The sequence below is a fragment of the Diplotaxodon limnothrissa genome, linkage group LG22 (assembly GCF_057381915.1).
Source record: "Diplotaxodon limnothrissa isolate DT_005_m linkage group LG22, D_limnothrissa_male_GT1.1, whole genome shotgun sequence".
Taxonomy (NCBI): Eukaryota; Metazoa; Chordata; class Actinopteri; order Cichliformes; family Cichlidae; genus Diplotaxodon; species Diplotaxodon limnothrissa.
Window position 1 is genome coordinate 18760819 of NC_140616.1, and position 64743 is coordinate 18825561.

The 64743-nt window shown below is 41.2% G+C and overlaps 2 protein-coding genes across 3 annotated transcripts; one reads left to right on the plus strand and one right to left on the minus strand.

The window, feature by feature from the left end:
• Nucleotides 1–1784: 1784 nt before the first annotated feature.
• On the plus strand, nucleotides 1785–3946 carry cfap300 (cilia and flagella associated protein 300). Its single transcript, XM_085345958.1, has 7 exons — nucleotides 1785–1894; nucleotides 2004–2085; nucleotides 2214–2283; nucleotides 2401–2558; nucleotides 2651–2823; nucleotides 2909–2975; nucleotides 3815–3946. Exons 1-7 carry the CDS (start codon nucleotides 1785–1787, stop codon nucleotides 3944–3946), a joined length of 792 nt encoding a protein of 263 aa, XP_085202084.1.
• Nucleotides 3947–6969: 3023 nt separating this feature from the next.
• kcnq4 (potassium voltage-gated channel, KQT-like subfamily, member 4) lies at nucleotides 6970–60716 on the minus strand. Of its 2 annotated transcripts, XM_085345961.1 has the most exons (15): nucleotides 59654–60716; nucleotides 31316–31406; nucleotides 29960–30086; nucleotides 29475–29650; nucleotides 28298–28423; nucleotides 23471–23581; nucleotides 23278–23373; nucleotides 23077–23165; nucleotides 20516–20641; nucleotides 17443–17672; nucleotides 17267–17363; nucleotides 10261–10392; nucleotides 9231–9369; nucleotides 7804–7960; nucleotides 6970–7542 (listed from the first exon to the last, which is right to left on the minus strand). In XM_085345961.1, exons 1-15 carry the CDS (start codon nucleotides 59953–59955, stop codon nucleotides 7475–7477), a joined length of 2067 nt encoding a protein of 688 aa, XP_085202087.1. In that variant the 5' UTR covers nucleotides 59956–60716; the 3' UTR covers nucleotides 6970–7474. The 2 variants fall into 2 exon arrangements, with proteins under 2 accessions (XP_085202087.1, XP_085202086.1); XM_085345960.1 differs by lacking the exon at nucleotides 6970–7542 and having other exon boundaries at nucleotides 7688–7960.
• Nucleotides 60717–64743: the final 4027 nt, after the last annotated feature.

The window sequence follows — 64743 nt, forward strand, 5'->3', positions numbered from 1 at the left end:
ATAGCACATCCTGGAATGTTGGGAATGTTAGTAACGAAATAAGTATTGGTGCCAGGAAGAAGTTTGTAGGGTTCTTAGTAAGACCTTCCTAGGATTGTTTTTCTTTTTTTTCCCTAGAAGATTCTTTGAATGTGACGTCCAAAAATGGCATGTAGGGTAAATGTTAAATGGCACCTCGCCTTTGTGGTGCCCCAGGTGTTCCTGCCAGATTGTGAAATTTACAGGGAACATTTTGAAAGGTTGTTTTTTGGAATTAACCGAGTATGCAGAAAGGAAAAAAGAGAAGTTGAGAAAGGAAAATGACAGAATGAGGAATAAGTTAACAAAACCAGGAAAGAGGAATTTACATTTTGTGTTGACAAATGTCATGGAAATAAAGTCTGCTTTCTCTTTGGACGGCATCACAGCGTCCTCATCAGCAAATCCCATTAAACAGCCGACAGCAGGAGTTCATCCTCATACTGATAGATTCATGTCAGTGTCACTGGTGTTTCTTATCATTTGAAACCCGTTACAAAAGTACCAGACTTTAAATTTAAATTCGTTTGTCAACAGCTGTTTCCACATTCAGTAATAAACTGTGATCTCACTGCACTGTAACACGAGTTTATTACCCTGAAAAACTAACAGTTCCATGTTTGCCATTTCTATAGGAGATAGAGAAGGAGGAAACAAATCCAGAAGCATAAATAAGACAGTCGTGGAGACGGTAACACAGGAACACTGACGTGGGAACACGATTGACGCAGCACAGCAGGCGTGCGGAGCGTTTTCGCAGCCGGATAATGTCGCCCTCTTGTGGCTGATAGGAGAGGATGGCCTGCCAAAATATGACAAAAAATATGCTTTACGACATTTTTTTACACAATTATGTGGTTTTTTTAAAATAAATTATTTTAAAATTTTTATTCTTGAAAAGTCTAATTTTAAATGTACAAATTTAAAAGTACAAATAACTATTTTCATTATTAACGTGAACTAATGTTACGTATTTGATGCGGAGCATGATCATCTTTTCCATTACCCCAAGTTCATTACCACATTTTTACTGTTCTATCTAATATGTATGTGTACATAAAAAGAAGATGTTTACAGTGTGAACTACAACAGCTAGTAATTGTCATAACTATTATGTAGTATCTGCAACAGGAAAAAATAAAAACAGGGGTTCCCCTCACAGCTGCTTGTCTTTTTTATTAACTGCGTGAATTTTACACTCCACGCTAAAAAATTAAAAAATAAAATAAATAAGAAATAAAATAAATATGAATCAATAATTTTGAGTAAATGCAATTGGATATATACAAAAACAGATTTATTAGATTAAATTGAATGTATACTTATCAGTTACATTTCTTTTAACCAGATTCTATAAAATTTTATATCGTAATTTTACATTGTTTTGTGTTCAAAATTAGACAGAAAATGGGCAGATTTTTATTTATTTTTTTAGATAATTTTATTGCATTTAATTGGGCCTTTTTTGAGTGTGTTTCATAAACGAGCATAAAATATACATTTTCTTTTTTGTTGATGTAATTTGCACAGTATTTGGCTTTATTCCGTAAAAAAGAAGCTTCCAGTCCAATTTGGGATGTCACGGGAGTCCGTTGCCAAAGCAACAAGTAAACGAAACAAACCTTAGATTGGGGGGGGGGGCAAGTCACTACACAGGAAGTTTATTGGCTGGTCGTGAGGACACCTGTCGCTGATTGGCCTGCACTCGTTTATGGAAAAGGAGCAAGCCTTCGTGTTTCCCTTTAACGATCAATTAAAGAGTAAACATGGACGAAGAAAAATACGCGTTTGAGCAGACTTTTTCTTTTAACGCTCTTCGCACTAAGACGTTTTCTTTCCTACAAGACAAAGACACCTTGGCACGGTTGATGAAATGGTGACGTAAGAAGTTAAGCCTAAAAAACAAAAGAAAAATCCTCTTCCTTTGTTTATCTGCGGTGTTGCTACCTGTTGGATGCTCTCTGATGGTTGTTTGTTACATTCAGGTCCATGCTGGGGAGGATTTCCGCTCAGTCGTTCAGTTTTGACCACAGTTTCTCCCCTTACTGCAGTGAAAAGTTTGCTCTGGTACGTCTCTAGGATTAAAATATAAAAATGTAATGCTGCTTTGTCAAACCCAATGTGACTGATTAAAACGATGAAAAGGCGTCTTGGTGTGTTTGGTCACTTTTGAACCCCCCTCCGTGTGTGCTCAGTGTTTCTTCAGAGACCCTGAGGTGCTGTCCAGCCTGAGAAAGATGGAGGCTGGAGTCTGGGTGCCTCTTGGTATGTCATGTACCTTTCATCACTGATATCAGGAAATTGCTCTCATCTGCTCCAGTTTTTGCAGTCAGGTCTCTTCAGATTTTTTTTTTTTTTCGTGTGTGTGTGTGTGTGTTGCAGACAAGCCAATGGTGTCTGTCAGTGTGGAGCCCACGCCTTGCACTAAGGTCTCCATGGAGCTGTTTGATCCAATTTATTCTTGCGGCATCTTGAGGCCCACTGGGCATGTAGTTAAATGCTTTCATGATGTCTACCCTGACTATGATGAACTCCGACAGGTGACTCTCATCTTTTTTTTCTTTTTTACTTTATTTTATTTTGTTGTTTTTATTAACTTTGAGCCAGTTCATGACCTCTTTGGTTGTTCCAGATGTTGCGGGACGAGGAGTCTGAGCACTACTATGTGGTTGGGAGGGAGGAGCGGGGAGAGTTTCTGTTTAGCCTCTTCAAGCACCTGTGTCTTGGGGGTGAGCTCTGTCAGTATGAAGACACCATTGATCCTTACATCAGCACCACGAAGCAAATATACAAAGATCTGATCAGGTGAGAAGCATCTGGCTCCATGTTTATTTATATGCATAAATGAGTCATGACCTAATGGTGAGATTTTGATGCATTTGTTTCGCAGTGTGCAGAAGGACCCAGAGACGAAAAAGATCGCCGTTGTCTCCAAAGTGCTCAAAGTTTGTGCCTTTGTAAGTCCCTGGTTCAGTGTCTGCCTGTTCCCCCGTGAAATGTAGAGAAAATGTTGTGCTGCTCATAAAGTTAGTCTAAATAAGAAGCTAGTCATTTTAGAAAAGCGAGTATTAGGGGGAGGATTAACATACGATGTAAACATGCATGTACTGACAGTACATAGACTTATATTCACTTACAGCTATATTTTATATTAAAGTTCACAGATAATTTTATTTGATGTCAAGTACACCTTTTTAGGCATATCTGAAACATTCCTCTGAGATTTTTGTCTGTATTGACCTGATAGCACATCCGAAAGGTGTTCAACTGGATTGAGATCTGATGATATTTAAGTACGGTGAACATTAACAGATAGACATGCTCGGTAACAATACTCAGGTAGGCTGTGGCATTTATAAACAATGGTCAGTTGGTACTGGGGGGGGCCACAAAGTAACCAAAGAAAATATTCCCCTCACCATTACCCCACCAACAGCATGTTGATACAAGGCTGGACGGATCCATGCTCTCATGTTGTTAATACCAGATTCTGACCTCACCATTTGAATGTAGCAGCAGAAATCAAGAGCAGTCTGGCCACGCTATGTTACGTTCAAAGTCTCTTAAATCACCTTTCTTCTCCATTCTGATGCTCAGTTTGAACTTCAGTACATTCAGTTCATTTCTATATGCCTAATTGCATTTTCTGCCGTGTGATTGGCTGATTACACTTATCCGCTAACGAGCGGATGAACAGGCATGCCTAATAAAGTGAGTGCATTCTTGAGACAGATTGAGACAAATCAGAGACGTGTTGTTCCCACATGTGTTAACCACATAATTTTATCGTCTGTAGGACGAGTCTGGCCGATGTTTCCCTGGGGTGCGAGAGGAGGAGCAGACATTTGCCTATTTGATTGTCGACCCTTATAAACGTCACGTGACTTTGTTCTGTCACTTCTACGGTGTGGGCAACTTCACAGTGTGACAGCAAAGAACTGGAAATAGAAAACCTGCTGATTTCCTGCTGCTCACTATGTATGCATAATAGACTGTATATAAAAGATGGGCATCTCCTATGGGTCTGAAAAGTAAGGCAAATGTTAAAGTGCCTTGACCCTGCATTCTTGGTGGGAGGGGGCAATTGTATAGAAGCCAGTGAGCAAACAAATATTACTGTTGCAGTCATTTATGACCTCAGGAAACTCTTCCATGGTGACTTTATAGTCTCAATTTCTACTAGCTTCATTGAATACAGCATGATTTCCATTTTGTAAATTAAGGTCCTTTAAAAAAAAAAAAAAGACTATATATTTTTAGGTAAAGTCTCCAACAGCAAGATGGTGACAGTCAAAATGCTCAAAACAGGAGTCCACAAATCAGTGGATGACATCGTTGGAGGCTACATCCATCTTTTATATACAGGCTATCAGACATTTTCAGTTTTCTTCCCATGAGGAAAGCAGCTGAAGACCAGTTCCCTGTTTTGAGTGTAAACTGTGCAATAAAATGTTTTAATCCTGTCACATACAATTTACTAAAAGTGTGTCTTTGCAGCTGAATGTTTGGAGATAAACATCTAAATAAGGATGTCAATATTTTAAATACATTCTGTTTTTTTGGTCAGATATTCACCTTTAAACAATCTTGTCTCAGAAAGTCTTGAATAAATTGACTTATTTCTTGTATTTATTATTATTTTTTAGCTCCATTTCATTTCTACCTAAGGTATATGTTGCGGTTGTCATGCGCCACCTACTGGAAGGCTGAAATAATTTGAAGTTTGAGTGTGGATGATGTACATCGGAGCCTTCAGGGAGTTGAGTAGCAGCTCTTTTTCCACGTTTGTTGGCAGACGTTGAGTATCATTTTTATCTTGAAACAGAATTTTAAGCATTTTTATAGTTCCTTTTGAAAATTTGTATTATTTCCAGATAAAAGACACCCAACAGCAAACAGTCCAAAGAGCTTTAATAAATTAATAATTAGTCAAGTGATCCAATTTCATCTCCAGCAGATGTTGTTGTTGTTGTTGCATCTCCTAAAAGGATCAAATGGAGGTGCTCATTAGATTAGAAAATAAATCAGCGCCATGTTTCATTCAACCAGTAGCCACATCAATTAGAGTTGGAAGACTTTGTTCAGTTTTCTTATTGCTTGATCAGTTTGAGTTTCACTTTAACGACAGTTCAGACAAATAGAGACGCTACAGAGCGATGCTGGAATGTCGGATGGCAGCAAGACAGTGAAAGATGGGCGTCATGAAGAAGACATGAAAAAAGAACGTGCAGATTGAGTCATGCATAGCATTCAGTCAGACAGTTAAAGTTTCTCATACTCGGGTTTCTAGACTAGCGCCCCCTAGTGGCCTCAGAGGTAGTTGTGTGGAAGCCATTCTGAGCTACGTGACATGCTTATGAGAGAAGACATGACAGCAGAGACTCCTGCAACGACACAAATGTCCATGCCTCCAGCCTCCACATCTAATACAGAAAGGGTGTCGATGCAATAAGGACCTGTTAGGTACAACGATGTCCCGAACATTCAGCAAAATTCTCAAATATACCAAAGTTTACAGCAGTCAGAACAAATCTTTAGAACAATCTTGACGTTTTGCGGTAACGTAGCATGTGACCATCCTCGCGTGATTTCAGTTAAACACGTCTCTTCGAAGCGGGCTTACGATAGAACGAGGGAGTAGAAGGCACAGGTAATTTCCTTTCCTGTCTTAACTCTAGGTTTTACATCCTTTAAGTTGGTCTTCTAATACTGGGGCTACCACGAAACAAACAACATGCAGTACAGAGATCTCGCAGACATTTTCATAATGCTGACAATAAAGTGACGGTGGCACTGTTCAGTTTAATAATGCCTCTAATAAATAGGCACCTCTTCTATAATCTAGGCCACGTAATAAAGCTACCGAGCGCCTCTCCGTGAATTAAATGAGAGCAAAACTGCAAGCTCATAGTGCCATTTTATTCCTCATGGCAGCAAGAGCAACAGACCATAAACAGATCTAAAAGGACCGTGCGAGGAAGTACATTCACTGTGTAAGTCTAAAGTGGAGCACCTGAGTCAACTGGCGTGACCGGAACAAATGAATGAATGATTTACAGGGACAGAAGACGTGTTTTTACTGGCCAAATACAGCAAGATGGATGTTTTCTCAGTCAATTAAACGAAAACATTTTTAAAAAAAAAGTATATATATATAATACATATGAGCTCTGCAATTCGTGCGTGTGAACCATGATTTAACTTGAAAATAAAATGCTACATTAATTGAACAATCATATCTAGCTTAATTAAATATATTAACTTAAATCCTGCATTCACAACCGAAATCGTTAAAAAACATCCTCTCTTCTAGGTTACATGAAATCGAGTGCATGAACACAATTACAGTAAAGAAATCAAAACAAAAGATTCATCAAGTGCCAGAGTATTTAAGTAAAAAGGACTTTCATATATGTGTGTATGTGTGTGCATTTGTGCACTCTCCAGTTTTTTCCATCAGCAGAGAGCATTTAGAGCGCAAAAGGGCAACGAGAAAGAAACCAGAAAAGACAAAGAGAGTGCGCCGGCTGCAAGCTGAGGCTGTAAGGCTGTAACCGTTTCCCAGCACACAAGCGTTCATCCGGGTAAGGAAATTCATGCATTTGACCTGGATGCGTTTCAGGATTCGATGTTTAACAAAACTGCGCCAAACTGGGTCAAAATGTCCCAGTGAGAGTTAAGAGCGGGCGCTGCAGACTGCCTGAAGCAGCTGACCTGAAGGTAAGGGTGAGTGACAGGAAGCTCTGGAGAAAGTGACGCTTTCCTGTCCATGAAATTCTCATTTTTTTTCCCCATCTGGTCTGAGGAGCATGCGTGCCGGGAACGTGGGCTGCAAGACAGCAAGTTTTAAAGGGCGGGTTTAAATTTAAATACAGGTTACTGAGATAAGTGGCATTTGAAAGCCTGTTAAAGAACATTTTGGCTCTATTAAATTCTAAACAAGTACGAGCATTCCTTATTTCAGTCAAACAGGGATGTGTGTGGGTTGTTTTCTTTCTTTCTCTGTTGTTTTTTTTGCATGTGGGCTTGTTGGAGACCAAACTTCTAAGGAGTAATGTACTGTATACACACCAGTCCAACACATTCTCCTAACTCTGTTTCATGTGTGTAGTTTGGGCAATTAAAGCAGGATTTACACGTTTAACCCCTTCCTTTTGTTCAGATGATACCACTGGAGTCTGGTGGCTGTCAGTCGAGCCTGAGAGATTCTCCCCTTTTCCACAGGAGCACCTTGTCTCAGCTCCTTTGGTGCTACTCAAGAGCTGTGATGCCATCCTAAATTATCAAAGTAATCACAGACAAATCAGTGTCTGATGAAAACTGATGGTGTGGACAAAAGATTTCTCTAAAACTTTAAAAAACTTCAGTGAACCACACCGATTATCTACAGCTTTAAATTAGGCATCGATGTATATAGCATGAAGTGAGCGGCTGGGAGTGGTTCAGTAGTCAAGTATTAGTCGTTCACGTGTCCTTTCTTCATCTCCATCCTCATGTACAGTAGTGGGTTCAGAGGTGTGTGCGGTGAGCAGCTTTGGCTGTGGCTCCCTGTCAGGTGGAGCCATCTGTTGGCCACGGGCTGGAAACGTTCACTCGAGGGGGAAAGTAAAGGGGGGATGCAGAGTGAAGACTGAAATGAAAGGAAGTGATGAGAAGTCATTTAGGCTGAGTGAGGACACAGCCTTAGGAAGACATACTGTAAAGGGTTTGTGCCTTTGTTCGAACAGTCAGCTCATTGTCATTCCAAGTTGCCGCTCTCAGACTGAGAGATGTTGAGTGTGTTAGCAGAGGGGAAGAGGTCTCTTTGGTCCGTGGGGCTGTGGTAGTCAGAAGTCAGGTCGGGGTCGAGGAGGGAGGACAAGGTAAAGTTGGACGAGCCTTTCTTCAGGCACTGGGAGTAAAAGTTGAGCAGGAGGTCCAGCTTGTTTTCTATGGACTGAACCTGAACAAACACACACAGACATGAATGGCACTCATGTAAGCTACATCTCATCACTTCCTAACAGCACATGAGAGCTACAGAACAGAAAGAAAACACACTTTAACAGGTCCACTGTTCATATATCAAACTCTACTCCATTACTCGGCCCTGAAAATCTTAGAAATATGGTATCTAACCAGATTCTTACTCTGGATGGCATTACCTTGGCCTCCAGTAACACTGTGAGGAACCTTGGAGTCATTTTTGACCAGGATATGTCCTTCAAAGCACATATTAAACAAATATGTAAGACTGCTTTCTTCCATTTGCGCAACATCTCTAAAATTAGAAATATCCTGTCTCAGAGTGACGCTGAAAAACTAGTTCATGCATTTATTACTTCCAGGCTGGACTACTGTAATTCATTATTATCAGGATGTCCAAAAAACTCACTGAAAAGCCTTCAGCTAATCCAAAATGCTGCAGCAAGAGTGCTGACAGGGACTAGAAAGAGAGAGCATATTTCTCCTGTTTTGGCTTCCCTTCATTGGCTTCCTGTTAAATCCAGAATTGAATTCAAAATCCTGCTCCTCACATACAAGGTCTTAAATAATCAGGCCCCATCTTATCTTAATGACCTTGTAGTACCATATCACCCTATTAGAGCACTTCGCTCTCGCTCTGCAGGCCTACTTGTTGTTCCTAGAGTATTTAAAAGTAGAATGGGAGGGAGAGCCTTCAGTTTTCAGGCTCCTCGGCTGTGGAACCAGCTTCCAGTTTGGATTCGGGAGACAGACACTATCTCTGCTTTTAAGATTAGGCTTAAAACTTTCCTTTTTGCTAAAGCATATAGTTAGGGCTGGACCAGGTGACCCTGAATCCTCCCTTAGTTATGCTGCAATAGACGTAGGCTGCCGGGGGATTCCCATGATGCATTGAGTTTTTCCTTTCCAGTCACCTTTCTCACTCACTATGTATTAATAGACCTCTCTGCATTGAATCATATCTGTTATTAACCTCTGTCTCTCTTCCACAGCATGTCTTTTATCCTGTCTTCCTTCTCTCACCCCAACCGGTCACAGCAGATGGCCGCCCCTCCCTGAGCCTGGTTCTGCTGGAGGTTTCTTCCTGTTAAAAGGGAGTTTTTCCTTCCCACTGTCGCCAAAGTGCTTGCTCATAGGGGGTCATATGATTGTTGGGTTTTTCTCTGTATCTATGAAGCGCCTTGAGGCGACTTTTGTTGTGATTTGGCACTATATAAATAAAATTGAATTGAATTGAATTGAATTACCTGTTTCTCCACCTTGACTACACGGCCCATCATGCTTAGCTCATCCAGTGAGTCCAGTTCTGGCTGTGTCTTCTCTCCCTTTTCAGGACGTGTCTTCTTATCTGGCTGAACAGCTCCTCGTCCAATTATCTGGTCCACCCTTTTTCACAAAAATAAACCATAATAAAGAGTAAATACCCAAAAACTACAAGACTTTTTTTGGCTCAGCATGATTGATGGGAGGGCAATGGAGAAAGTGAATAGTTTCACAACTGAGTTCAGGTGCTTTAATTTAACAAGCTCAGTTCAGCTGCACAAACGAGCAGTCGTTGCTGCTCATCAATCGGGGAATGGTTACAAGGCCATCCAAACAATCTGAGGTCCATGTTTCAACAGTGAGGAAGATTATTCAGAGGTAGAAAACATTCAAGACAAGAAATCTCCCCAGGAAAGGACATCCCAGCATATGCAAAAAAAACACCAGAGCTATGACTCAGACTCTAGGCGTCAGTTAGCATGTTAAATGTTAAAGTTCATGGCAGTACATGTTTGGCGAAAACCAAATAGCCTATCAGGCAACAGATTCTGTGAAATGCTGCCTCTGACGTTCACAAACAGGACATCTTTGTGATCTGATACCAAACCATTTTGGTCCGGATCAGAGTCATATTTTGGGTTTTTGTGTTCAGAGTATCTTTGGCTTCATGCAGTTAAACCATCTTTGCAGAGAGTAAAGGAGTAATGCAACTTTTTCTTTTTATTAGCTTTTTTGGCCTAAGTTCATCTGCACTCAAAATAAAATGTTTTCCATAATCCGAACCTGACTGACTAAACACTGATTATTACCCTAAAAGGATAAAACATGACACAAAAAGCCAGTGAGTTTCTAGACTGTCCTCATAGAGCCACAAGTCACTTCTTCTACTGATTTTTCTTCTTTTTTTTTGTTAAATAAACAAGAGATAACATGTTGTTTGTTGAGCTTTAAAGAGTGCTTCAGAGCAGATTCACAAAAATATCTTCCTATGAAACACACAATTAAAAGAGCTACCTGGTCTGCAGGCTCTTGATGCGGCCCAGCATGTCCAAGTGTCCAGCAGAATACTGCTCTATGACATCCTTCACATCGTACGGGCGTAGTGTCTCCTTAAACTTCCTCTTGGCCACAAGGAACTTCAAGATCCTACACACAGACAACACACACAGAACTCACTGTTAATGCTCCTCCGTTCACCTTTAGATGGCTTCAAAGCGCACGCTCACACAAGCGGGGGTTGAGTGAACTTTTGGAAGAATGCAGGGGTGGGAGGCTATCACATGAGGCAGCCCACCTTGACAATAACAAGATTAATTAAAGTCAGCGTGACCTTATCGTTCACAAACAGCTGCATAATGGTAACAGTCACAAACCTGCTAAACCATGTGGATATATTGTGACGATGAGAGCATCTCCCAGAGACATTTCCTTATCAGTATTTGCCGTTTCAGCTTTTCTTCGGACAGAAACGGGTAACACACGCACACGTGCCTCTAGCCCCCACTCCCCCTTCCTCTTTTGTCAGTGTGACAGCCACACTGGAGCCACTGGTGGACCACAGCTGCTCCGGCTCCCAGTGGATGCATCATCACCATCCACATCCCGGCGTGGGGGGAGTCACACACCGAGGATTGTCGAGCCAGCACTACTGTACGCAGCAAACACATCGATGACAACATGCGCCGCCAGAGCTGTTCTGGTCGGACGTTTCGCTGGAAGGAGCAGAGCGAGTGCAAGAGATAACGGGAAGAGAGCAGAGGAAAGTTTGAGGATGGGTGCGAGTGCGCGCCAGGCTTTCTGTGTTGGATGGGTCATTCAATTTCCTTCTTATCACTTAGTCAGCTTAGACATGCTGGACACAGCTACACATCCAAGCTTTCTCCACACCCTGTGATAGATTGTCCTTCACGTCATGTCAAGAGAGTTTTGGGAGAATGAGGGAAGGAAAGGCAAGGAAGCAGAAGGACGGAAGATGGGATTTTTTTTTTATGAGACAATCCTATCTCTCCAACCCCATACGACTGAGTCGCTGTAATAAGCCGGAAATCAGAAATGCTCAGCTGTTTTGGGAAATAAAAAACACACATGCATAGGTAACTGTGTGCACAAACACAATAATGTAATAGCACAAATGCATACATGAATGTAGCTGCTGCTCGCTGATGTACACACCAACACAAGTGCGCATGTGGGCGATGCACGAGCAGTGAAATCTCAACTTGCGCGAGGGGTCATTTTCTGTAATAACCACTGTAACCTTTGTTGAGGTCTGCAGCTCTTGCATTTCCAGTGACCGCGTGTTGTATAGTGACCGTCCTGCAAAGAAAGGGAGAAGGTGCAAGCGAAGGAGAAGAGGAGCGCGAGGAGGAGGAGTGGAGGTCTGCAGCTGGTGCCGAAGCAGCCGTCAGCACACTCCTCCTCCTCCTCCTCCTCTCGCAGTACTCTATTTCTTGATGACTTCTGCGTTTGGGGGTATTTTTGCAGGCGATCTTTTCTTATTTTGCAGGTAGGTGCAGATTTTTTGCCAGGGTGGGCCTCAGGTGCGGGTAAAAGAAAAGGTTGAGACAGGATGGGAGGGGGTGGTGGGCTTAGATTTGGATCCTCCAAGGATTTCTTCAAAATGCTGACTCTCCTTCCTGGCCACTGATATGGTTTTCATAATACACAGTCGGATAAGAGTAGGGCTCCCCTCTCTCTCCAGTTAACTTCCTGTCAGTCGCAGTTCTACACTACAGCTGGCACTGCTCACTGAAAGATACCATCACCACCCCCCGACTTCTCGGAAGCTGAGACGTAAAAACACAGTAATGACTGAACAAATAGAAGTGTCAATTGTGCCCTAAAATGCTTGCTTAGCCAATGCAAATATTTTTGCAAGTCAGCAAAGGTGGATCTCTGATAGTGTCAAATGGCAAGGATTTATCTGGGAATTAAAAACGACTGTTGTGCTGACACAAATTCTACGTGGGCCAAGTAGGGTGAGCCCCTGCAGGTCTGATCCTTCACTAGATTACTGAATAAACCCTATAAGCTACAGTACGTGGCTAAGTATGCTTATGGAAAATTTGATGTGTAAATCTGATAACTTTAAAAAATATTCAGCTGAAAGAACACAAAATCTGATGATTCAAGATTAAACACTATAAATAGTGGCCGTGTCCAAGCTATTTTTGTCACTTCGTCTGAGCCATCATTTCTTTATATTTTGCTTCCCAGGAGTCAGATTTCAAAGTGGGCTTGAGCAATAGTTCTCCAGGCTTCCTGAAGTTCTTTGTGACGAGTTATTTGTTTGACACTGGCTGCTATTTGACTCATTTTCAGTTCAATCCTTGTACCTGATCATTTTCAGAGGAATATTTGTTTTGTTTGTTTGTTAAGCCACTTAATGCAGACCTATGAATCATTCCAACTACAAAGAAAGTTACAAATTACAGGAAAGCTTTCCTAAGAGAGTTCAGGCTGCGTTAAAGAATAAAGGCCATAACAAAAATTCACTTTAATGCTCATTAGATTTGTACAAACTCAGTTTTTGCCTCATATACTGTATTTTCATGTGTTTTTGCACATTTCAATAACTGTCTGCACCTGTATCCCATTTTTCTAGCATAAATATAAACACATCAGCAGCGGCTCAAGACATTTGCATAGTACTTTAGATTATTGGATTTGTTTGGAGGAGACTTACAATAAAGGAAATACAGAAAAACACCAGACCTAATTTCCCCACACCCTCCTCCTTTCTCCCACTACCAATCCCTTCGCACATACGCAAACAGAACGGGCATTTACGCATTTATTCAGTCAGCCGGGCACTGATTAATAACATTCACCGAAAGTGAAAGATCAGCACTAAGACCTGCTGCAAAATGTGGTGTTTTCACTTACACCAATCAAATACCTTTCTGAGAAGCTGCATGCATGTGTGTGTGTTAACACAGTGATGCACCTGCTGTTTACGCACCTGCACTATATATAGGAAGCTCCTCACTTCTATTGTCTGCAGCACTGAGCAGCTGAGGTCAGAGCTATCTGCTGAGTCAAGTGAAAACCCGAGGAGAGATCATATAATGGCCTATCAGTGGCATTACACTATCAAACCATTATACATCATCTCTGCAATGGTAAACATCCATCTGCTGTGCACCCAATGAAGAGAAAGCATCACTCTATGTGTTAACAAGCACTGTGTTCAGACAGCTCATTAGTAAGTGGACAAGAGTAAAGTCTGATCGGTTTAAACAGCGTCAAACTTAGAAAACCTGAGAGACGGGGCAGAGATGTCCTGTTGACCTTGTTGGGTAAGAAGACAAATGTGCTGCATTTCATAACTGCCTGTCTTTATAACGGATGCAGCTTTTTCCATTTCTGATATGATACTGATACCAATCTGATACCAGTGATAAATTAACAAGCTGTATCCACAGATACAGACACCTAAAAAACACCATGCGACAAATCCAAGACTGGTGTTTTTATTAGTGAAATAATAAATGCGGGCAGGCCTCAGATAAATACAATAAAGAATCAAAGCTGTAATATAATCTTCCATTTTTCCAGTTTATTTCACTAGTTTAATTTAAGCATATTATCATATTATCATATTAAGAGTCAATATTTACACTCACACCAGCTGACAACATCTTTTGCCAACATGCATGAAGGAAAGCAACAAGTGTGGTATGAAGAACAACTTCATCAATGCATTTTGGTCTGTGGCCTTTGTCCAGGTAATCAAAACCATGTTATGTGACCATAAGTGTAATAAATATTCCAACACAATCAAGCTTTTCGGGTTCAGATCGGACTGACAGCATAAGCTGTTCCCTTGTTAAGTGTCTGTGTCTCTACTGTTCGATCATAATACTCTTTCAACCTTAGAAAATATTCAATTGATTGTTGTTTCTCCAAGCTATGAAGTCACCATGGTAACTTGCACACACCTTACCTGCTCCAGAGCAGGTCATGTTTCTCTAGCTCGCCTCTGATGCAGCTAGAAAGTTAGAGGTAAAGATGATGGCTTATAAACACATAGGAGGTGTACTGTACATGAGATAGCAGCTACTCTGTACCTAATGGAAATGCTCCGAAAGGTCGTAACTGTTTATGCCATAAAACGTTTTGTATTTAAAGTGTAGTCACCCTCAGTGTTCAGAGTTAACTCGTTGTAGTAAAGCGTTCCCTCTGCAGTATGGAATGATTTTCTTCACAGGAAAATATCTACAGTGTTCTATGTGAGATATAAGAAGAGGGAAAACATTTCTAAAAAAGGGTGCTGATGTATAATACACAATATAAACCAAAAGAAGAGGTTTTGAGAACTGTCCCATACTGCACTTGAACTGACAACCTTCAATCTAAAGAGAGAGGTGAGCACATATGGTAACTTACCCACTAAGCAAGAGATGAGAGAGAGTTTAGCAGCTTTACTGTCCTATAAGATGCCATGTAGTAAAATAATCCTGAAGCATAAAGGCTTGAACTTGTAGTACAAAATTTATGTACTTAGTTTTGCACACACTAAGTTTACTGACTGACACAGTCTGCATTTTTTCCTTCTTGGCTTTAAATGGACTTTATTTATTCAGTGCTTTTACACTGCAGGCTTTTTCACTTAGCGTACACATTCGTACCTTAGTTTTAAATAGATTACTATATGCTGTACATCTCCTCAGACACACTGAGTGGCTACACCAAGAGTGTTGCTTTTAGCCCGTGTTACCTCTATAACCTCTTTGGCTTTTTCAGCTCACGGTTTACAGCCTCAGCTGACAATAGAAATGTTTACAATTAGTCACATGTTGTCAACACCACTTGTGTTGTAGCTGGTCTCTGGTACCTTGAGTTGATTTACCAACTGCCTTTGTGTGATTGCATCAGGGAAAGGGATATTATGAACTTACAGGCCAGAAATCTGTCTAAAACAAGTTACTGTTGAATGACAGCTGAATTTCACAATCCCTGATGTCATGATATATAGATTTTCATTTTATGCATATAACCGCTATTTTTTAAAGTATATATGGAACCACACAGACGCTGTCACGCTATCAAGAGAAATGCTCTGAGGGTACAGTGCTGACATCAGGGACCAGAGTCATTTTAATGTGCTCTCATCGTCACCCCAACCTGCACCCCGGGAGACAAACTAGACCGTAACACCAGATGTTTGCTAGCAATTGTAGTATTCCTCTGCTACAATCTCTTACTATTATGTGAGAATGAATGTGACTGTGTACATGAGGTGGGAGGACACTGGACCTATGTCCACATGTCTCTCCACTTTTCGGCGTGATAGGAATTAACATCAATCTCAGCTCAGGTGTAAGCAACTTCTAATTTTTGGTGTCATTGTTGAAATGACACAGCATCATCTGGATGCTTGTATACTCTCTAATACATTTTTCCAGTCATGCCACCTCACACATGAATGAGTCGGGCCTGCTGAGACACAAGGTCACATGGAGGGAACTAACCCAGCCTGCAGGAGGGCCCAGTTACCTCTCCTAAGAGGACATTTTTACTCAGTCAGCTGAATCTGCGCACGCCAGCTCTTAAATGGAGGAGAGGCATGTTCACCTATTAATGAAGGCTGTGTACAATAGGAACCACCACTGGCGGGTGAGTGATCTTATCCAGTCAATAACAGGACGGACAGCAGCTCTGGCTTGTAGCTGAAAATTATGATTTAATAGAGAAACTACACTCATGTAGAAAAGAAAGTACAACCTTGGTCAGTTCAAAGGTTTTACATATGAAAATATAAAAAAGTCGCTTTATGCTTGGAGCGCTACAACCATGCAAGAACAGCAACATATTACATCGTGTCACTACTTACTCAACAAAGGCTAAGCCAAATACAGAAGCAGTATTTGTAAAACTAAACAAATCCATGATTCAGTAGCTTGTAGAGTTACCTTTGCCAACAATAAGTTGAAGTAATTGTTTTATCACTCTCTCACATCACTGTGGAGCATTTCTGACCTGTTCTTCTTTACAGCGTTGCTTCAGTTCATTAATGTTTGGGTCCTTCATTTAAGCAAAACTCTGTTAAGGTTCCTCCACAGCTTTTCAATCAGGTTGAGGTCTGAGCTTTGACTCGACCAATGCGACATCTTGATTCTTTTCTTTTTCAGCCCTTCTGTTGTATATTTGTGTTTGGGGATCATTGTCTTGTTGGATGACCCAATTTGGGCCCAGCTTCAGCTGTTGGACAAATGTCTTCACATTTGACTCTAGAATGCTTTGGTGTACAGAGGAGTTCATGGTCAACTTAATGCAAGGTGTTCATGTCCTATGGCTGCAAAACAAGCCCAAGTCATCACCCCTCCACCACCATGCTTGACAGTTTGTATGAGGTGTTGGTGCTGATATGCTGCAGGTGGTTTTTGTGCATTATAGCCATATAGCCATGCAAATAAGTAACGAGACAGTGTAAAGATTTTTTTTATTATATCCTGACTCCTAGACAGAGCTGAAAGATAGTTTCTTTGTCAAATGACTGTAGTTGACTTTATATTATTTTCTTTTATTAAATAGAGAATATTTTGATGTCTAATATCAACCTGCTAAAAGTGTCATCACTAAAACTTGGCTGTAGTGCGATGGAGACAAAGGAATCAACCATAAAGCTCAATAAAAGACTATATTAGGTATGGTTTCAGTATTGAAATTATTATTTCAGTATCATTTGAGATGTTTCTAATTAAGTCACAAATTACAAAAGATCAAAAATACAACAATGGATCAGCAAATACAAGTTTTATACTTCAGCGTGGTCACTAAGAGAGGAGATGATTGAAGCATAAAAGAAATACTTGTAATAGAAGATATGTTATCCAATAAAACTCCACAGTTAAAGCTTCTGCGACAAAATACAGATAAACTAGTGTTTAAGTCTTTGATGTCAAGTACAGAAATACAATTTAAAAAATTAAGGAAGGACCTCCAAATGTTTATTTCACACTCACACAAAAAGAAAAAAACCTCAATTTCAGGAAGTACAGCTGATGGCAGGACTCACCTGACAGCTCGTATAAGCGTCTTCACTGCTGGGATCACCTCCTCCATTGTTACGTCACAGTATGGTTTGTCTTCCACGCTGTCCTCCCCGAGTCCCTCTATTAGTGCAGAGCAGCGGTGAGTTACTCAGACACATTTAAATGCAAAGAGAATAGAAAGTGTGTGTGGGCTGCTCACCATCAACAGGAGGACGCGGTTTGAGGCGCAGGGAGGTGCGGAAGCGTGTGCGGTCATTGAAGCTCCAGCTCTTTTGGACCTTTCCCGGGCTCGTGGCCTCGGGGACGTTCTCCTGGCTGGGAGAGCGGCGGACACCAGAGCTAGGGGACAACGGCGAAGCCTTGTTCCGAATAGTTTGGGATGAACGGGAATTGTTCATCCTGATCCGATCCCGAAAGCCTATTTTACCGCTGACAGCAAAGTAGAAAGAGTTAAACATATGCAGGCACTGGTATTCATTTTGGAAAACTGCAGTTTTGTCACTGATCGCAATGTCCATGCCTTTGACTTTACAGGTCACTACACCGTGTTATCCTGCGAGCTTAGGGAAGCGAGAGAAGGGCAGCCTGAGCTTGTTGGAAAGGAGTCTGTTAGTAATTGTGGAAGAACACCAAAAATGTGGCCTGTCTTTCTAAACAGTCATCACATATACAAACAGACGAAGCAAGGAGACGGACAGACATTTATATTTTGTCCCAACGAAAGACAGACTAGCTGACTTATCATGGAGGCAGTGTCCAAATGCAGCACTCTGAATTGCTAGAAACTCATTCTGCCCTGAGGATTTGTTCATTTAATGTGCCTATCACAGCACCTGAATCAGCAAAATCAAAACCCGAAACCTGATTCAAGACTTGCACTAGTGCTGGGACGGCGGAAAAATGCTCCACCTACCATCAGAAAAGCTCTCTTAATCCGTTCAACGGTGTATAAGCATCAAAATATTAGCTTCAAAGTGCAGCCATATAAAAGGTGTCTCATTAAGTACTCTATACCACTCACCACAAGTCAGCCCCATACGTGAGGTCATCTCTTTACAGTAGAAAAGCTATTTAGCAGCCATTCTCTACGGATGATTGACTCCTAACGCTGCTGTTATAGCATGCACTTGTAGTCCAACCCAACACTATGGCCACTCACATGTTCCTGTCACGGATCCATAAGGCAACACAAACATCATGCACCACGGAGCAATTTTGGCCAAGTCATTCGCTCAAGAATTTGTTTTTTACGATGATATACTCTTTGTTTTGCATGTGTTACAAGGTAGCCGGCCATTTAAATGAAAATATAAACAGCTTGGGAGTGTTGTTGGAAACCGCATTTCATTCAAGCAATGAGAAATGCTTTGGTTAGAGTAGAAGAAATGGGGGAGGTAGAGTGAAAGGAGTTTGCATGCTGCTGGGAAAGGACGTAAAATCATTTGGATCCACTGAGGACCACGAACTTTACTGAATCTTTCCACAGCCATGCAGGAATACTGCATGCAATCTAAAGTATTTGAGCACTAAAGAATACATTGTTTGCAAACTAATATGACTAATATGAACAGGAAAGTGGAAAGCATGCTTAATCGTTTAAGCAGTTTCTCCAAGAAGAGACTAAAAACTGAACTGACTAACTGAAATGAAAGCAGGAAGCAAGACTAGAGCATGACATTTATCAGACTTTTCAAAGAGTAAAAAGTCACTGATTTTTGAGGGAATACTCAATGTCCTCAAAATCCTCAAAATCCATGTGTTTAACTTGTCAGAGTCGTAAATCACCCACGACTTCTGCAGTGATTTTAACACATGGTTTCGTCGCTTCTTTGCCAAAACAAAAACATTCAGCTCTACATTCTCCAGCAATTACAATAAAGAAGAACTTGGAGAAATTTCCTCATATTAAAACATAGGAGAGCATGTTTTTATAATAAAGGATTCACGCAAGCATTTGTGGACCAGAACGTAGTGACTGTTTGAAGTTTCACATGGCAGCTTGTTGATTGCTTAAAACAAAATGAAATGCTGTAGCATCAGCTAAGTCGTGCTACTTTAATTTAAGTGGTTACTGTTAAAAAAATTTCACATCAGAATTTTTTTTTTCCATGAACAAAACATTTAAATCACTGCACTGGCCCACAATCATTTGGGTGTTTCAGGCAAGGTAAGGAGGATGTGCCGTTAAAGGAGGATGCTAGGTATTGATCTGTGACAATTTAGCGTGCCCTGTGCACAGGCTTGTTGCCGTGGATACCTCTGCTTGCGGCCAGCGTGTATCCGGAAGAGACCCCGCTTTTTAGAGAGGAGTTGACTGGGGAGACACACAAGGCAGAGGGAGAGAGGAAGTGAGGGGAAGAGAGGAGTGGAAGAAGTGGGGGAGGATGGCGGAGAAGTTCTGGGACACAACCTGAGTACGTGTTGTTACCCGTGAGGATAAAACGCAGCAGAAGCAAGAAACGGAGAGAGGAGGGGTGAGGTGTAACATCTCAATAGTCCAAACAGCCTCTTCCCTTACCTTCAACTGGAAAATATATTTCTGAGAGGCAAGTTTGGATTACTGAGACACGCTCAGTTAGCAGTTAGGTGGGATCAGTTGGTGGGAAAGGGTCATGCCAGGGTAGAAGGTAATGCTTCACCTGAGTATATTCATCAAGACAGTCCATTAAACATCACGGTGGGACAGCAGCTCCTCAATAACGAGACAATCCTACCAACAAAACTTAATATTCAAAAACCTTAATGTGCTTCGCTCTCATGCATAACTCCACTGTTTACAAATTAGATAAACAGCCCTGTGTTACTTTGGTTTGAGTTTATGCTAATGAATCTATCCCAGCTATGAATGCCCTTTACTCAACAAGCACATCTCATGACTTGGAGAACAAACCTGCATGGAACTTCTGCCTTCCTGAGAACAGATGGAGGATGGATGGCATGGAAAAGATACGATGGAAATAATAGGGGAAGAAAGATGAAGACAGGAAGAGGAAACTGGTGAGTGAACAGCAAGAGGTGGTGGAAATGGCAGGAGTATGCGCTAAAGCAGACAAAGATGCAGAGAAGCAGGAGGGCCTGCAACACAGTGGTCTCAGATCACATTAGTGAAGAACTGTTAGATAAAAGGCGTACATGCAGAAAGCTCTGGAAGCAGCGTGTCTTTTGCATGTGTACACCTGCTGAGTGTATTGTTCTGTGTCTTATTGCCTACAGCAGGACTATAGGCAGACTTTTGTCACCCTGCCTGGATGTACTGTGAGGCTGTTGCGTACCTGTCCCCCGACAGGTAGGGGGAGCTGTAGGGCCGCAGCCCAGACAGCAGCGTGTGGTAGGAGTTGTGGAGAACCTTCTTGGTGTTACGCTGTCTCTGGAGGTGACTGAACAGTAGCGTCAGTTCTCTGACACCCACGTGCACAAATAAACAAAAAACACATGAACAAATGAACAAAAAGGCAACAAATGGAGGGAAAAACTAACAAAAAGGCCAAATCGATGGTCCAAACGCTCAAAACAAGAGGGATACATGAAAGATCTAAGATGTAGAGTACTGTGCAAATGTCTTGAGCCAAAGCTGATTTGTTTATATTTGAAAATGGGAAATAGGTGCACAGAGATATTAAAAACACGTGCAAACATACATGGAAACACAAAATACTAGGAAAAAGGCGAGCATTCTTATCGAGTCTTTAAGCTGTCTTCAGTAGGGCTGCCACAAACGATTATTTTGATAGTCGACTAGTCAGCGATTACTTTTGCGATTAGTCGACTAATCAGATCATCATCCATTGAACATACAGCATACAGCTTATTGCACCAGCAGCATCTGCTCTTATATAACTATCATTAGCTTTCAGCTTTAAGTGTTTAAGGTATGTGCTAACTAAAAATAAAGACAAGATGATAGTTTATTAAATTTTAATGACATTTGCAGAGTGTTTCGGTGGAGTTTAATAAACTCCTTGCTATCTAAAATATAACAGGACACCGGAGTAAATTCTCCAGCATCTCACACTTCTGATGATCAGCTGTCTGCTTGACGTTTATTCAGCTGTGTAAAAACTATAACTTTAATCTCAGCCAAACCGATTTACTCAGGAACAAATAAAACACTGAAAAAAGCCAAACAACATTTTGAAGTTATCTAAGTGACTTATATATCATGTTTAACCTGAGTAGTGAAAGACGGCGGTGGGTTTGAAAACGATCTGCCGGGAGTCCGATGTTCTCACGGCTCTAGTTAGCCTAGCCCCCGGCTAGCTATCGAGCTAGTGGGTAACAGACGTCTCCGAAAACGTCGGAGCGCTTTTGAAAATATGTGGTGTCTTGATAAACTGAGCAGATATTTGAGGTTTACACAGCTACATTCTCGCCTGAAAATATGTTAAACGTTTATTTTGTGACCCAGAAAGAATAATAAGAATAATATTAAAACTAACCAGCTGCCGCCATTGTTGGAAACTAAGCAGGGCCGCGATGGGCCGCGCTATGAATTCTGGGACACAGTTTCTTCTTCTTCGGGGTTTAACGGCAGCTGGCATCCTTGGACATGCAGTGCTGCCATCTTCTGTTTCAGTCCATTATTACACTCTTAAATCCTACTACTGATTCCTGCGTCTTTTGTGATCTTACAAAGCTTCAAACGACGCGTCGACTATTAAATTAGTCGTCGACGATTTTGATAGTCGACGTAATCGTGACTAGTCGACTAATCGTGGCAGCCCTAGTCTTCAGTAATATTTCTTCAGACTCCTTGAAGGACATTCAAAGCTCTTCTGTTGGCTACCTTTTGTTCGGTTCTTTGCCAGCATGATCAATAATGTTGATGTCTGGGCTCTGGGGAGGCCAATCCATGACTGATAGTGTTTCTTTGTGTGTTTTTTATGCAGGCTTGCTTTCACTCAATAGGCAATGTGTTTGTGATCACTGCAATCCTGAAAAATGAAGCCGTTACAAATCAGATGATTTCCATATGGTACTAAATCAGTGGGCTTTTTTGTGTTCATAATTCCATCAGTTTTGACACTTTTTGATCACAGATCAGATCAGACAGTGGTAGATCTAATACAACTATCTGCTACAGATAGTTGTATTAGAGCTGCCATTTGTCCACATGTTCAGTTTCTTTAAACTGATACAATTCAACCTTGGTTCTTTGTCGTCTGTTAGACACAGAAGCAGAACTGGTTCAGCGCTTTATTTCTTTTTTTTGCTTGAATGATTCGTAGGACAATGTTAAGTGGCTTAAGAAAATGAATAAATAAACAAACAAAGCATTCCTCTGATAATTGCCAGGTAACAAAACATAAAGAAATGAGGAGTAGTTCAAGACTTTGCACGGTACTGTACATGTGTGAAGAGTAAGAATCGGGCAGTGCAAGTCTGACTTAATTTAAATGTAAACAGATGCATGTGTCTCTTCATGTTTCTCAGGTTCCCCTCCTTTTAAGAAAATAAAAATTAGTCAAATTAATACATAAATGCAAAACGTAAGAAACCACTGCGTAGAAGAAAAATCTGAAAAAATAAACGAGGTGGCAGAAATCTTAAATAATAAATGGAGAGCAAATCAAAATCATTTCTGTCACTACAATCCTCAGTTTAACTGAGAGAGGGTTGCAGGTAGCAGACATGATGTGTGCAGCGATATGAACGCATGAGCAGAAACCAAACCACAAACTTCTCTACATGTTTCAGGATTTGCTTTTTGAGAAATGTTCTGATGCAACTCTCAAATCTCTGTCTGCCTTTACACTCCAACCAAACACGGCCAAAGGTGCCCGCAGATTTCTGATGGCTGAATCCACTCAGTGCTCAGCCTGGTAGGAGCGCCTACCTGAAAGAAGGCAACATGCTGTCGTAGAAGTACCAAGTAGCTGTTAGATAGGAGTGTTTGGCATCTGTTGAGTAGAGACGCCATGCAGCCTGAAGAAAAAAAAAACACAAAGCAATAAAAACAGCGAAAGTTAGCAGCCTGTGTGGTTTCCTGCTTGAGTGTGAATGAAACAGCTTTTGAGACTCTTGCTGTGGCCGTCACCTGTATCAGGTTTGCTGCAGGCATCCTCCTCTTCTCAAAGTGTTTCTGCCTGTGTTGCTCTTGAACCTTTAAGGCAAAGCCTGACCCCAAAATTCCCTGAGGGTCAAAGATCAAATTAATGTCAGGAGTGCAACTCGTGACTTTGGGCAATGCCGAAGGAGTCGCGAACTGTGAGTAAATATAGGAGACTTACAGCAGGCAGGGCAAAGAAAGAGACTCCCAGAAGAGCAAAGCCGGCAGCTAGGAGCCGTCCCTGCCACGTATGAGGGGTCTTGTCACCGTAGCCAATCGTAGTTAAAGTTATCTGAGTAGAGGAAGAAATACAGATCTCGAGCTCAAAATAGAAGAGGCCTAATAAATTACCAGTTTTCAAAAACTGCACTGACATGTTGCACTGTTTCTTTTACAAAGAGCCAATTTTTTCAAGCATATATTCACGAAAGCTGAAGTTACTCCCACAAAAAAGATCTGATATGAAAGTGCACTCACTTCCACCCGTGATTTCTGTCAATTTAAAAACCACAGCAATCTTTCATGACATGTTTTGCAGTGACTAGAAATCACTGTGAATTATCTCACGCTGAACCCTCCTCTAAGACTAAGAGTGAGAGAGAGTGATATTATACCCCTCTCGTCAAACTGACAGGTCATTAATTATTCATGAGCTCCGGAAGTCCGGAAGTAATTAAATTATCCATGAGCTCCGGAAGTAGGAAGTAATTAAGTAATAAAAATATGATATTCCTAAAAATATGATATTCATAAAAATATGATATTCATAAAAATATGATATTCATAAAAATATGATATTCATAAAAATATGATATTCATAAAAATATGATATTCATAAAAATATAATTGATTATTTAGAAAGTTTCTTATATATCAAAAAATAGCATTCTTTTATTTCTTTAAGCAATTAAATTTTTATTTTTATTTTTTTATGCTCAAAAAACGCCATCTGGTGGCGGGTCAGTGTGTGTGTGTGCGCGCGCGCGCGCCCGAGGCTGTGTGTCTGGGCGCGCGGGGGCGCGCCCGTGTCTCCGGACCGTGCTCTCTCGGGCTCCGTGCTCATGTGTTTAAAAATGTATTAAACCATATTAAAATTGTTTAGTTAAACTTGTGCTTTTGTAACGTTCAGTATGGCCACAAACACATGCTGCATGCCTTGGGGGAAAACTTTATTTCGATTTATATGCATTTGTAGATTTAGAATAAAACTCATACTCAGAAAAAACTCGCGATCCCCTAACCCTAACCCTCCTTAGAAACATAAGCAGGGAAAACTCCTTAAAAAACCCTCCGCGTTTTCTCCAAAACCCTACAATAACTTGTTAGGGTACCCCCTCTATTCCCAAAACCTTATATTCGATAACAGGGGAAATCCTGAAAAAATCCTTAGTCTTTTTTCTCAAATTCAGCGCCCCGCGGCTCCCTTCATGCTCAGCCAAACAAAGCCAAAACTCCTTTAAAAAAAAATTTCTCCGCGTTTTCTCCAAAACCCTACAATAACTTGTTAGGGTGCCCCTCTATTCCCAAAACCTTATATTCGATAACAGGGAAAATCCTTAGTCTTTTTTCTTCAAAAACTTCCCTCTTACTAGCAACCTCTAAAATTCAACGCACACTCTAAGTTCTACCTCGCTCTTAATCTCCGATCCACAACTTCTTGCAGAGCACAATTTTTTCCTGCTTGTTCGCTCCCCGCTCTGCTCCCGAATGCGCTGCTTACCTCGTTCGAAATTTGCGCCGGAGACCAACTCCCCCCCTTACTTCGCCCCGCTGCCAATCACATAACTATTGCACCGCTCCCTTCGCACCCCGGTTAGCCAATCCGCTCCAGGTCCGATTTTTATGATCTCCCGCTCAGGTTAAGACTACCCCCGAGCTCCCAGAAGACCCCTGCCTTCAGCCATATCAACAACTGGAACCGCTCAGACTGCTTGCGAGTTCGCATAGGGAGCGGCCGATTTCAACAGCAACTTGCGTCTCTTTCCTTATCCGCATATCATTCGGTAAGTGTTAATCTTCCTCTCTAACTACATTTTTGCATTTTCCTTTTTACCATTCTGTCAATCCTTTCATTTAAAAAAAATAAATAAATATCACAATGGTTTGTAACACGTACAATACACCATCCATCCATCCATTCGCCTCCACTTATCCTTTTTTCAGGCTCGCGCGGTGCGCTGGAGCCTATCCCACGTACAATACACTTTAAAATATATATAAGCTCCACTTTTAACTCCCGTAAAAGTTTATACATTACATGTCTACATCACCTATCATGGCCTCATCGGGTATCTCATATCATCTTGTTATTGTTATGTTATGCTCCTTTGATATTTTGCTAGTTTGCGTGTTTTAAAACTCTTTTTGTTTTTCTTTATATTTTTAGACCCAGATGTGTTAACCTGATCCCTGCGAAACACCAGCTCTGCGTGGATTTTGACCGCGAGTGACCGGATGTTGTTTCCGGCCTGAGGTTGCCTGAAATGCCGTGAGGCTCGTTTGAAAGATTGCGCCCGAGACCAACTCCGCCTCCAAGGCATGCCTACCTTTAGCTGCCACCAGTGAGATATCAGAGCCGGGCTCCACATATCCAATCAGGAGCACGAGCAAGACAGCTTTTGCAGACTCTCCAGAAATATACAAGTCCTTACCAACTGCTCTGCAACCCAGTGTTTCTGGTCCCCTCACTAACATCGCTTTTTGAGATATTTTTTATGAACCACCAAAAAAGCAATTTTACCCCACAGACTGGGTCTGAGGGCAGCAGCGGGGACAAATGATTGTAATGAAGCGACGGACATTTCATGGCTGGTCTTGCATAATCGTGAGTTATTATGTCATATGGTGATAAGTACATAGTTTTGCAAGAGGCATACAAGCACTGTGGAAAAAGTAATCATAAAACTGTTTTTGTGAACACCCTACGTTATGCTTTAAAAAATGTGATACATGTAATGTGATCATCAAAGAACATGATTTAAAAAAAAAAAAACTTTTATTCTTATGCTTTTAAAGTATGTCAGATTATCTTAAAACACTTATTTGTATGTTATAATGTTTTTCTTACACCATGTGTAATTTTTATAGACACCTTATTCATTGTATCAATGTGTAATTATGTATCTTTGATAAATAAATAAAATATTTAATCTTGTATTTGTGTACTTTCTGGTGATTCAATAAAAAATTAGTCACATATCGCTCTGATAAACACAGATGGCTGAAAGAAATGTTTGATGGAACAAAGGAAACAAGTGTCTTGCTGCTAAACTTTTAAGTCACCATGGTTTAAATGAGAAAGTCTGTATGTAAAACATGAAAAACTCCATATCAGTGATATCTACAAAGGTGTACTCATTTCTTTGTAATGGTACTTTACTGTTCCAATGAAACAAAAAGAAAATCTCATTTTTAAAGTACATTTTTCGGCCATCCTGACCTATTTTCAGGGGCAAGAATGTTGATGTTAGACTGTGTTTTAAATCAGGTTGTGATCTTAAACTAACTATCACAGCACTGATTTCAATTGTAATGTCAATTAGAATCCCAATTTGGCTTTTCTCCAGTCAGTGTTATGGTGAAATTTAACTTGTTCTTTTGTGTAATTGCTCATGGCCCAGCAAAGGACCCCTTAGTAAACTGTACAGCATAAGTTTTCAATTCACTTTTGTCAGAAAACTTCACAGTATGAGAAGTTACAGCACAGTTTCTCCAAACGTGTGGTTCTTTTTCAGCCAGCGTGCTTTTAGAGCATCTACATTAGCTCATGTAGTAAAAGTACAATCAGTAAGTGTACTTTAACATTTGAGATTCCGAGTCACTCTTGCTTAGATCATGTGAACTACATCATGAACCTTTTTTTGTATAATGCATCAAACGTGTTCAAATCAGTTTATTTTCAATTTATTTTAACTAATCTAGAGACAAGCAACTCCTTTTTAGCTTCTGTTATGTATTTACCTCTCACACCTTAATCTAGATGTTAGTGTTCTCAGAGTTAACATGTCTCATGTTGCCATGTTGTATTTCTAATACCCAGCCTCAGTGTTCGCCCTGTTGACCCTCAAATCCAAACACCAATGATCTAGATATTCACAACATTCATAAGGAGATTCTTAAGGTCTTAAGTTTTGTTGTTTTTATGTTTTACAAAAAAAAAAACTGAACGTTACAAAAGCACAAGTTTAACTAAACAATTTTAATATGGTTTAATACATTTTTAAACACATGAGCACGGAGCCCGAGAGAGCACGGTCCGGAGACACGGGCGCGCCCCCGCGCGCCCAGACACACAGCCTCGGGCGCGCGCGCGCGCACACACACACACTGACCCGCCACCAGATGGCGTTTTTTGAGCATAAAAAAATAAAAATAAAAATTTAATTGCTTAAAGAAATAAAAGAATGCTATTTTGATATATAAGAAACTTTCTAAATAATCAATTATATTTTTATGAATATCATATTTTTATGAATATCATATTTTTATGAATATCATATTTTTATGAATATCATATTTTTATTACTTAATTACTTCCTACTTCCGGAGCTCATGAATAATTTAATTACTTCCGGACTTCCGGAGCTCATGAATAATTAATGACCTGTCAGTTTGACGAGAGGGGTATAATATCACTCTCTAGTGAGAAGTTTAATAGAAGCTCTGTGGATCCACGCCAAAACTTAATGGGCTCTTCTATTGCTCTTGCTCCATTGTGGAACTCAGCCTGGCAGATTTTTTGCAGTCTTGTTGACAGTCAGACAGACAAAATGCACAGCTCACATACCTAAAGGTTTGTGAAATGCACATTCAGATAACACAACAATCACTCACCTACAACTGAGTTTTCTTTAAACAAACTGGCCAAAAACAACACATTTACCACCTCCTGAATCTTAATTTATAGATCCCATCTGGGTATACTCGAGCATTTAAATCACAGATGATAAGATGATAAAGGGATGTTTGCAAAGGGAGTCCAAATATGGGCACAGTTAGCAATACTCACAGTCCCCCACCAGAGGGAGTCTGCATAAGTGTTGAAGTCTGAGTTGATGTCTTTCTCTGCCAGGTAGACGAGGAAGGAGGCAAAGATCAGGACCAGGAAACCTATGTACCAGGCTGTGATCAACTCCTGTGAGACAGACAGTGGTATTAGTCACACCTGTCAGCAGCATCACAATCCACCACAGTCTCTGCTGTATCTCTATTATCATTATGGGCTAAAATCTCATCATAATCACATTTGGCTTCCACTTTGACTTGGCTGCTCTGACAGCTGATGCATCAATTCATCACCATTATCATCATGACAGCCGTATATAGGTGTTCTCCAACCGAATGCTGGGTGACAGGCGAGGAAGTCAGCACAACAAGGTAACAGCTAATTTGCCAGAAATGAGCAGCGAGTTTGATGTTTGAGGCCTGTGAATGTAATCAAACAACGGCTGGTCATCCATTAGAGTCACAAGATATTCCTTGACGCTGAAAGCTATTGAGATATTTATCCCATTAGTTCCCATCATGTCATCGCGGGCCTTTTAATGGCAGCCCTCAGCCTCCTCTCTGCTCTTATAATAATCCATAATGTTGCAAGTGGCTACTGTGTATTAGCTTACTTTTCATTTTCAGTGTACAACTTAATCAATGAAATGTTATTGCTTAAACATAAACCAGATAAACAGTGTTTACATGTCAGAACATGTGTATGATGAGTTTGGACAACGTACACCACCACAGTGGATTTTACATCAAACAATCACCATGCCACTGAAGTGCAAATTTCACTTTTACTTGAAAGTTTTTACCAAAGTATTACGTTAACTGTTCAGAAACTACAGACGTTGTTATACACAGCTCCCCATTTTCACAGGTTTAAAATAACTGCCAAGCTAAATGATTGTTTTTAATATGCAGATGAAATTTTGCATTTAGGGACTGAAGTGTAGATCCCAGGGGCATCATTGAAAGCCATGTTTCCTCCTTGCTTGTTCGTGGGTTTCTCCACCTCCAGTTTTGACTTCAGTAACTGAAAAGCTGCTCTGTTGTGCTGGAATTAAGAAACTGATTTGGCCATTGTTTGATTTGAAAAACTCTTATTTAAGCTACTTTTGAAAATCTTACTTTGTGTCACCGCCCAAAAACATAGGGACCTAACTGCATATTTATCAGCCTCTCATTCCCACCTTGCTGTGAGCATACACCACGGAGCCCAGAAGTTTCCAGGTGCCTCCTCGTCGGTCCATGCGTACCATACGCAAAATCTGAAGAAAACGCATGCTGCGCAGGGCGGACGTAGCAAAGATGTTGCCCTGCGTGCCTGCTGCAATCACTCCCAGTGACGCCACGAACACAATGAAGTCTAGAGAGAAGATGTTCACATCATGACAAAGAAAGAAACAGCACCCGAGGGATACTTTTATATGAATACATTAATAGTTTCACATATTTTCCAGCGACGTGGCGCAGGCTTATTTCAGTGTTACATAATGTAGCTATTATAGAGGCAATTCCCATAAGAGGAGAAACATTCCTTACAGGCTCCTTCTGTGAATTATGAAATTTCACCCCCTCTTAATGCCATAAATGTCAGTGGTTCCAACTTTAAGCTGCTTTTTCAGCACCAAATCAGTAGAAAACAGGTGGAAAACACAAATAAACACACTCTAACCTATGACACAAAAAGGCTTCCTGGCAAATTTCAGTCGTCCTTTCCATCCTCGGTATCTGCAGCAACATCCGGCTGCCCAAACCCTGATGAAGTACTCCAAGCCAAACACCACGATCATGACAAATTCCTGCAAGCGACACACACAGAGTGAAAGAGGGGTCAGTTATGTTTGTTCAACTAATCATCATTTTACAGGGTTCCCATTAAATTGTTAAACCAGTGTCACGCTCACCAACTGCCTCCCAAACAGAGCTGTCTATTTTATTTAAAGTAGCAATCTGGTGTTTATGTGCCCAACGTCTATCAAGTTGCCAGTGATCCATTTTGGATCATGGTTATGTTCAGCTTGTGTTGTAGCCACACGCTAAACGCCTTTTTCGGAAAAAGGACCATGTTACCTTTCAAGTGAACTCAACACAGCCTCTATGTTGAGAGACCACAAAGAAAAACAAAAGGAAAAATATCAGTGCTGTGGAAAGGATCATGGTAACATGAAAAGTACACAATATGTCACACTGCATGTGATGAACATCTAGCTGGGAAGTATATTTTACATTTTTTTACAGTAACACATGAACTAATGTGAATCTTCATAACATGATTTACATTCCCTGCACTCTGTTTATTAAACCTTTCCCATGATATCATTTTAAAGGTCTTAGCAGAGAGAGAAAAACCGTAGCCAGGGACATTCGTGTCATATGTTCAGTTTCTAAACTGAAAATTTAACAGCTTTAGAGTTCTGACTCAAGTCAAACCATTTTCCACGCGTCTTTCCTGCTTTCAGGTTTCTGGACCGTGCAGACAGTTTATAATGCGCTGAACCAATCTGTCATTAGAGCAAATGTTCATGTAAGTAAAATCCACTAATGGGTGATTGTCTGCTAATGGCCAGGTGATTGATCGAAAGAGTGAAGGGAGGGAATGTGGAAGTGAAGAGTACTACCATTAAATAACACGTTATGAAGCGCAAGGTGGGAAGAGAGAGGGGGAAAAGGTGGCTGAGAGAGGACGAGTCAGGTTAGGAAGGAGGAAAAGGGTGTCCATTACCTTTCACTAAAGCAGCTGAAGTACAGAGGAAGAGAGGGGATTAAGGGATAGCTATTAGGATTAGTGCATCATGTCTGTGATTTCCTGCGCAGTCAACAACACCTGAATCCTCCCACCTGCTTACATGGCTATCTGCGCCGCTAACGGTAAAGAAAAGCACATACGCAAGCACGCATGGATGGACTGCAGCAAGTGAGACGGCATGCATGCAAGGACAGCGTGTGACGATGTGCACTGGAGCTGCCATAAATGTGTTTGTATAAGTATAAACAAGAGGGCAAACTAGAGGGAAGAAGGGGGTCCTACCAGGATGAAGAGACCTTGGTTTGCGGCTTTCTGGTGTTCGGGGATGGTGGAGAACACGGACAGCACTAAGCAGCTGAACACCAGAAGAAAACTGAAACACACACAAAAACACACCAGTTACACACACAGTTCATTACATATATTGTTTAGTCTCTGCATGATTAACCGCTAACACAAAAAATTACTGCACACAAAGCAGGAAAACACTTGCTGATCTGTAACACAATGCAAACGGTCATATTCAGTGAGTAGGACAAAAATCACTCTAATGGAACCAAGTTTGTTTGTTTTTTGCATAAATTGTCAGGCCATTCAACTGCCACCTTATTACATACCCTGATTTAACTGTTCATTACTGCAAATATCTAATGAGCAGCAATGGCAGCAACTCTGTGCACAACCGTCTCTAGGGTTTACTGACAATGGTTTGAAGAAGAGAAAATATCCAATGAGCAGCAGTTCTCTGAGTGAAAAAAAAACCTTGTTGATGTCAGAGGTCAGAGGAAAAGGGGCAGACTGCTTTGATAGGAAGGCAACAGTAACTAAAGATATACAGAACATGTCTAAATACACAGATTAGCTAGAGCAGCAGAAGACTGCACCCAGTCCTGGGAGCTAAGCTGAGGTTACAATTTGCATGGACTCACCAAAATATACCCCTGGCAAGTGAGTATATAAAAGTTATAAATAAATAAATGTTTAAATTTTATTTCATTTTCATATTTAATTGTATTTTTATTTTTATTATCAAAAAATAAAAATGTGGTCCACATACAAGCCAGAAACTATTTCATTCTGTTGTGAAACATCCTGAATAACTCTGCGAACGATCAATGAAATCAATAAAACAGCTAAACATAAATCAGAAGACAAGAAAACCAGCCGCAATCACTTGATCTTCTGAGTGTGGTTTGTGTATCAGAAGTACTGCTTACTCCTGCCATAAACCTTTATTGTGACATGCTAATGATATTTTAGTCTCGCTCTCCACTCGCAGCACATATAACATCCACATATAACATCACAGTTATATATATAATCATATATAATCATCAGGAGTATATATATGATTATAATAATATAATAAAAATTCAGAAGGGTTGGTCTAATGGCACATGGATAATATAATTATTATTATTATGGATAAAATAATAAAATAAATAATCTAAAATAATCTTTTAGATTAGGACAATAGCAAATGGAAACCTGCGGTTCAGCTAGGAAAAAAACTTCGCCCCACAGAAGTAATGGCCACTTGAGCTCAAGAACTCCCCTGAAATTAAACACAACATAAATTCTGACTGATTCTGTCTCATGCTTAAGCTGCTCTCATCTTTATATAAGCACTTAATTTTTTTCAGTGTCTCTGCAGATGTGGGAAGTCAGAATTTCCATCATTAAGTTCAGGACAACTGTTAGGGAACATTTTAAAATGCCGAATCTATTATCACAGTTCTCACATGCAGACATTAGCTGTTAACAACAAAATATTTGATGCCATTCAACAATATTTTCCTCACTACGCACAGGGCATCAACTCAAATTTCATGTTAGTGTGTTTCTGGAATTGCGTGGGGCCTAAAAGAGGAAAACACTGGCACTACTGCACCTCGCTGTCCCACTTAACAGGTGGAAAAAGTTATTGCTAGATTCAGTGTAAGTGCGATTAAAGGAGGCTCAGCATGCTGATTATGTTAGAAAATAATGTTTCTTTTTATTTTCATTATCCGTTAATGATGTTATTGTATTTATATATATATAATTGGTTCCTCAAGAGAGCTACAATGAATTTATTTAATCGCATATTCTCGGTGAGACTAAAAACTAACTGTCAGACAACCACAAGAACTTCATTACCCACACCGAGATTACCTCAACAATGGTAAGATTATCACAGATCACCCCAATAGCGTGATGGAGCTCAGCTGCTTTGCTTTTGGCTTTAACCACATACTGCAACTCCGCAGCTCCACAACATGATCCACAGCACAATAACAGTGAACATGGAAGGACCATTTGAGAACAAAGTCGGTAAAAGATACAGCAAAAAAGAGCTGAGAGAAATGAACAAACACACAACCACTCCCTGGCTGCCCTTTGTGCCATTTGAAATCTAGAACAACAAGGCAGGATTATCCAGGTGGCAGCTGCTGGTCCAGCTGGTCAACATGTCACAGCCCAAAGTTAGAGAACACTTGCTGGACCCGAAACCAGTTCTCAAAGCCTCGCACAATGGTGCCCTTTATCTTCAGTAATACGATCAACAAGTCTCTAACTGGGCTAATGTGTGAGAAATGAAATGCATTTAAAGCGTTTGCATTAAAAAGCTGCTTTGCAAAAAAGCAGCAGGTCAGATGACAACAGCTGAACTGAGAAGCACACAAAGCCTGATCTGTATACCGTTTCCACTGAGAAATGTTCCACTGGGAAAGAGGACAACAGCCATGTGAAACAAAAACAAAAAGAAATTGGAAACCTATTTATGTTCAGCAGAAGAAGAAACGATAAGAAAGACCTGATTTGTCTCAGTCCATCACCATCTCTTGGGTTCACATGAAGTGTAAGAAAAATAAAAATAACAGGCAGGAGCAAGAATAAATGAGTAGATCTTTTTTGTGACCTCTTGACTGATTGATCAGGAAAAACTAACAAATGTCCAGGGAAGACAGCACAGATAGACAGGAGGCAATATGTGGATTTATTTCTTTGGTCATGATGTGAAGAAATAGATCTACATGTTTTTTAAGGGGGAAATAATCATTCAAACAGCATGTGTGACGCCAGGTTGTAAAGAAAATACAGCTGAGAATATACAGCTGCACATAGTCATTCATTACTATATTAAAAAGCTGTAGCAAGTCGACGTAGATGAGGCTACATTGACATGTGCATGGGTATATTTTTAAATGGGGGCTTTCTGCTTTTACTCTTTAAATCAAATGCACACAAACACCGTCTAAAACACATCTCCCTCCACACGAAAACTTTAAAAACTACATCAAGCGCTGCCAAGACCACGCCAAAGCGACTGTATGTATATAACTGTAGGCCAATCAGAAGCCTGGGAGGAAATCAATTACTAGGTGAGCAAAGCTGGAGCAGAAGAAGTGAGTGTTTGCAATGATGTTGTACTATTTCTCAAAATAGTGTGAACGGGTTAAAAATATGGTCTATACTAAAAAGTAAATTAAGTGTGTGAAAGTGTTGAAAGAGTATGTTTCATTGGAAATAATTTATCTGAATTTCAGGAGCAGGACCACACATTCATCCTTTTGGCGTTCTGTCGGCTTTTCCTCGCTCCCTTTTTCAATTCATTCACCTCTCATTAGTGCATGCGGATCGGCCCGGCCCAATGCTACTCCCCTCTGAGGCCTTTCCCCAAAACCGCAGGCTCAATTCATGCACACGACTCCTACAAATGAGGATGTGGTCCCAGCTACTGAAAAGTTATTTAAGACAAGTGAAAAGACCACATTTGGAACATGACGACAGATGAAGAGGAACTTATTAAAATCCGACAAAAAGGGTGGCTAAGTACTGCTTTAAAGGGCTACTATAACCCCACAGCAAAAAGGTCCTGAGTTCAATTCCACCATCAGGCCGGGGTCTTTCTGTGTGGAGTTTGCATGTTTTCCCCGTGTTTGCGTGGGTTCCCTCCGGGAACTCCGGCTTCCTCCCACCGTCCAAAGACATGCAGCTTGAGGGGACAGGTTAATTGGATAATCCAAATAATGAATGTGAATGGTTGTCTGTCCCTGTGTGTTGGCCCTGTGACAGACTGGCGACCTGTCCAGGGTGTACCCTGCCTCTCGCCCTATGACAGCTGGAATAGGCTCCAGCGCCCCCCGCGACCCTGAAAAGAATAAGCGGAAGCGAATGGATGGATGGATGGATTAAATATAATAAATATAATACGTTAAATATAATGGAAAGTATATAATAAGTATATACTTCCCAATTATTAATAAGTACATAATAACTAAATATATTTTACAAATTTACAAAATGTTAATAAATTATAGAGACTGGCTGATTTTTAGGAATTTTAAGACCGATACTGACACCAATATTAGGTGATTTAAAACTCTGATATTCCAATATATCGGCTGATTTTCTTTCTTTTTTTACACTATGCAACCCCAACACTCGTAACACGGTTTATGGGTTATCTCTCATTTCTTCTTTTCTTTTTTTCTTTTTCACTTATTGGCCATTAGAAATTTCAATATAAAAACAGCCAATTATCAGCCGATAATATTAGCCTTCATTATCAATTAAGCTGATTAAAATCCAGCAGTAAAGATTTAGTTGATCTGAATGGTCTAACTCGTGCTCTCGTAAAAAAAAAAAAAAAAACACGTCTCACTTTCACTCTTCTCAACTGAATGAAACTGAACTGATGTGAGTCAGTGAGCGACTTCTCAGACTGTTTTTGTTTTGTCTGCCTGCCCAGCCGCAGTTTCCCAATAGTGAGACAAATAGAAAGACAGAGCAGATCTTAGACAGCTAGAAAGACACCGGACACCACGCGTGAATAAACAGACACCTCCTAATTACCATTGTATATTTTTTAGCCCACCGAGGCGTAAACAGTGCTCCAGCCACAGAAGGGATAGTTTGAAAAATACACTGAGATGACTCTCGGCAAACAATGCATTTTGGTCATTCATCAGCTGAGCAATGTGCTGACTAAACCCTCTCCTTCCTCTCCAATTAACTCAAAGCGTTGTGTGTAATACGGTGAGGAGGAGATTCGTTGGAGCAGCATTTCAGGGGGGTTCATTGACTTGTGCTTTATGACAGGAAACAAGTTAGAGCACAGACAGCGGGATCGACAGCTTGACTTTTACAAAATGCAGACACAACATTCCCGTAGAAACACAACTCTGCATTTACCTGAATACAATACTATCCCTTGCATACAGCAATTTCTATACAGTTCAATGAGTCATCGTATCCGTTTCTGCAACTAGACTGCATATTTATAAAATCTACTTCTGCTATGATGCAACAAACCCTTCAAAACTCATCTCATCCTGTTCACAAGCCACAGATGAGCATTAATATCAGCCAAACGTACATGTAGCATTAAAAGACCAAAGTAGATTTTATATCAAACAGTCGTTTGATTTGAAGCACAAAGTGCAGAATTTGAGCTTTAATTCCACACATGTTTAATAAAAGTATTTCATTAACTATTCATGAAATACAGGCTCCAAATTGTTTGATTCAAAATCCACGGTGGTGCTGCAGAGAGGTAAAGTTACATAAATGGTGTGGACATTATCACATTTTCTCCAGTATGTTGGATATGTACCCTTATCTGTCACAACATTAAAACAAAATGTCAAGGAGGTCTCCCCTTGTGCTGCCAAAAATAGCTCTGACCAATCAGGGCCTGGGTGTAGAGCCTCCGTAGGTCAAGATCGCATCAACATCTGGGGTGAAGACCTCAAGTGCTCCTCAATGATACTCCTGAGTATTTCTGTTCTAACGGGGGAGGCTGCTGCCTTCGGGGAGTGCTGTTGCCATGCAGAACTCTGCTCTGCGTCTAATATATACATTAACCCTATGACCCCAGGTTTCCCAGCAGAGCATTGTAATGAGTGAATAAATGTTATTTATTCACTTCACCTATAAGGAGTGTGCCTGATTGGTGCAAATGTCAGAGGAAAATAAGATCCTAAAATCACTAAGCACAAAGTGTTACTCCCCCTTTCAGTTTCCCTCCATTTTTTCTGACCACCAACCCCACTTAGCTCCTTGGCTCAAATAAAAACAAAAATCCTTTGAAATAATTCACTGATATATTGTTTATTACTAATACAAATAACAAAGCTATTTGGATGACAATGCTGACTAGTGCTTGGGAAAATATAATATGCCCAAATTCAGTCAAAGAGACCACTGATACTGCATAATATCCAGATTTTTAAAGTTATCTGACATGTATGATGACCTTTTTCATTGCCTTCACTTTTACGTTCTGTTACGGCTCTTCTATATATTTAAGAGGCCTGTTAAGATCCACCAAGTAGACGCATTTGCTTCTTTCTACTTATGAACATTAAGATATAAATGCATAATCAAGCAAAATAGACGAGCAGACAGTTAGGCCACGCATGATGAATATCGAGAGGGAGTCACATTTCTGCTGAAGGCACATTTCTCCATCCACCCCAGCATCACCACACACCATCACGCCCTCCCTTTCAGGGAAATGTCAATTAAGAGCAAAGCATCAGTTGAAATCCACCAATTCAGCATGGTTGGCCTCATGGGACACTGAAAGAAAATTGACTCAGCTTTGACTTTAACCTGCCTCAATAAAGTACCCTTATATTGAGGTTATTTTTTTAAAGAGATTCAAAATGGATTTAGATGTAAGAATTTTGAGAAGAAAGAACAGAAATGTCAGAGTAAAAATGCTCTTTTGAGGTCGGCATTAAAGATATAATGTTTTTTATGAGGTAGAGATCAAAGTGCCGTTGCTTTACATATTCAGCACAGGATGATGACAGGCCCGGGTGACCTCAGAGGAAAAGAAGGTTAAAAGCACATTATAAATAAACATACATCCAGTCCTGTGAAAAAGAAAGTTTTCACAGCACTCTGTGCAGTCCTGTACAGCCCATGATTCAGTAGCTTATAAAACCACCTTTGGCAGCACTAACTTGAAGTAATCATTTTTTGTTTGACTCTCACATCGTTGTGGAGGAATTTTGGCCCAGCCTTATTTACAAACCTTCAGTTCATTGAGGATTGCAGGCATTTGATTATGCACAGCTCTCTTAAGCTCCCACTACAGCTTTTCAATCAGGTTGAGGTATGGACGTTTACTGGGCCTTTGCAGCTCCTTGATTCTTGTATTTTTCAGACATCCAGCTGGAGATTTGCTGCTCTGCTTGAGAGCGTTATCCTGTCGCATGACCCACATTTGACTTGTGTTCTTCGAGGTCTTGGTTGACTCAGGTCATGTGGCTACTTCCACCATCATTGTGACACTTGATGTGTTTGTGCTAATATGCGGTTTTCTCCTAACTTGGTGCTGTACATTATGGCCAAACATCTTCACTTTGGTCTCATCTGTCCAAAGCGCATTGTTCCAGAAGTCTTGTGGCTTGTCCAGATGCAGCTTTGCAAACCTAGGCTAAGGTTTCCTCCTGGCAACTCTTCCAAACAACCCATGCTTGTGCAGTCTTTCTCTAATGGTACCATCGTCAACTTTAACATTTACCATGACGACTGAGGCGGGGAGATTCTGAAATGTAGCTCTTGGGTTTTTTGCAGACTTTGGGGTGACTTTACTGGGACGCCCAATCATGGGTAGACTGACTTATATGTTTCTGCTGTGGATGATCAAAGTGTTTGGATGGCCTATCTATCTGAGATTGCTGCTGATGTCGTTCCTGCTTGGCACTGTGTTAACACACACATGAATGCTCCAGACAAGAAGCCTGCCAAGACTTCCGCTTTTATAGCGATGCTCACACTTATTATTTATCAGTTAATCAAGTGGATTTGATTAGCAACACATGGTTGTTACTTAATTCCTATAGTGAGTGTGTACTTAATTGTTTTCCACAGGACTGCAAATGTGTCCTGTGAAAACTTTCTTTTTCATATGAGTGTAGATGTTTCACATCAAAAAGATTGCCATGATGTAATAAATACAATACATTATGTAAGTGAGCCACTCAATAAGTTTACTGAAAGGCTGTCTGCTCAAAGGCTTAGTAATTGCCCCAGAAGTTTATAAAAAGAATAATGCATGCTCTGCTTTGTACAGAGAATATCTGACTTTTCTCCAACATCCAAGAGTGTAATTTGTCTCGTGGACACGGTGGAGAATCAAGAAAAATGCAAGCACAGTAAGAGAGGGAGAGATAGAGAGACCAAGAGAGAAAGAGAAGCATCTCTATGCTGAAACTCTAAAGATCCGTAATACAGACCACAAGCCTCTGTATGTATAAAGTGCACAGAATTTGGCTCTGGGCCTTTAGACCTCCAGAGGGTCATTGGTCTGCTGTTGGGGCAGACAACAAATGAATGTTCGGCAGCTCGCAGAGCAGGAAGATTGCTTTTAATGGAAGCTAGGCAAGGTGCTTTTACTGCTGTTTTCCTGTAAGCATACATAAGTGAAAAAGGAGTTCTCACATTACTTCAGCCGGCCTGTGAGTACGCTGAAGTGAGATAAAAAGGTGTTACCAGCTCTAATAAACATACATCAAATTGTGTATTGTTTCATTACACTGTGTGTGCATGTTAGCACTCTATGCGTACACCAGCCAGTATACCAGGTCGAGAGAAACAGAGCTGGATTGTGGGAAAATGCAGGTTTGATTCAATCACGACTTGGTGATAAAGCAGCTATCAGTTACAGAAAACAGAGGAGGGGGAGGACGAGGAGGCGGCAGTACAGAAGACAGAGAAAGAAAAAGAGATAATGTAGTCTTTATTTTCACCATATATTTATAAGAATTAGGTATCAAGTACCTAAAGTGAAAGTGAAAAATAGTTCCACAATTTCAGTCAGTGAAGGGAAAGAAGTTAAAGAGAAGCAGGAGAATAAGAGCAGGTGAATATGGACATAAACCGAAAGGGCCATGGGGTCAAGTCATACCTATTACTGTACATGTGTGTGTCTGCGTGTTTGTGTGGACGGCGCCGGCCTGGATCCCTGAGGCTCTGACGACGACTCTCAGGCATTGACCTGCAATCTGTGCACATGCTCCAGGTGCACAAACACAAATAACAGCACGGTCCAATTATTGAACACACACTTGCAGTGACACCTTCTGCAAGGGCACGCACTGGCAAACATATAGACCGGCTTGAACAAATGCTCAGAAAAGCTCGGTTGGAACGAGAGATTTATTTATAGTCTGACAAACACATCAGAATCTATGTCAAATGCCACTGTGGCAATTTAGCATATCACAGTTACACGTAATGGGGACACAAAAAGAAAACTACAATAAACAGTTCTAGACTTTCATTGGACTAACGAGCTGTGCCTGGAGAGGAAAAAGGTGAAGCAGCAGGGAGTGAAAAGGAGGAGGAAGCGTGTCGTCAGCAGAGAAAAAGAATAGGGAGAGACTGGAGAAAGGTGGAAACGGTAGAAAGATATTAATAGCATTTCACTCTCCTTAAATAGCGACTGCAGGGAAAATGTGCGCAGGTTGGCTGCACGGCACCAAGCAGGCCAGCCTCCGGGCCTATTGGTTACCCCACCCCTTCCCCCTACTCCTACTCCTTCTGGGACAGCAAACTTTTTAAGGCAAAAAAAAAAATGCAAACAAATGAGATGAAATGTGCTTTTTCACAAGAAAAGAAGCTGACTGAGCAATTCATAGGTTCTTGTACTGGCACACCAGGAAAGGTGGGAGCTGATGTGTGTGGTGGCAGCAGTGGGGGTGTGTGTGTGTGGGGGGGGACATAAGTGTCTTGTGCAGGAACAAGAGGAACACGTTTGTTTTCCTCTGAATGCTACAACCTACAGGAATATTAGACTAGATAAATTATTTACATCTTGAGAGGTCAAGAGAGAAGCGCTGCTGTGCAACCTTGGCAGTTTGCATCACGAGATGTGGCGCTACCTGACACTTGTGCCCAAACAGTTTGTTTTACATACGCAGGCTCCTGCTGCACGTTCTCATTACGTTCTCTCTCAGTCGCAGGCCAAGCCTGCTGCAAAGCCAGACAATCAAATGTAGTCACCAAAGAGCCACTGACTGCCACGCTGTTCCACTGTCTGTCCACAGATGATGAATTTTAAACAGAGTGCCAATTAGACTGATACATTTTCCCTGCTGGGGAATGTCACTCCCAGTCACAGCAGCCTTAAAAGTATCTGCCAGCCACACATATACACACACACATACACACAATTAATGTGACATCACAGTGTAATCGAGTCCTTTGTTCCTTGCTTTTGATTCATTGACACTATTCGTTTAGGTGCAGGAAGAACAGAAAGCTTCTTCCGTTCCCTGGATGTTTGCTCCAGGCTCTCACTGACTGTGAACATGAAATTTAGCTTAAAGGATTATTGAAAATAACAGTGCACTTTTAAAAGGCCACATTTCTTTAATGGTTTTACTGTGTGTCTGAATATCAGTAACATAATGGTTTCAGTGACTCTCCACCAGAGCATCAGGTCTAATTTGTTTGTTTTTTTAAATCCACAAATTCCAAGGGACATTTCCAATATTTATTTAGTTGGTTTTCCAACAATTTATACTTCTAAGACATATTTTCAAACCTTATCATTTTGAAAACACTTGACTTTAAACTCCCTTGTCTATTTTTCTCCACTTTTTTCCCATTACTGTCAGGATTAAAGTTGAAATATGAGCTTAAGACTGTGCACCTCTTAAAACCACAGCAGATATCCATCCCAGCAACAGTCGGTTTAAAATGTTTTAATCTTTGGCAGGCAAATTTTCCCTTTTTGTTTTCAACTTCAGTCCAAAACCTTGAGTTAAAGAACTCATAAAGGTACTAATAAACATGTCAGTTTTAAGAAAGGCCTAAGCAAACAGGTGAATGTGGTCTTACAGCGGATCCGGAGATGCTGGAGTTGCACACAAGCTGTCCTTTGGCTGCACAGCTTGAAGGTCCAGTTTATGGCATTAGTGAGACAGGTCTCTCACTCCAATTTGTCATTTTTCGACATGCACGGTCACGTGTGTGAAACGGCAACTTTGATCCTAAACCTGAACCTTTTCCTAAAATGACCAAAGTATGTTTTAGTACCCACATCTAACCAGTCAGTGAAAGTAAAACTGAAACAAATTAGCAAGTGACATAATAAAAGCACACAATATGTAAAAACACACAGTCCCACTTTAACCTCATGGGTGACTTTTAAAAAATATTTTTTCCTTTGTTACTTTGACCAGCGAGCAACACTTTGATTACCTGATCATTTCATGGACATTCAGTAGAAGTCTAGCAATCTTCACATAAATATCGAGGACATGACCCTTGTGGTGTCAGTGGCTGCTCTGACCTTGACATTATGTGAAGACCTTACTGAAACATGTAACAGTTACATTTGAATGAATTGGAATGGCTTGGTTTCAATTTAATGCTCCTAGTTTTTCATTCCTGTTATTATTCTACTATGCTGAGTATTATTTCTGGTTGCATATGAGTTGATGGAGTTTGTTTAGTTCCCTCAGATTTTCCTCTTCGTCTTTCTGTGCAGGAGCTTTTTTTCTGTTCAAGGAAGATGTGAACATGCTCCAGAAAAGCCATCATCTTCTCTTCAAGTTGAAAACTGACTCAGACCAGTCAAATCAAAATCTGAATTTTTTGGGGGGATAATATGGACACCACATTATCCAAACTAAAGATGAGAGGAACAGTTTAGCTTGTTATCAGCACACAATTCAAAGGCCTGCATCTCTGATTGTATAGGGGTACACTAGTGCCTATTAAATTGGCAGCTTTTATTTGGAAAGACAGATGCTGAAAAGTCACATGCAAGTATATACAACACATGCTCCCATCCAGATGATGTCTTATTCAGGGAAGGCCTTGCATATTTCAGCAAGACAATGCTAAACTGCATGCTGCATTTATTACAGAAGCATGGCTTTTGGTTTTCCTTTTTCAAATGTGAATTAAATAAAGTTTAATGAGATTTGCACATAATTGCCTCTGTTTTTATTTCTATTTTATACAGCATCCACACATTTCTAGAATTGGGCTTGTAGCTCAGTGACATTTAAAGAAATTTCAGTGTACTCAGAAGAATCCAGCAATGTGAACAGAAAGTAAATAAAATTAAAGCCTCCTTTAAACACCAGTTATTCCACTCTTGCACCCGAGAGAGATACTGAGCTGAAGAGCGAGGGAGGACAGAAAGTGCAAAGAGACGGGAAAAAGAGGCAGCAAACACAAAGGTAGGGGACATAACCCTGCTTATTGTTGGTGTTGCTGCTTTTATCTACTCTGTATGCTTATTTGCATTATCAGCAATGATTCACTAAACAAATTGATTTAAGAACTATAATTAAGCACCACCGTAATCTGTCTTGATGCAATCATCTTACACTTTTATATCTGTGCAGATGCATTAACTCATCCTGGAAGTCTGAGGGTTTTGTTTTTGTTTTACCTCTCATGCGCTACGCACACACATTTTGCGTGCTAATGTAGAGTCAGCGTATTCTGATGGTTTCCTGTGGCTCAGTGTTATGACGATTCATATACAGTATACAGTACGGATGGTTAGAGACTAAAGAAATATGTCTGATGCGGTCAGCTTTTTAAATAGTAAATGGAGTGAAATAATATTATAACCACAGACAGAGGGTCATTTTATGATGTCAGAGTGGTTTCATGGGGGCTGCAAAAGCCTGCGTGTGTATTTTATAACCAGACTTGGATTGATAGAAATTACACATGATTTTCTTTGTGATTGTTGAAATGTTTTCACCTCAAAGAAAATGTTTGTTTTTTAATATCTAGACAATTCAGCATAAAATTGTTTGCACGCTTTATATAAGATTTATGTTCCTGTAGACAAAGAGGCTGGAAAATATAAACTGTGAGATTTATATAAACAATATTAGCAAAAATTATCCACTAAGCTGGAAAAATAGTGACCTGAATGAGCTTATAATCAGGCTTACACACTAACCCACACTCCCACACACACAACCTCCCACTCCAGCCCAACTCACGAGGTCTATTGTCTCCTGAGTGGGGTTTTTTTTCTAATCAACGAAGAGTATTATACAGAACTGAGAAGCAACCAGCATGGAGACAAAGTGCTGAGGGAGCCCTGACATTTAGCTGCTGTATTGTTACCAGGAGCGGGCCAATTAGCACAGAGCCTACAAACCCTTTAGTAGGTGTATGGGCAGCCACTTCACACACCAGTGTGCATCCATAGCGCTGACATTTCACCAACACGAGCTCAGCCTTCACACAGCTTCCATCGGAGGGGCTGGAGGTTGATTAAGGGTGCTCACTGAAATCTTGTTTTTGAACAAACAAAACCTGGATATCTTGAAAACTTCTCCTAGAAGAGAAATTAGTCTTGCTCAGAAAACCACCGACTTCACAGGGGTTTATTGGGCATACATCCTCGTGACTCAAAACACATGTTCACACTACTCTACAGATACCCCTGCCCCCCTTGACCGAAGCTATGACTGAATTTCAGGCCAATCATCATTACTCTGTGACACGTTTAATTTGGTTACTACGGCAGCGGGGATCTCCAGAGATGGATTACAAAGGGTCAGGGGCAGCTCTCAAGGATTGAGAAACAACACAAAGAAAGCTGTGACTGTAACATTTGAACTCGGTGTAATGGGATTGAGGCAAAGAGTGTGAGAAAGTGAAGACAGGTGGGACACAACTGAGGTGGTCAGCAGATCTCAAGGAGCTGATGGGATTTAACCAGAAGTAAAGCTGGGGCCACCATTACCAAGATTTGAGCACATTTAGAGAACTGCAATATGAGCAATGACCTCATCTAAAGTCACACAGGTTTGTTAATAATACTTTGTTGGGTCTGACCCTAAATTAGTGCAAATGTCATTATATCTATTAAATTATATATTTGTCAGTATATCAGTCAGGCTCATCAAGGTAACTACCATTTATTTCACATTTCCTCATCTGTAAGTGCTTTGACCTGATAGCCACACAAACATGACCTACAACAGACTACTCCCATTAAGCAAAAAAATAAAAAATAAAAATACAAACATGAATTCTTTGAATAAACAGGAACTTTAAAAAAATGCATTTATCCACTGCTTTGTTTAGTTTTATTTTTTAAAGGAAAGGGCAGTTACAAAAACGTGGAGTGAGGGAAAACCAGAGCAATGGCGTGCAGTAAAACCATCCCGCAGGAGCTAAACTGGGTAGTGACACATTATGTGTCTTAATCACGACTGACTGCAGGAAAGGCCCGCACTCCAACTGCCTCCAGCAACTTATTCACTGAGAAACAGCATAATATTTTGGCCATCTATTAAATTGACACAAAAAGACAGCTACAGGTTTTCCACGTCAAATGAAGGACGCGCTGTCTCAATGCTGCTGCATGCTTTGCACTCCTACTTACTATTTTAAAGGCAAATATGGCTCCATGCAGCGCAGCGAGTAGCCAGATGGTGTTCATATACCAGTAAAAATCTATACACTCATCAATCAATATTCATTTCTAATAAGCACCCAAATGGACATGGGTGATTTTAAACAAATGCACTGTCAAAGCCAACATTTATAGCCTATAGCACATTTGAACACAGAAGTCGACCCAAAGCGCTTTAGCGACCGGCACATTTACATCCCACGACCCATCACACAGCGCTGCACAGTGCACTACTGAAGCCTACCTAAGGTGTCATGGGGCAAGAAGCAGGGTACACCCTGCACAGGTTACCAGTCTAGACCAACACATAGAGGCATTCACACTTGCATTCATACCTATGGTCGATTTAGAACCACCAATTAACATAACATCCATGTGTTTCGACTGTGGGATTGTAATGTCTCTCTGTAATGAGTTTAGATCATTCTGCTAGTTTAGTCTGAACAAACTAAAAATGATTTCAAATGCATTAAATTGTATCACAATTAAAAATGCCGAATGATAGTGGCCTCTCAGTTGAAATGGGACAGATGGGTAGCAGCTATAGGTGTGATGAGTTCTCTAATGAAAAACTAGAGTCTGTCTCACTATTCATTTATTAATGTCGGTTCTATTGTTTTTATGGTTAAACACATGTATCCAGGTCGCATCACACGGAGGGGCTGCGCTGTGTTACTCCTCAGCTATCGCTTGCTGTCACACCGAATGTTTCTTTGTGTGACTCTGCGTGGCTTTGTGTAACTGTCAGTGTCTATGTGTAATTTTAGGACAGAGTCCAGAGCCATTTGAAAAAGGCTTATAGTACATCACCCTCCAGTGAAGCTATTTTCCACACAGACACATCACACATATGCAGGGACTTTGCCATTTTCCATAACGACTTCCTGAGTTGCGCCACTAGCTACAAACATCTTTGGCAACACTGAGAGGTTTAACACTGGGCTGGTTATAATTTCTCATTGTACACTGAGCAATATCACAATCTGAGCCAGTGGGTAAAAGAGCACAGTGAGTGCAGGCTGTGATACTTGTAGGGCGAAGGGCACCGCTCCTCACTGTACTACTTCGAGTAAACAGATGCTGATTAAATAAACACCAAAACCACTCCGTGAAAACTGTTGACCTTTGTTGAACGAATATAGCGAAGGCAGGATGTGTGCACTACTTTAACTTTTACTTTCTCTTACATTTATCTAAACTATGAGCAGTGTAGTGTTGTTTTTTTCCCTCTGACACACATCCCCCTACAGACTAACAAAAACATGAAGCAGGATGGAAAGCAGTCATCAAGCTCCCACTGTGGGTCCAACACACAGAGTCCCTCCTTCATGTTGCTGGGATGGAAATGCAAACACAAGTAAAAAAAAAACCGAAACTCAACATTTCCCTTCACGTTAATACAGAGGACTGATTATGTGATGCTGCTGAAACAGAAATACGAGAAAGTTATGTTTGGAGTAACTTTATCCGTAGCTGCTCCGTGACTTTCAATTTTGATCTTTTTCTGACTTGTTCACTCTCCCCTGCTCTTGAGAACGGACCACTTTCAAGCCTCTTAGTTACACATGTTCCCCCTCTTTAACTCATTACAGCCAATTAGATGATAGCGGAGTAGATAACCCTCGTCTGCATTATTCATTCCTATACTGAACCTCAGCATACCTCCACATTACTCCAGCTCTCCTGCCACCCAGACGTGGTCGGTTGCTCTTCTTTCTCTGTTATCCCTTCAGATTCTCCCTCAAACTGCCGACACTACAGATCTCTGTACTGGGACCAGTAACTATGTGCAGTGCCAGTTTTGCTAAGCATGGCACAGTCAGTGAAGAGGCTGCATAGTAAGCTGTGAAGCTTATGTTACATTGTAGCGCTTAATTTGTGCTGAATCAAATTTGAATGAAATTAGAACAGGATTCATTACATTAATGTTTAAAAATAATTTCAGGTTATGAAAATTGCCCTGAGCTTAACGACTTAACCTCTGCAGCTTCTGGGAACACATACTGGCACTGTAGGGTGTGCATATAACTATAAGTGCATATTATTTATGGGCGCTTGAATAACTTGATTCTCCAACACATCAATGTAAAGCTCTATACTTTAGTCTGAGATGGTCAAGTGTTCTCAGCCTGATGCCACTTAACTTATGTTGTCTTTAGCGCTGCGTTCCATTTAACTTGGAAGTCAGATGCTGGAACTGGGAATGACCACGCCGCTGTAGCATGTTCACGGCTAGAGCCTGGTCATTGTTCCACGTGTGGATCATTGAGCGAGCCACAAATTCTGCACACGGGCAGCACAAAGTTTTACAGTTTTACTACTGTTTACATGCACTGCTGCCATCTTGGATTGTGAAGATGGGTCTGGTGTTTCTTCTCCTACTCCAACTACCAAGTTGGAAATCTGACTTGAGGGGCTATCCCAGTTGAATATTCGCACACCAATAAGGCAGAAAACCAGCTGCTTAATATTTACAGTTCTCTAGTGCTACCAAACACAACTTTGAACCACTTGAACCAAACTGGAAAGTGGATTTCTGGGGGAGTCCTGTGGTGTACGGCAGCCCCTGTGGCTCCTCTGACTCTTTGTTGTGTTTCTCGAGCTTGGCTGGCACTGTTTTTTGTAGTGTGACAGGGCACACTGTCCTGCAGGGGAAGCGGTTGTCCTTACAATAAGAAGGTGTGCTCGGTCTCCAACAGTGATGGGTGGCAGATGTCAAAGCAACATCCAGATAGATGCCAGGACCCAAAGCTTCCCAGCAGAACGCTACAGTGTAGCAAACCTATTACTGTTACTGACGTCACGCATCAGCAGTTTTAACGTTTCTTTCTTTCTTTACAATTTTATTTTATCAGAACATAACACTTTCAGTGAAATCGTGCTTTTGCTGGTCCTGTAAACGAGTCATTTAAAAAATCTTGTAACATAAGAATTATAAAGGTGATTATAGAGCAAAAATGGAAAATCTTTACATACATTCATTTACAGATTTGACAGCTTAGTGTGGATTTCTGATCGCACAGCTTCGTGTCGTATTCTTCCTGCTCCCCTCAGTAATGTTAACTCTGGCGCACTGCTTGCACATCACAGGAAACCACAAGGTCTGGCAGTCGGAGGGCAAAATGATTGAGTGTGCAAGAGACAGCGAGAACGCTAAGAAGAGACGGAGGATGGGAGAGGGAGAATAGATATAGTACAGTAATATATATTAAGATAGGAGGAACTGCGCTGACCACAAGGAGTTAGTATCAGTCAGACAGCAAGAAAGATAATGAGAAAAAAATAGTAGACAAGAGACAGAAAGTGGTGGCTGAATAATGGATTGGACAGACGAGAGACAGCGAGACAAGGAGATCCAGAATGGAAAAGAGCTAGCCATCGTCTGTGAGGTCTCATCACACACTTGCTGACATTGCTTTAATCTCGGGGCCAAGACAAGACCAGAGAGTCCGCACACACTCGCACACACGCATGCATGCATGTAGAGACAGATTTACTGTTTCCCTGTGTGTGTGTGTGTGTGTGTGTGTGTGTGTGTGTGTGTGTGTGTGTGTGTGTGTGTGTGTGTGTGTGTGTGTGTGTGTGTGTGTGTGTGTACAGCAGTAGTTCTGAAAGCTGTTTTTGCAAAGGAAGTGTGAAAAAAAACTTCAAGTCAGTCAGTCCTGCATGACATCAAAACATGCAAAAATGAGGACAGTTTGATTTGGCAGCTTTATGTTCATGTTTGCTTTTAACCTTTTGCGAGAAAACATGTTTTGACATCTTGCGTCATCAATAATCATTCATTACCTTCAACTGCTGAAAAGAAGGGGGAGTGAATCAGGGGGTGATAGAAGCCATGAAAGCAGCTGTAGATGCAGAAGAGCATCTATAGCTTGTGGGGTCGTGGAGAGGGGGCGAAGAGCTTGAAAACAGGGGCAATCTGAAAATTCTCCCCTCCTCCTCAGCTTACAGTGGGACTCGTTGACACAGAATCACTTCACGTAGCGCGTAACGAGCAGAAAGAGGTTAAAAAAACAGATAATATGGAACTGAGAAGAGGCCCAAAACGGAAGCAAAACTTGCTGATGAAGAGATGAAGATAAGAGAAGCAAATATATCACAACAGGAACTGAAAAAGTAACTGTTGAACAGGAAACAAAGAAAATGGTGCTGTGATCGAAGGAAGCAGTTGCAAATAAGATATTTGAGAGCAGTGGCAGGGTGTAATGGAGGAAAAGAAAACAATCTCACCAGACTGACAGCCAGCATGGCGTAATTATGGCTTCCTCGTTAACATTTGATTATTGTTTATGGTGTGCCCACAGCACCGCTAACCAGGCCTTCACACACACACACGTGCAGGCAAACCCACGCACACGCTCTCCATAAACACACACTTGCATGAATGCACACGTCTTGCAAAAGTGCCAATCAAGACTTCTTCTGACAGCACGCGCTTTCAACCACATGAGCAATGACACACACACAGCTGTACCCGGCTTTTTGCACACAAGGCAGGCCTTATAAATACTGTCTTACATTGTGATTTTGTTTGAGCTCCATCTCCATGGTGCTGCTTCCTCACATGTTTATAGTGACTGCCATTATAAATTAAGATGATCTTAACAACTCTTAAGCTGGGCTGTGCATGCGGGTGCAGCCAGGCAGGGTCAACAGGAGAAAGAAATAGAGAGAGAGACACGGGCTATCCCAGCCTTTACAAGAGACAGAGCAGAATGAGAAGAGAGGGGAGAGAAAAAGAAAGGCCAAGGTTCATCCCAAACAGCAACAGCACCTTTATAATCATACATACAAATCAGGCATGCCTGCACAGTTACACTGCCTCCGCGTCCTGAAAACTACAGGTTATGCCTGATTGGTTCAAGTTACAAACACGTGGAGAGAGGCTAAAATCTAACACCAGCAGCCAGAGAGACATGGCGTGATATCCCGAAGATGCTTGTGACCGAATTGCATCCATGAGACATCCATCCATCTCTTCTGTGCAGGGATGCACATCATGAACGAGAACGTGTGAGAGCTTTATTCAGTATTCTGATGATAAGGACTACAGAATCAGAAAATTCTGACTTTAAATATGAAATAAAACATATTAAATTTGTGAAGCACAGTGAAGAGAGCACTGCTGGCTCGCAAGAAGACGGTTCCTGCTTTGAAGCGGCCGGCTGGCCTTTCTGTGGGGAGTTTCCATGTTTTCCCTGTGCCTGCGTGGGTCCTCACAGTGCAAACACACGCATGCTGGTTTAATTGATCACTAAGTTGGCCACAGGTAATGTATGTAATTGGAGTTGTATAACAAGAAGCTTTTGCTGTACATTTTCATTTCACTTCCTTTGGTCCAGTCTCATGGCAAATTGACAAATGAATTTAACAGGACGTATATTTGATGTGTACAGTTTCCTCAACTGGCCGTTGTATCTGAACCTAAAGCAAGTTTAATCACATCATTTTGATGCCTGGCCCTAACAAAGCGCCTGGCGCTTTTTGAGTGAACAATATTTTCAAAATAAAAGGATGCAAATGTAAAACTCTGTCCTCTGTAGGACTCACACAACAGTCTCCAGTGTGAACAGTGAAAGCTTTCACGCCACCCACAAATGCAATGAGCCTCTAAATGCAGACTCATTCATCCTTCAAAAATGGAAATATTCATTTTGTGTGTATGGACACAAACCAGGAGACCGGTCAGATATAAATATATGTTATGGGCCACAGAAATAAGGAAGGGAAATTTGTGCCCAGCAAAATAAAAAAAGCTGGGAAGTTCACGTCCAGAAATATGAAACAACAGATTTAAAGTCTATTTCAAAAACCTCTATGAGGCTGGGTTGCTCCCTCGCCAGCAGTTAAAGTCCTCACCCCTATCTGCCTTCACTTATCCATGAATGTCTCAGTGCTGCTGAAATTAATTCAGTAAATAAGATAAGGAGACACGGGCAATTCCACATTTTATATAAATTAACATGTTAATCTCTTATCAGCGGTTAGCTACAGTTAGTTTCCACATTATTCACCATCTGCTGATCATCTGTGGTGCGCTGGTACAGCCACCCATTAGGCTGAGGCTTTAAGTGTGCTGCCGAGAGATAATGGCTAAAGCTATTGATTTATTTTTGACTTGCTTTATGGTCTTCGCAGCTGCTGGCGACACACAGACCCTGCTTCCTAAGCACTCTAAACACTCGCACCGAATACCTTTATGGACACATTCAACCTGCTCACTGCATTCACTGAAATCGCCAGGACTTGCAATCGCAGGAGAAAATCACCCCGAACTTGGGTCCGCGTTCACACACTGAGCAAGCTGGGACTGTCGCTGCGCAGAAGGTGCACGGTGCTTTTGTGCACAATCATATTTAAAGTAAGTATATTCAGTGGATAACGGCAGGTGATTTTAGAGAGCAGCTTTCACATGGCTGGTTGAATTAGAAACCGGTGGCGTGCAGCTTTAATTAAAATCAGGGCAAAATGCGAATGAGGCTCAGAGAACAAGGAGGTATTGGGTGAAAGAGAAAAAACTATGTTTAAATCTAATGCAAATCAGAATTCAATTATTAAAGTCTCGTAACAACTTTGTCACTTGTCTGTTGACATGTTTAAGTGTGGCTTCAGCTTTTTCCACATACGCCCTTCAAGTGAGTAATCTGACATCTAATAATTAACTCATCATACATGTGATGGAATGTGGAAATCAAACTGAAGTTAGCCCACTTAACTTCAATGTGTGCATAGAAATGTATCTGCACATAAAGAAAGAGGAACACTGTTATTTATTAGGCACCAACATTAATTTTAAAAGAAGACTTGCTCTTAGCGGTAATCTAATATTCATGTTTCAATTAAAATAGTTGCATTTACACTGACGATCATCCTAAGAAGTAGGAGTGGTGTGTTTTGAATTCAGTGACTACAGGGGTAACAACAATCCCAGACAACTGCTCAAACCCCCCCGCCCCCGCCACCTACTGCATTTTGGTTTGAATAACAGCTACAGTAAAATGACATATCAATTTGTCAGTATTTGCAGCTCCGGTAATATGTCTACTTGAGCAGATTCACCACCTCTGCAGAAATCACTGTTACTATACAGTAACAGTAATTTCATTGTGTACTGAGACATACAGCAAACTGGAGCTAGGAGGCCGTCTTTGGATTTTCCTGGCTGTCAAAGCAGAACTGGAGTGTTTAGAGGGTCTTGAGTAATCAAAATAAACTCTTGGCATTCCCCTCAGAATCCTCCTGTCTAAATGCTACAGTATTCCTGGCACGCTTCCGCGGCAATAACATTACATAAACACAGATTACAGCAGATTAGATGGTGTCAACACCCCTATTAGTCAGTTATCTCCAAGAGAATAAAACAAAATCAGTGTCGGTGGCTCAAGGTCTCTGCTGTGTGTGTGTGTGTGTGTGTGTGTGTGTGTGTGTGTGTGTGTGTGTGTGTGTGTGTGTGTGTGTGTGTGTGTGTGTGTGTGTGTGTGTGTTTGCACTTGTCCTGCTCCTTGGTGGAAGTGAGCACAGGGAGCAGGGCTGGTTATTGGAGGGAAATCTGACTCCTGATCGGCCATCCCAGACAGTCCCCTCCCCAGGGGAGACACATTTTGCCCCGAAAGGAGAAATTAATACAGCAACTAACCTCCACTTTCCTCTCTCTCCAGCTCACTGCCTTCCACTTTTCCTGTTTCTACCTCCACACAGACACTAATCACATGTCCTGATACAAGCTCTTTCTTCCTCTGAAGGACGATCAGGCTATGAACACCAACGTCTTTCTCTGACTCTCCAAAGCACGGGTGTTTTATTTTTATTCATTTCAGCTGTTTTGGGGGTATGCACTGTGTGTCCTCTCATATTTTTCAAGCCAACCTTTAGCATATCAGTCACCAACAGCAAGCATCTGCCAAACTGGCATTGTCCTTGAGCAACATTTTATACCTCAGCCAGCCGTAGCTGTTGAAGTAGGGGACAAGGGGAAACAGAATTTTCCTCCTGCTTCTTCCTCCTTCTTGCCCTCTGTCGCACGCTGCTGCTGTCAGTGGGTACCCAGCCGCTCGGTGGAAAAATAAACCCAAGGATGTTAAAGCAGTTGCTCCAGAATGTGACAGGCCTTTGAAAGAGACGTCAGGACACATGACGGGAGAACTTCAGAGAAGCCGAGGTCCACGTGGGCTAGGTGTAAAAGGGCTGGGGAAGACCTCGTAACCTTTAAAGCATGAAAGGTCAACATCGAGTAACACGGCAGCACGTTCTTTGAGTGTCACGTGGATTTTTACATCTCAATACATCAAAATAAAAATTTTAAATATGGCCATCGAGGATTCGCCTGAACAAAATGAAAATATGCATTATTCCTTAACAGGAATTCAGATCTGAGAGGAAGCCTTGACAATTTGAGTCTGTCTGTTAGCTTTCTATGTATTTCAAGGGGAGAATGAAGGGCTGTTTTTAGATGTTTTTCTATCATCATTTTTGAGGGGCCAATTTAAAAAGCCATTATCCAGAAAACTGCTTGAGCTAAGGCCTTTAATTTTTTCTATGGTAAATATCTGGTGCTATGTTATTCTGTAGCTATGGACAAAAAAAACAGGAAGCTTGAATTCACTAAAATATTTTGATGGTTTACCTCTCACAGCAGATTTGGAGGCCTGCAGAAACGACAACTTTGCAAATGCGGGACTGATGTTTTGATTACAGCTTCTCATGTATAAGGCACAATATCTTCTTTAAACAGTCCAGATGACAAACAGTTGTTCTTACAGGAAGCCAGGCCACCCCAGATCACACTGATCTCCAGTTGAAATGACCACTTGCATTTCCCCAAAACAGCCTTAAAAATATCAAGAACACAAAGCAGACAAAATCATTTTCTCCGAGTTCCTGTCCAATGAAGTTACTCTGGGCTTAATCTGATTAGCAGCTCAGATGGCTTTTGGTTCCTCCTTCAATCAAATCAGAGGAAATGCAAAAGATGCTCTTTCAGAGAAGCACAGCAGAAGCCGTGTTTTAGGGGGGCCAGAGTCTAAACACGAGACAGAAAACAATACAAGAAGAAAGCTTCCCCTTCATACATCATCGATGCAGGTTTCAAAATCTTCCATGTTTTGCTGAAAGGTGACAAATTTCGCCGTTCATCGAATGATTCGAGTGGCAATCAGATTATGATTCTTCTTGTAAAATGTCAGAAAATAGAAATTTCCAGTCTGGCCAAAATCCAAAAGATAATCACTTTTAGTTTATCGTGTTAAAGAAAAACATTAAGCTGTCACACGAGACAGGAAGCCAGTTATAAACACGAGAAGTTTGATTAATTAATTGACAAATGTCTTGAATTATTGACTCAAATTTATGTATTTACATATGTATCCTTCCCATTTAAGCATACACAGAAAGGAGGAAAGGAGATGATGAAGACGTGAGGGAGGGGAAGTCGGCCAGTGCTGCAAATAAGATGTTGCTGGCACAGGAATAAAGGGAAGCATGAAAGGAGACACAGACAGAGTGAAGGAGGAGAAATTCTTATATTAGATCCTTATACAGATATTCCTAATGGAGCAGAATTTGCACAACTTGCTGAGGTGAACACATTAAAACAAAAGCAGCACTAAATGAACACCAAGCATCTAATCTGCAGCCCCGAGCAGGTTAAAAGTGCAGCGTAGCTCTCTCCCCACACCATTTCACAATGGCACTTCGCTCTGGTGAGACTTCCCTCTCACCTTTCTTTCTCTCTTCCTTAGTCATCAATAAAAAACACTTTTGTGTGCAAGCTAAAAATGCAAACAACCTACAAAAAGCAAACTTCCAGCATTACTCAAACTATTAATAATAAAAAAAGGTCCAGCACCAAACGCGTCGGTGGCTCTTTGGAGGACGGCAGAGGGCGGCGATTTTAGCGGATTTTGTGTCGCGTGGTTGAAAACCTGGGGGGGAAAAAAGACCACACGGTTTCCCTGAGCCAGGTGAGAAAGTAGATTAGCTGGCTCAAAGTGGCTTCAGAAGGAGGCAAAACTGCAAGAGTCGACGGATAGAGGGAGCACATTCAATCAACAAGCTGTCTGAGCTAAATGAGTTTAATAATGTCACAAAGGCAATTCACCTTTAGTTGAAAAAGCTTGCGAGATCCATTCGGTGTGGAGCTGCTCTGTTTACTGAAAAGATGTGTGAAAAATTAACTATAGCCACACAGGCGCTCTGGGTAAACATCGGTGGAGAGGTTATGGAGAGCATTAGGCCGTATCTCCCTTAACATCTATAAATAATGTGGCTTTAGGCTCAAGCTTTCATAAACACACACCATCACTGATGCTTGTGCCATAAAAGGTTGCAGTAAAGATATTCATACATGGCGTGGAGTCTCGGTGGTTCATCTGACAAAGATTAAGCTTGCTTTGGAAATGATTGTTTACAGATCTGATAGATTAACGATCATTTCTTTAGAAACATTAACATTTGCAAGAGTAAAGTGAGCTCCTTTCAGATGTAATTTAATGTGGGTTAGAAGAAAGTCATCTTAAAAGGATTCAATTTTTTTTTAAAAAGGAACGGTAAAGCAGGAGAGGCTTTTGAAAGAGAGCCTTTGAAAGGCCTACGAGTACTTCTCCATAATTTCTTTCACCTGTCTTTCCTTGTTAGTAAAGTCCACACTTTCACTTTGTGTGCTTGACTGGATATTTTGAAAGCTAGTGTGGAAATTTGACATCTTTTCATCTTTACAAATAAAAAAAGTCTTTCAAGCAGTTATTGTAATTAGGTTGGGAGCAAAGAAGAAAGGCAGGTGGACTTAAATATGAGTTACATATTTAGAGGTCATTTTTATCCTGCAAATGACTGCTAAAATAAGCCTGGTGATTCCCCTTTGACTTCATCAGGGTTTGTTTTGTTTCTAGGACTTGACAAAGCATCTGCAGAGCAACAAAAGGTATTGTATTACTGTTTTCACAGAGTGCACTTGAGCAAAGCCAGAAAAGAGAGGAGAAAGTGTCTTTTAACCTGCTAATAGTCCTACACAGAGCGTTTGCAAAGAGGTCTCATTGAAGCAACTACTTGCTCAAACCAAAACCTCCATGTGATATTTTTCCTGCACATTTCTGCTCCTTCACTATAGGACATCAATAATACATGACCGGTATATTTTTGCCCTCCTTCGAGCCAATCAATCACTCTGGCTGGCCAATGCTCAGTCCATCCTCACACACTCTTTCTGTATATTAAGAATGAAGTCCGAATTCTGCACCAAACCAGAGACTTAAGATCGAGCACAGAACTGTGCAAAAGTCTTGAGCCACCTTCCATTTATGTATAGTTTGCTAGAAAAAAAAAACGTGCAGATGTGAAAACATGCAAACGGGCCTTGTATGGCATGCTTACATATTACGTAAGGCAAAAAGAGAGTTTGTACAATTCAAATGAAAGTCATTTTGCCCTAATGAGTCATATGTCAGCGATAAGTGCCTTAATCCCCAAGAAGAAAATCACATATATATATATGTGTGTAATACTGGGTTTCCACAGCACTAACAGACCTCATGTGTTGGCGCTGGCTAAAATATCTCCCTGTTTTCTGGGAAACTGTGATGGGACATTTACACAATTTTAGCAAAATAAGCAATTTTTTTGAAAATCTTACAGGCTAAATAATTACAAAAGCAATCATTAGTGACAGTATTAACGAATAGGCTTCTTGTCAGGCAGCTGGTCTTTAACAGAGTTAAACACATTGCAGCTGAAATAAAGCTGTGGGACTCAAAGGTGTCAAAGAGGTCTTGAGCTTTGACAGTGAGTAAGGGAAAGGCTATCAAAGGGCACGCCAAACTTAACACGGTTCAAAGGCTCCACTCACCATTTGAACCAGAGCCTCTGCAAGAACCTGTCTGCCGTCTACACAACCGACCAAATTTACGAGCAAAGGAACTCTCTCTGTGTTTATTACAGAACTTTCCATGAACGCTATAATCCCTTTTAACAAATTCCTGCCTTAACGCCCTTTTTTTTATTTTATTAGTAAGCACAAAAAAAAGAGATTTGATGAGATGATAGAAGAGGAGAGCAAAGGATGGAGAGTAGAAGAGAACTTTTTGTCAGCTCTGAATCAGCAGCTGTTACACCTGCAGGACAGAATGTGTAAGAAATGTTTTCTCCATCCCACACACTCAAGATCCAGACATTTACAACACTGTAACCAAAACCTTTAAAAGGCAAGATTTAAAGAGCAAAATCTCTCTCTGTGTGTGTTCGCAGGTTTGACAAGCAGAGGTGAGGAACTTGTGGGACTTCATGTGAGGAGTCATTACAGTGGAGACCTGCTTCAATGCTTTTCCATGCACACTCCAACAGCTGCAAAGAGAGGCCCTCTAAGCAACACATCTGTTCCAGGGTCCCCTGTTACAACACAGGATTAATTAAAGGATCAAGGGAAAGTTAGCACAGCACCCTACACAGCAGTGTATAGCTCAATTTAATTACAACAGATCAACACAGCCTTAATTGAGCTTCGTCGTACAAAGAGTTTTCTTCACACAGTTATCCTCTTGGAGAGCAACACACATGTAATTAATCAAAATAAATGCCCAGCTGAGAAGGATGAAGTACCGTGGGAATGATGCGCTCAGGTAGACATATGTGCAGCAAATATATTTCACGTCTTAGTGCAAGGCTTCTTGAAAAGCTTTGCACATTTTATTCTCAGGTACATTCTGCAGTCAACGTAAAATAGGCCGCCACAGGAGCAACTCGCTTCCAAAATCAGCTTTGAGGCCGTGACATCTGAAACTCGATCTGGGCACCTCCGAGTGCCTGCTTTGCCTCTCTAACAGAGAAATAACAACAATGGCAGAGCCACGATTCGCTCCAACACCCCAGTAATGTCAAGGAGAATGTCACAGGCTGCCACCCTGTAAAGGCCATCGCTCTTAATGAGTAACACATCAGGTGGAAGAGGTGCATGACACATAGTCCCGTGTGTGCTGGAAATGCATGCTCACAGTCCTGTAGCAATGGCATAAGAAGAAACAAATGGAGAAAAGTGAAGTGGGTTAAAGTGTTGCTGTAGCATTTACTGACGTGCTCTTGTTAATATACAGACAGTATAGGATGTGGACATGTGAGAATCACTGCCCTGAAGTGGGATTTCCCTCTGTTATAAACACATGATGGCACCGGCAGGCAGACAGCTGCACTCTTCTAAACAACGACGCAGAAAGCACGACCCGGTCCGAGGAGCTCCCATACATGAAGCTCTGTCCACTACATGCCAGCCGCAGACACAGCTGGGAGACAGGTGCCGGTGCACAGCTGCCCTATGCTTGACTTAAAAAGACGCTCAAATATAGTGAGACATTTAGGCTAACACATATATGCAGCTTTGAATTCAAATTGAAGAGAAGTGAAGAGGGTAAAAACCAGACTCAGTTGGGTTTTATGTCTTGATATAATGAATGACTTATGTCTCACATACTACTCTTAAGTTGCTGGTGTGTCAGAGGGGACCGGCACCACCAGCAGTGAGCTCATACTCTCCCTGTGTTTACATGTTGTATATACATTCTTGAACATTAAGGCCATACAGGCTCCTTTAAAAGCCCCGACTTAATACTTTCTGCAGCAGGAGAGTTGCTTTAGTTTCACATCTATGTTTAATACACGCTTTTAATTGTAGTACTCATCTTTAGGCTTCCGGTGTTAGGGTTCAGAATGAGTTCTTACTTCACCGGTGAGGAGAGTTTCTATTTCTTAATAGAGCTTCTTTAAAATGTATTAATCATTATCATCATAATCCACACTTTTACTTTTCAGCGCCTTGAGTGAAGCATGTAAACCTACAAAACACAAACTTCAGACAGACATCAAAGTGTTTACAAAATGACTATGATTTAAAAAATAAAATAAAAATTCCCCCATGTGGATTAGAGCAAATTAAATTTAACATCATAAGTCCCCCTGATGATTTAATGAGACAGAGACAAGGGGAAATTGAACAGCAGACCCCATGTTGAGATGATGTATGGCATATGACCAGGCTAATTGCGGCATAAGCAACTCTGTTGGCTAATTGGGAAATTTATCTAATAACTGCTGGCATGCAGAGATCAAACAGCTGGATTGGGAAGTCCAACATTTTCTTTATTTTCCAAACTTTTTGATACTTTTATAAAGTTATTGTTTAATGTGTTAGGGATGTTCACACTCACACAAAATTAAAGCCATGACACACTTACATGAATGCATGGTAGATGAATGCCCATCCTCTTGGTCTTTCTAGCACGTTGTACAGGCAGTTTTGCAACTTTCTGTAGCGCTTGCTTGAAGCGGACATGTTGGCCCGAGGTCCGGGCGGTCCAGGCAGCGGGGTGCCCAGCAGACCCGTGCGGTGAGACGGGTGTCCGCGCTCCGGAGTGGACGGCTCGCTTCTCTCCGTCTGGACGGCGGTGAGAGCCACAAACTCTACGCGCCTCTCGTCGTTCGGAGCCGGAGGCGCCAGCATCCTGATGCCGCCGTTGTTTGATGGACTTCCTAACATCTCAAGGCTGTCGCGATTAAACTACAGACAACTTGACACGTTTCACTGGATCATCCGCAGGAGCGCAGAGCAAAGTTTGGACCAAGTCATAGTCCGACTGAAACTAGTCCACAGCCTGAGTTTGAGTTCAGATTTAAAAGTTATCTGCAAATAAAGTCGCGGCCGCAAAAGACGAGATGCACATGCACAGTAGATGTTGTGTAAGCGAGTCGCGCTGAAACGGGACCTCCGGCGATCATTGTTAACAGTCAGGTGTAAGAAGTAATCAGAGGGGTGCAGAGAAGTAATCACACACACACGCGCACACACCAACTCCGAGAAAACTGAAAGCAAGCTGCTAACGACCTGCCATCACTTTGCAAAAAAAAAAAAAAAAATCATCTGGGCTCAATCAAGTGAAGCATCTATTCCGCACACTTCACAAAAGTAACCCGCCAGGACAGAGGCCGTGCAGCGGATCCATGGTCTCTAAACCGAGCCCAGCAGCCACAGTTGTTCATTAAACGAGTCTTAGCTGTTTCTTTAGTTTTAAACTGGCAGACAGAGCCTCACCACAGCCGCTAACATCAGCCTGCTCTCCCCTGCTTGTGCGTCTCTCTGGTCCAGCGCTCCCCTGCTGACTGGGTGGAGAGCTCAGAAGTAAAGAACATCAGCGTGATGTCAAGAACTGCAGACGAGGAACCCTTCCAAAAAATTATAATAATAAAATTAAGAAGAAAAAAAGACCAAATATCTGCAGTTGATTTGGAAACGCGCACAAAGGTGAGAAGCCCGCTCTCCGCTGAGTTGACGTGCACAAACAGAAACGCTAGCGGGCAGGACTCTGCGCACGGGATGGGTACGAGCGTGGGATGCTCTCAGCGACTAGAGGCGCACTTTTTCTGTTTTGTTTTTTAATGACGCTTTCCGGGAACCGTGAGCGATCTCTGACAGAGCAGCAAAGTTAGCTGGTGAATATACATGCTGCTAACAGTTTGCAAGTAGTGAACCGGACACCATCTGTGAGGCTTCCAAAAAATATGCATGGAGTCTAGGGTGGGGGTGATCAGTCAATCTGGGGATGAAGTGTAAGAAGGGTCTTTTTGTGTACGTTCTAATATATTTAAAATGTATTCAAATGATTTTTTCAAATGTTTGTTGTTTGTTTTACAAAAATGTCCAGCAGTGTGTTTTATTATTATTTGTTTTATTCTAATTCACACATCACTTTTAGCTCCATCTCCCACTCACCTCTATGCCTCCTATATATATGTATTTATAATTCTTCCCTGTCATCATCATTGCGCGCTCTACCTCTCTCTACACTCTGAAGTCATCACAATGATCACGATATGATATTATCAGTAATTATTATCAGTAAAGAGGTCGTTTTGGTAACAGCATGACTAATTTTTTCCGACTTCAGTGTCTATGGTCATCCTGTCAGTATTTTAACCAGTGTGTAATCATCTGTTTCCTCGTTTTCTCACAGCTCTCAACTTCATTTTTTCTTTTTTCTCATTAAATATACCTATATTTAATGCATGTATATACGGTAAACTATATGATCAGTGCAATTCACAATTCCATATCATTTTTCAAAGTATTATATTTCTACTTTTTTCTTCTTTTGGAACTTGTTTACTCAAAATTTCACCCAGAATTAGTTGGTTTTTAGACCCAAGTGTGCATTTTTTACATCCATGTTCATGTAAATTTGACCTTTTCACCCAAAAAAATATTTGCTTCCACCCCTGACGATTACCAAAACTTTGATCAAGCATTACACTCTCAGCAAAAACTAATCTCCCCTCCTGCACACATTTTACGTTGTTGCTTTCCAATGATAAAGTGTTCAAACAACAAAAGTTTAATTTGACTTTCCTTGAAGTGAAAATGCCACTTGTGTTTATTGTGGGAGGAGGTTTGAATCCATGGCTACAGGAGTTTTGGACAGCAGAGACAGGTGCTCTGCGACACAGCAACACTGATCACCACAGACCGCTACCCCTCCATGGACACAGCTTTCTAAATCTATGACTGTGACACACAGAGGGGCTTGTGGTTATGACACAAATATAGGGTTATGGAGACTGAGCCCTGTAGAGACATCACCTGTCGGAGGAACTGAGGAATGCAATGTGAGGTAGTCCCCAAACTCCTGCTGGCCTGACTGTATCATCTGGCGGCCAAAAAAAATGACATCAGGGAATAATGATATAATTCACACTGATGTGTTTTTTCTTTAAACCTAAACAAGCACCGGGTCAAATGTTCACAAGGAGAAAAAGAAGAACAACAAACCTGCTTTTTGTTTCTTCCCTCCACTACCTCATCACTTCCACCTCTGACATCTACTTCTGTCCTCTGCTGTTGAATGCGAGTGAAGTATATAATCATTCATCTTGAATAAAAGCAAACCGCACTCTCAACAACAGAAACTGACAGCCTGCCCTAAACATACATTCAGCATGGTGTAAGTTTTACGTTGTCCTACAACAATAGCAGAGGCAGGTTACTCATGCTAACTATGTGCATTCCTGTCAATTGTCGTGCAGCAGTTTATGGAACATGCAGGTCGGTGGCATGAAACGTGGGAATGCAGCTGCAGTCTTTCACAAGTCACAAATCTCAACATTATTCCCTGGGCTCGCTCCCATTACATAACATAATATCACATAATCCTTAACTCTTTACTAGCATCTCATATAGACACCAGCTGACAGCTGATCTTTACAGCGATGACTGGTGAACTCTTCCCAATGGATGTTCTGCTTTTAAGGTTCAATCAATTATTAAGTATTGTTTGTTTGTTTGCTTTAGTGTTGGCATTTAAACAGACCTTTGGGCTGCAATATTTAATCTGGTTATTAATTGATAAACTTTATTGATACCTGCAGGGGAAGTGGAATGTCACAAGTCAAGGTGACATAAAAGAGTGGAAAATTAACATGGCGGTCAGCATTTCCACATAGAAAAGCTGATTGCTAGAACCAATTGACGATTGCAGTGCTTTTATAACTGCAGCAACAATTAGAATGAATCCTTTTGGCTTACTAAAACGAAGTTTGACAAAGTTCTGAGTGGAAGTTTTACAAATATCTGATTTAAAGACATACTGATTGTTAGAAATCACAGTGTTTATGAGACAGGATATGGCCGGGTTTTATTTTGAATTACAATCATCGGAGAGGCATGCAAACTAGTCAAAACTATGCAAGTTAATTTAGGGATAACATTTAGGGTGCAAAGTTACAGCCCAGGGCTTTTAAAAACAGGCAAATGTACGATATCTATTTCTGACTTGGAAGGTGAGACTGACAGAAAGATAAAGGACAATCAGTGGGGGAAGATGGTTACATAACAGTAGGGTATTGTGGATCCTAACACTCCCACCCCACAATGACATCCTGTAGGAGGAATCCCCCCTACACTACAACCCTCTCTCTTTTAGTCCGGTCTCCTCTCCTCCCCTCAGCAGTCCTAATGAGGACCGGCAGCAACCTAAGAAAAAGCTGTTGACAGACATGTCAGCTTTACTTGTACCCTCAGGGATTAAAAATCAAAGTTTCGCTGTGGCAAAGCTACACCCACCCTCGTCTCTTTCTATTACAGTACCCTTCTTCAACGTTGCTTTCATCTAGTGATCAACACTAAGAGCCGGGCAGTGGCCTCTGAGCTGAAGGCGGCCCCGTGACAACAAACAACAGCTGAGCGAGGACAGCGGGTGGTCGAAGGCACAAATGTATAAAGCTGACCATGACGAAGAGCTCTCGCACTCATTTGGTGGCACTCATAAACAACTCTGGTGTGAAGCTGGAATTACCCTTGGAGATGACCCAGAGTGGACTACAGGGGCCTCAGTGTTAGGAGGCTTCTGCCCTTTATGCTGTTTTTCCACCACACTTCCACCCCTCCAAGCATACACTCACGCTCCACAGAGCCCACTGAGCTCCAGGAGCCGACAGTCACTCAGGGAATCTATGGGAACGTAAAAATACTCACATCAGCAAATGCGCGGCACACATAGTACAGCGCAAACTTGCTCCGCTCGACCCCATCAACCTTTTATTTCCACTGCCGACGTTTACTTACACCACTTAATGGCTTTCCCAGACAGCACGCTTGTTTGTCTTTATTTAATCTCGTTTCTGTGCTGCTTTTCATGTATCGTCTCCTCTTTAAAACAGATCCCTTCTTAAAGGGAAGACCTCAGAGGACAAGGGAAAGAGGAGGAATATGTACAGGGCAGTCGAATTGTTGATATAGCGTCTGTTGTGCTGGGTTAATGTTGTTGTGATAAGTCTGGTTATAGTCTTTGGAGAGTTGAAATGACATTGTCAAACAGCGCTGTGCTTGAAGCAAGAACCCCCAGTGAGTGCACAGTCCAACCATCACGTAGACACTGAAAAAAGACCAGCAAGCGGATTTCCCCGTTCCAATCAATGTAACAGTTCGCCATTCAACTGTAAGAATATGCCAAAGTGTCAACCACAACACTTCGTGACTAAGTCAGGAAATGACAGCGTGGTGGGTAGAGACGTCACTCAGTGGTCCATTCATAACCAGTCAAAAGCTCCTTTGTAACTTACTGCAACTTTTAGTGCCACTATAGAGGTGAGTGAGCAGGCCCCTAAAAGGACCCTGCAGCATTTTACTAACACTCACAGGGGGTAGAGGGGGGCACACAGTAGACACTACCTCACTTCCATCAGTCAAAAACAATCCTGAACCATAAATCCCGAGCTAAAAAAAAACGACTACACACACACACAAAGTAACAGAAATGTTAACACTGTGTCTGATTTC

What these genes read in the sequence shown, in the direction of transcription:
- cfap300 (XM_085345958.1), top strand. Translation starts at nt 1,785, where the DNA reads ATGGACGAAGAAAAATACGCGTTTGAGCAGACTTTTTCTTTTAACGCT. An exon ending in GCAGTGAAAAGTTTGCTCTG is followed by an intron (nt 2,086 to 2,213) that starts GTACGTCTCTAG and finishes GTGTGTGCTCAG; the next exon opens with TGTTTCTTCAGAGACCCTGA. An exon ending in TGGAGTCTGGGTGCCTCTTG is followed by an intron (nt 2,284 to 2,400) that starts GTATGTCATGTA and finishes TGTGTGTTGCAG; the next exon opens with ACAAGCCAATGGTGTCTGTC.
- kcnq4 (XM_085345961.1), bottom strand. Translation starts at nt 59,955, where the DNA reads ATGTTAGGAAGTCCATCAAACAACGGCGGCATCAGGATGCTGGCGCCT. An exon ending in GAAGCCTTTTTGTGTCATAG is followed by an intron (nt 29,651 to 29,959) that starts GTTAGAGTGTGT and finishes TCTTCTCTCTAG; the next exon opens with ACTTCATTGTGTTCGTGGCG. An exon ending in CCCTACCTGTCGGGGGACAG is followed by an intron (nt 17,673 to 20,515) that starts GTACGCAACAGC and finishes CTTTGCTGTCAG; the next exon opens with CGGTAAAATAGGCTTTCGGG.